The sequence below is a fragment of a genome, unplaced genomic scaffold (assembly GCF_019419815.1).
Source record: "Pyrus x bretschneideri cultivar Hongxiangsu unplaced genomic scaffold, Pyrus_bretschneideri_v1 Contig30, whole genome shotgun sequence".
Lineage (NCBI taxonomy): Eukaryota > Viridiplantae > Streptophyta > Magnoliopsida > Rosales > Rosaceae > Pyrus > Pyrus x bretschneideri.
Window position 1 is genome coordinate 4,003,621 of NW_025999613.1, and position 72,089 is coordinate 4,075,709.

At 36.8% G+C, this 72,089-nt stretch overlaps 4 protein-coding genes and 1 non-coding gene across 5 annotated transcripts in view; 2 read left to right on the plus strand and 3 right to left on the minus strand.

The window, feature by feature from the left end:
- The first annotated feature begins 21,655 nt into the window (after nt 1–21,655).
- On the plus strand, nt 21,656–27,323 carry LOC103942145 (myb family transcription factor PHL7). Its single transcript, XM_048590077.1, has 6 exons — nt 21,656–22,022; nt 25,473–25,549; nt 25,637–25,679; nt 25,785–25,842; nt 26,014–26,083; nt 26,646–27,323. Exons 1-6 carry the CDS (start codon nt 21,809–21,811, stop codon nt 27,054–27,056), a joined length of 873 nt encoding a protein of 290 aa, XP_048446034.1. The 5' UTR covers nt 21,656–21,808; the 3' UTR covers nt 27,057–27,323.
- Nucleotides 27,324–30,052: 2,729 nt separating this feature from the next.
- LOC103942144 (14 kDa zinc-binding protein) lies at nt 30,053–35,190 on the minus strand. The gene is made up of 5 exons (XM_009352351.3): nt 35,027–35,190; nt 34,856–34,913; nt 33,612–33,701; nt 30,389–30,506; nt 30,053–30,312 (listed from the first exon to the last, which is right to left on the minus strand). The coding sequence occupies exons 1-5, from the start codon at nt 35,173–35,175 to the stop codon at nt 30,245–30,247; spliced, it is 483 nt and encodes a 160-aa protein (XP_009350626.2). The 5' UTR covers nt 35,176–35,190; the 3' UTR covers nt 30,053–30,244.
- Nucleotides 35,191–38,992: 3,802 nt separating this feature from the next.
- Nucleotides 38,993–44,560, plus strand: LOC103942143 (proteasome subunit alpha type-3). The gene is made up of 10 exons (XM_009352350.3): nt 38,993–39,167; nt 39,295–39,334; nt 39,445–39,528; nt 40,420–40,493; nt 41,129–41,215; nt 41,298–41,382; nt 41,505–41,551; nt 42,032–42,097; nt 42,494–42,584; nt 44,252–44,560. Exons 1-10 carry the CDS (start codon nt 39,064–39,066, stop codon nt 44,321–44,323), a joined length of 750 nt encoding a protein of 249 aa, XP_009350625.1. The 5' UTR covers nt 38,993–39,063; the 3' UTR covers nt 44,324–44,560.
- A 12,105-nt stretch (nt 44,561–56,665) lies between these two features.
- Nucleotides 56,666–56,772, minus strand: LOC125480003. The gene has a single exon (XR_007260415.1). It is a non-coding gene; the product is annotated as a small nucleolar RNA R71 (small nucleolar RNA).
- Nucleotides 56,773–71,253: 14,481 nt separating this feature from the next.
- Nucleotides 71,254–72,089, minus strand: part of LOC103932306 (proteasome subunit alpha type-3) — a 6,921-nt gene continuing 6,085 nt past the window's right edge. The window contains exon 10 of the mRNA XM_009341869.3: nt 71,254–71,562. Coding sequence (XP_009340144.1) covers nt 71,491–71,562 — 72 coding nt within the window. The 3' untranslated portion in view covers nt 71,254–71,490. The remainder of the gene's footprint in view (nt 71,563–72,089) is intronic.

Sequence of the window (72,089 nt, forward strand, 5' to 3'; positions counted from 1 at the left end):
AAACACTTTCTGGGCAGTTTTGAGCACTTTGGTGAATTTGGACGAATTTGTATAACAAATTGAATCAAAACACTTATAAACACAACCTAAAACACTTTCTAACTAATTTGGACATTAAAGTAAAGGGGGATTGAGTTTTTGACGAAATTAACTAAAATGCACAGATTGTATTTAAAAACAGATTGTAAAGATGAATGTGATGGAATTGAATGAATGAATGCTAGCCAAGGGGTTCATCTCCATACATGTTATACTTGCATATAAAACGAATCTAATTGCTTCTCAATAAACCATGAATTCTCAACGCCCCGGGTTAATTAGGTCCGCTTAAATTAACCGTCAAATTTTCCTTAAGTTAATGAATTGGATGATTGCATACGACAACCCAAAGCATTCCTCACAAGTTCCCTACATGAATTGCATAATAGAGATACAAGCAAGAATCATTAAGCATCATGAAAACTATAAGTGTTGACGAGGCATTCGTTACTATGATTGCATGAAACTTATGCCAAGAATTCATTTAACGCGATTGTTTATAAGCAACCTCCACTACTTGTGAATATAAGTTCGTAACTATTAGGTGAAACTCACTTATATTCTAGCGTCATATTCATGCATGAAAATTAAGCGTATACTCTCAATAAACATACATAAATAAGTTATCAATCAAACAGTTAAACAAATTGAATCCACAACTTATGAAACGCAATTAGAAGTAATCAAATCAAAATGCAAGCATAAACATATATTTCGAATCCCCCCCTAGCTAAGGGGGGGTTTAGTTCCTCATGCTACAAAACAAAGAGAATCAAAGAAACACCTAAACATTCCAACAACTCAAACTTGAATTGTATGAACGTTTAGGTCCTCTTCTCTTCCATTCCTCATTCGTACAAAACAAAGATTATTGAAATTAAACATTGAAATCAAAGAAACACCTAAACATTCCAACAACTCAAACTTGAATTGTATGAACGTTTAGGTCCTCTTATCTTCCTCTTCGTTGTAGCACAAGGTCTAAGGATAGGTTTGGAGGGATGGGGAGTTATGGATGGTGTAGAATGATGTGTTTAGGATAGGGATGGATGTAGGGGACCTCAAGGCTTCTTTTTGGGCAGAAATATGAAGAATGGTGAAGTATGGATGTGTTATAGAGAGGGGATGAATTTCTGGCGTGAATGGTGGTGAATGAATTGTGTATGAATGGGAATGAATGAATTGTGGCTGCAATGGATGCTTATTTATAGGTGAAAAGGAGGGAATATGACAGCTAGGAACTTGGTGGAAATCTGAAATGGTGATGGGAGATGCATGTGGCTGATTTATGCATGTGATTAAAGGGTAATGACAGCTAGGTTATGATGATGAATGCATGTGCAAAGTTGGATGAATGATTATGGGTGCATGTGGCTGATTTATGGTGCAATGATGAAAGGCAAAGTGCATGTGGCTGATTTGTGAAGGGAATGCATGTGGAATGAATGTGTGAATGATGGCAGATTGTGTATGTGAATGATTAGGGTGAATGTGCATGTGCTTTGACAGCTAGGTTGAATAAATTAAAGGGAGTGCATGTGGCTTGGCTGGAATGATTGGAATGCAATCTGAAATGGGATGTGTTGGTGTGAATTTCTGGTACAAAGGGCCTCCTTTGGTCTTCAATTTCGTCCATCTACTTGGCTTCAAGTATATCCAATCCATTTAACGCCCCAAACTACTCCAAAATGCACCAAAATGCACCATTTTGCATACTTTGCCCTTAGAACCTGAAAACACACAAAAGAAGCATAAAGGACTAAAATAACTAATGAAACATAACGTAAATGCACGAGAACAAGCCATTTAAGTCGCATGAATATGCTCCTATCAAATACCCCCACACTTATCTTTTGCTAGTCCTCGAGCAAAACAGAAAGAAAAACAAAACAAAACGAAACGAAACAAAACAAGTAAAACACAACCTAAACCTTCCAACAATCGTCTCAGGGATTTCCAATGCACATGACATGTTAAAAATCATCATTCTCACAGATTTTAGTCATCTTCACACTTAAGTACATTCTTAATCATAGTCACCACATACTATTTCACAATTAAGCATTTAAAACCATGTTTTGAATGTAGTAACATGCCTTAGAGAATTTGCTCAATTCCTTACAAGATATGCACTCGATTTTCACTCAGATTTTCTAACTACACACCCTAATCTAGTCATTTGTGAGAAGATTAATGAAAACGAACACTCACATATATATATCACAAAGAGAGCAATTTCTGGAGTTAATAAGCATGTTTAGATATGATCTCATGAATGGAATGCTACTACTTAGACGCGAGAACCAGTGACTCCATAAGCTCATATCAATTCCAAACTCCACATTTTGAAACACATAACACTCAAGATAGAAGTCAAAGGGTTGTAACGGGGCTAGGGTATTGGCTAACAATGAAAGGTGAAGGATAAACAAACATTCTTAAAGCAATAGTGAGCAAAGTATTGAATTAGGCACTTAGAATTCCCTTAAGAACGCAGAAGTCAACTTTGAACACCCAAGGGAAAATCACACAAAACTTAGGGCCATATTCAACTTTTTGGACCCTTTCTTCAACCATCAACGCTCGTGAGTTCATTCTAACTTATTTTCACTCTTTTTTTTTTTTTTTTTTTTTTTTTTTTTTCTTCTTCTTTTCTTTTTTTTTTTTGAATCTCAAAACATACATATAAACGTAAGAACAAACTTTTACTCCCCCACACTCATTTTCTTGCATAATGTAACTCAAAAGGAATTCATTTAAGTCATGCTCACTATACTTTAAGAACAAGGGTATAGGAAAGTCCTACTCTAGGCTAGGTGAGGAAAATGTGGGTAAACAAAGAATAAAGGCTAAACAAGGCTCAACGGGGTTAAAACTTACAACATATATGAAATATGGGAAGTAAGGCTATTTGGCTATGGTGGTGGTTACACAACTTCATCTTGATATGTGTTATGCAATTCAATGTCATGCTTTGAATGAAACGGATATAAGTTCTAGCATTTAGTTCTATCATGATATAATTGCATTCTAAGTAGCAACCAAGCAAGGAATAATGAGATCATGCAACAACTTTAGAAAACAAAGAATCACAGATTATAACTCTCCAAAGAAGGTAATGGCTCGAGTCTCACAGGGTTGTAGCGTTTGTTTGAGTTCCTTCCTTCAAGCATGTTACAAAAACGAATTTTTCTTTTATGATTGCATGTGAAGTCATACATTATAACCATAACCAAGCATATACCAAGAGTAAATCAAACTTTTCTCTATGTTTATAACTCTTTTTAACAGTCATGCAATTACAAACCAAATCCTTATCATTGTGTTGGAAGGTATCCTAAGACACAAACACACAAAAACGACTTAAAACACTCTTTTTAGGCTTTTCAAAACATGTTTTTCAAATTTTTATGTGATTTTCGGAGTTATAAAACAAAACATACTAAAACACTCTAAAACATCTTAAAAACACCTTAAAACAGCAAGGAACAACATTTGAAGTTATGGGTGATAAAATCCCACGAATTTGCATCAAATATACTTAGTTACCCCCCCACACTTAAATCAAACATTGTCCTCAATGTTTTAAGCATAGATTCACACAAAACATAAGTAAACACACAAAAAGCAACTAAACATACTAAACATGGCAGAATGTAGTTAACAAAGAGAAGAGTTTAGAGACGCAAATCTGGTTATATAGTGTAAATTCCATCTTCTCCTTGGTAATTGCATTGAGGCTTGGATCTTTGTGATTCCACAGGCTTACTCTTGAACTGCGCTGCTCCCATCGTTGATTTTCCTTTGTGCTACTCTTGAACTGGGCAGCAGGCTTCCTTTGGTCTCCCCCGAAGGTCTGAGCTTCATTCTCTTATCTGTTTCTTTGTTCAATCTCTCCAATTCGTATTGAAGAGGGTTAGAGGATAGCTCAGCAAAGCTAGGTAAGCAACCAGGGAATAGAGTCTAGATAGACTCCAAGTGCCGGCTGATTGCTTCTTTCACTTTGCCATGCAAGTAATAACAAAGACAAAGGAAAAGACAGGGAAAGAGCATGATATGAGATACCTTTGCTTTTGACCTTGATGATATGAGATACCTTTGCTTTTGAAGAAGCGGTGAATGAATCAGCACATGTATTTGTTGTGCTGCTTCCTCCTGGGTCATCTGTACTCCAGGCATCTGGTATCATCTTTGGGGAAGAAGAAAGAATTGAGTGTTTCGAAAGGCTTTGCTGGGAGTGCGCCCTCAGAGGTGAGGAAGAGTCGGGCATTTTCTTCAGGTTTGCCTTGCCATAAAAGATGAAAGTCGACAAATATAGGGATTTCCCAATAGCAAGTGGTGGTACTGTTCTTTTACCCTTGTCGACAAACGTTTTGATCCCGCAAATCCAGCTTTTTGAAATAGTGACGACTCTTCGATCTTTGAAGACGCCTCTTCGATTTCTGAGCAGGCGCTTTCTGAAAAGCAGAGAAAGCGTCGCCGAACTTTGCGCTTGTCGGCTAAAGACGTGTAGCTGCGATGATGGCCTCCACGTGTTGAACGCGTTTTCTGAAAAGCTGAGGGAGCGTCGCCGAACTTTACGCCTCAAATTCCGGCTTTTTGAATCGGTGGACGCGTTGCCTTGGCTTTTTATAGAGCTATCGATCACCGCCAACTTACACACTCTGAAGATTTCCCATTCTTGAAACTCGTTTCCGGCCCTTTGAAAATTTACTCCGTCCACCCCTTCTCTTTGAACACTTTTTTAAAAAAAATGGCAAACCCATCGAACCTTAGCTTAGAATTGAGTCTCCGCAGTGATACGGGCGTGCCGCTTCAAGGTAACGTATGGCGCCCTTCTTTCTTATCTTCTAACGGTCCTCTTACAGGTGAAGACTCCGTGATGCAGGACGCCACAACAGCTACGATAGTAGCTCGGAACCTCCTTACTCCCAGAGATAGTCAGCTGCTTTCAGGACGGTCCGATGAGTTGGCCGTTCAAGAGTCCCTGGCTCTCAGCGTTCAGTGCGCAGGCTCTGTGTCCAACATGGGCCAACGCCTCCTTGCTCGCTCCCGTCAGGTTGAATCTTTGATGGCGGAGGTGGAGAACCTGAAACAAGAGATCAAACAACTTAAGTACGAGAATAGAACTTTGCATGTGCTTGCCAATAACTATTCGTCGGGCATGAAGAGGAAGCTTGATGAGATGCAAGAATCTCAAGGTCGGATGCAAAGTGACCGTCAACGGCTTGCGTCTTTCTTCCAGGGGCACCTTTTTCCTGGGTCATCCAGCGTTCCGCCAAGTATTGGGGCCTGGAATGCTCTATATCCGATGCCTCCCGCTCCTATGCCTCTCGCTCCGATGCCTCTTGCTCCGATGCCTCCTACTTCGATGCCTCCTGCTTCGATGACTTCCGCTTCTAGAGTTTTGCCTCGTGGTGGGTCTTCACGCAAACAAAAACAAAAACAACCTTTGTGAAGCTCCATTTGTTAGATACATTTGTAATTTCTCGAAAATTAATGAAAAAGCTTTGTTTTATTCACTGTATTGGGTTGCCTCCCAAGTAGCGCTTTCTTTAACGTCTTGCAGCCGGACGAAGAACACAATCATGCCTTAATGGAATCCACGGCATGGAGTTGATCATTGAATGGATGATGATACTTGAAATGTTCCGGCAATGGTTGAATTTCAAGAGTGGGTGCTCTAATCATTGACATCAACAACATATTAGTCAAAAACGACTTTGGATTTTGAGTTGGTGGCTTACCTACATGCTCCAATAAGAACTTAAGTACATCCTCCACGAAATGCTTCTCAAAACATTCAAGAATTGGATCTTTGTATGGAGTGGAATAGAGATCTGTCCTAAGATCCATGTAAACTCTTTCACCAAATTGGATTTGAGTAGGTGCCTGCAATGAAGAATGTAACACACGATTAATTGAAGTGGGAATTGGAATTTGAGTTGGTGGCTTACCTATGGGCTGCAATATTGGCTCTAAAGTCGCAGCACATTCAACAAATGCACAAGGGATGTTTTCATTCAGATTGGACATTCTGAAGGTTGTGGCTGTGTGATCCACTCCAATTTCCTCCTTGATGAATTCAAGATGCTCCTCAACCACTTTTTCCTCGTGAATTGTTGGAAAGGTGTCCAAGATGTCTTTCTTCCCCTCATCTTTCATGGATTGCATGATCCTGCCAGGAAAGGGTGCATTTGGGGGAACAAAGTTAGAAATAATTAAATTTGGAACAACCTTACTTGAATGGGGTGGTGTAGGAATATTGGGAGGTTGCGGCAAGGGTTGTTCTTCCCTTGCCGTGCCTTGTGCATCCTCCTCCTCTTCGAGCAGTAGCAATTCATCCATGGGCTCATCTTCAACCATTTGTTCTTGAATTTGTTCCATGCATTCTGCATTCTGCCTAAATTGACTGTTCCACTCAGCCAACTTTTTTGCTTGATAGAAATCCTCAATTGGTCGCCAAAATGCGTCTTGTTGAAATGGTTGAGCTTCCCTGCCCTGCTCCACAGAATTCAGTTGTTGAATAACTTCCTTATAATAATTTGATATACCTGAATTTGGATGTGAAGATTGAGGGGAAGGCTGTGGTGGTGCATATGAATCCTCATATGGTTGCCAATATGTTTCTTGGTGAGTCTCCTTAGCTTGATTTTGTGAACCCTGCACCAAAGAGTTTAATTCATTAAGAATTTGATTATAATCTATTGACGAATTTGAGTTTGGTTGGGCATATTGAATATGAGGTGGCTCCCAATATCTTTCTTGTTGAATATTTTGAGGTTCCCACCACATAGAAGTTGAATGATCACTCCAATCCGAATTGTAAGTATTGGAAAACACGTTATTCCTTGATTGAAGATCAACTATATCAACGTTTTGCATTTGGGACCTTTCCATGAGCTGTGACAAAAGATAAGCATTATCAAGTGCCATGTTGTGCTTCTAAAATCAACAAAATAAAACTAAAAAATATATACACACAAACGAAAATAAAACAATCCAAGAGATTAGCAAAGTTGCTAATCCCCGGCAACGGCGCCAAAATTTGATGCGAGAATTATACGCACACAAATTAAACCCTCTTTTTGACAATTGTAGTATAAGTATAAGTAGGGATCGTTCTTAACCGGGGATTAGGAGGGATTGCAAATCTCTTGGAAACTGACTTAAAAACGTAAAATAAAGTTTAAAACACTATACTAGACTCAAAGAATGCAAAACTAAACTTTAAAACACCAAAACAACCAAAAGACTCAAAACAGCACCAAAACACTCAAAACTGCCTTAAAAACACTTTCTGGGCAGTTTTGAGCACTTTGAGTACTTTGGACGAATTTGGGTAATAACTTGAATCAAAACACTTAGAAACACAAACTAAGACACTTTAACACTAAACTAGACTCAAAGAATGCAAAACTAAACTTTAAAACACTAAAACAAACCAAAAGACTCAAACATCACCCAAAACACTCAAAACAGCCTTAAAAACACTTTCTGGGCAGTTTTGAGCACTTTGGTGAATTTGGACGAATTTGTATAACAAATTGAATCAAAACACTTATAAACACAACCTAAAACACTTTCTAACTAATTTGGACATTAAAGTAAAGGGGGATTGAGTTTTTGACGAAATTAACTAAAATGCACAGATTGTATTTAAAAACAGATTGTAAAGATGAATGTGATGGAATTGAATGAATGAATGCTAGCCAAGGGGTTCATCTCCATACATGTTATACTTGCATATAAAACGAATCTAATTGCTTCTCAATAAACCATGAATTCTCAACGCCCCGGGTTAATTAGGTCCGCTTAAATTAACCGTCAAATTTTCCTTAAGTTAATGAATTGGATGATTGCATACGACAACCCAAAGCATTCCTCACAAGTTCCCTACATGAATTGCATAATAGAGATACAAGCAAGAATCATTAAGCATCATGAAAACTATAAGTGTTGACGAGGCATTCGTTACTATGATTGCATGAAACTTATGCCAAGAATTCATTTAACGCGATTGTTTATAAGCAACCTCCACTACTTGTGAATATAAGTTCGTAACTATTAGGTGAAACTCACTTATATTCTAGCGTCATATTCATGCATGAAAATTAAGCGTATACTCTCAATAAACATACATAAATAAGTTATCAATCAAACAGTTAAACAAATTGAATCCACAACTTATGAAACGCAATTAGAAGTAATCAAATCAAAATGCAAGCATAAACATATATTTCGAATCCCCCCCTAGCTAAGGGGGGGTTTAGTTCCTCATGCTACAAACAAAGAGAATCAAAGAAACACCTAAACATTCCAACAACTCAAACTTGAATTGTATGAACGTTTAGGTCCTCTTCTCTTCCATTCCTCATTCGTACAAAACAAAGATTATTGAAATTAAACATTGAAATCAAAGAAACACCTAAACATTCCAACAACTCAAACTTGAATTGTATGAACGTTTAGGTCCTCTTATCTTCCTCTTCGTTGTAGCACAAGGTCTAAGGATAGGTTTGGAGGGATGGGGAGTTATGGATGGTGTAGAATGATGTGTTTAGGATAGGGATGGATGTAGGGGACCTCAAGGCTTCTTTTTGGGCAGAAAATATGAAGAATGGTGAAGTATGGATGTGTTATAGAGAGGGGATGAATTTCTGGCGTGAATGGTGGTGAATGAATTGTGTATGAATGGGAATGAATGAATTGTGGCTGCAATGGATGCTTATTTATAGGTGAAAAGGAGGGAATATGACAGCTAGGAACTTGGTGGAAATCTGAAATGGTGATGGGAGATGCATGTGGCTGATTTATGCATGTGATTAAAGGGTAATGACAGCTAGGTTATGATGATGAATGCATGTGCAAAGTTGGATGAATGATTATGGGTGCATGTGGCTGATTTATGGTGCAATGATGAAAGGCAAAGTGCATGTGGCTGATTTGTGAAGGGAATGCATGTGGAATGAATGTGTGAATGATGGCAGATTGTGTATGTGAATGATTAGGGTGAATGTGCATGTGCTTTGACAGCTAGGTTGAATAAATTAAAGGGAGTGCATGTGGCTTGGCTGGAATGATTGGAATGCAATCTGAAATGGGATGTGTTGGTGTGAATTTCTGGTACAAAGGGCCTCCTTTGGTCTTCAATTTCGTCCATCTACTTGGCTTCAAGTATATCCAATCCATTTAACGCCCCAAACTACTCCAAAATGCACCAAAATGCACCATTTTGCATACTTTGCCCTTAGAACCTGAAAACACACAAAAGAAGCATAAAGGACTAAAATAACTAATGAAACATAACGTAAATGCACGAGAACAAGCCATTTAAGTCGCATGAATATGCTCCTATCAGTACACACCACGTTCTTGATCTAGAGCTCAATCTATATGTGTCTTCATCACTTTAGTATTCCCCAAACTATAAGGTATGGTTGTAATGGGCTAAGATGGGTAGAGTTTGGTATGGGTGATGAAAGAACTAGGCTAAAAGTGTTTGGCTGCAACAAGGGTGAATGGAGCACACAAAGGGATAGGAATTAGGCCTCTTAGTGGTTAAAACATGCATAGACTAACATCATCTCAATGAGTTCATTCATAGGTGATAATAAACACATGGTATCTGCAACATAGGATTATTCTTAGCATTCAATCAAAGAGAAATAATGAGATCATTCAAAGTGAAATTGAAAGAAAAAGATAGGAATAGAAACATTGTAAACCCTCTCAAAGAAGCAAATAGGCTGAAAGTAACTCACTGGCGCCGTTGCCGGGGAATAGCAACTTTGCTAATCCCTTGGTTCTTTTATTTTCGTTTAGTTTGTTTTCGTTTTAGTTTCTAACTTAGTTTTATTTTCTTTGTTTGATGTTACTTTTGATATTTGCTTTAGTTCTTTTTCTTTGATTTTAGGTGCTTGAGAAGTAAGACATGGATGTTGCTAGCATTCAAGCTCAATTGGCAAATCTTACTTCTCAATTGTCGCAGATTGCTGAAAGGACCACAATACAAAATGTCCCTACATTTAGTGCGTCTTATAGTCAAGGATACCAAGCCAATCAATATCCACAAAGCGATTGGAGTGATCATTCAAACTCTATGTGGTGGAAAGCTCAACAAGTTCAACATGAAGCATATTGGCAGCCATATGAGGAGTTCTGTTCAAGATCTATGCAGCCGCCACAACCTTATATGCAATATGCTCAATCAAACTCAGGTTCGTCAATAGATTATAATCAAATTCTTAATGAATTAAACTCTTTGGTGCAGGGTTCACAAAATCAAGCTAAGGAGACTCACCAAGAAACATATTGGCAACCATATGAGGATTCATATGCACCACCACAGCCTTCCCCTCAATCTTCACATCCAAATTCAGGTATATCAAATTATTATAAGGAAGTTATTCAACAACTGAATTCTGTGGAGCAGGGCAGGGAAGCTCAACCATTTCAACAAAATGCATTTTGGCGACCAATTGAGGATTTCTATCAAGCAAAAAAGTTGGCTGAGTGGAACAGTCAATTTAGGCAGAATGCAGAATGCATGGAACAAATTCAAGAACAAATGGTTGAAGATGAGCCCATGGATGAATTGCTACTGCTCGAAGAGGAGGAGGATGCACAAGGCACGGCAAGGGAAGAACAACCCTTGCTGCAACCTCCCAATATTCCTACACCACCCCATTCAAGTAAGGTTGTTCCAAATTTAATTATTTCTAACTTTGTTCCCCCAAATGCACCCTTCCCTGGCAGGTTCATGCAATCCATGAAAGATGAGGGGAAGAAAGACATCTTGGACACCTTTCCAACAATTCACGAGGAAAAAGTGGTTGAGGAGCATCTTGAATTCATCAAGGAGGAAATTGGAGTGGATCACACATCCACAACCTTCAAAATGTCCAATCTAAATGAAAACATCCCTTGTGCGTTTGTTGAATGTGCTGCGACTTTAGAGCCAATATTGCAGCCCATAGGTAAGCCACCAACTCAAATTCCAATTCCCACTTCAATTAATCGTGTGTTACATTCTTCATTGCAGGCACCTACTCAAATCCAATTTGGTGAAAGAGTTTATATGGATCTTAGGACAGATCTCTATTCCACTCCATACAAAGATCCAATTCTTGAATGTTTTGAGAAACATTTCGTGGAGGATGTACTTAAGTTCTTATTGGAGCATGTAGGTAAGCCACCAACTCAAAATCCAAAGTCGTTTTTGACTAATATGTTGTTGATGTCAATAATTAGGGCACCCACTCTTGAAATTCAACCATTGCCGGAACATTTCAAGTATCATCATCCATTCAATGATCAACTCCATGCCGTGGGTTCCATTAAGGCATGATTGTGTTCTTCGTCCGGCTGGAAGACGTTAAAGCAAGCGCTTCGTGGGAGGCAACCCATGCAATCAACAAAGGAAGAACTTGGGAATCGCTCCACACTCAGATTTGCGTCCCTAAACCCTTTCCTTTGTTGCTTACTTTATGTTTTGTGTAATGTTTTTAATTGTGTTTAAAACATTGAGGACAATGTTTAGTTTAAGTGTGGGGGGGTAACATTTTGTTTTGAGATATTTGTGCATGAAATTCGTAGGGTATTACCACCTAACATGTCTAAACTGGTTTCCCACTGTTTTTATGTGTTTTTAAGCTATTTTAGAGTGTTTTAGTGTGTGTTGACTTAAAAATCCGAAAATACCATAAAAATTTGAAAAATTGTTTTGAAAAACCCAAAAAGAGTTGTTTTTGTGTGTTTGTTTGTGTCGTAGGGTACCTTCCAACACAATGATGAGGATTTGGTTTTTAATTGCATGATGGTTAAAGAAAGTTACAAACATGGTTGGACGTTTGATATACTCTTTGGTTTATGCTTGGTTGTAGTTATAGTTTACGAATTCACATGTAATCACAAATGATAAAAATCAGTTTTTGTAACATGCTTGAAGGAATGAACTCAAACAAACGCTACATCCCTGTGAGACTTGAGCCTAAACGTTATTTGGAGAGTTAAAATCTGTGCAATATTGTTTTCTAAAGTTGTTGCATGATCTCATTATTCTTTGCTTGGTTACTACTTAGAAGGCGTTTCATCACTTAGTTCCAAATGCTAGAACTCATGCCCATTTCATTCAAAGCATGTCATTGATTTGCATACCACATATTCAAGATGAAGTTGTGTAGTGACCACCATCAAAGCCAAACAGCCATGTGCCCTTCACTCATTTTGTGTTTAAGTTTAACCCCGTTGAGCCTTGTGTAGCCTACTTTCTTTGTTAACCCACATTATCCTCACCTAGCCTAGATTAGGACCATCCTTACCCTTGTTCTTGAAGCATAGTAAGCATGAATGAATTCCCTTTGATTAATGTGTGCAGAAAATAAGTGTGGGGGAAAGTGTATTCATGTGAGTTTTTTTTGTGCCATAGGCACGATTAAAAAAAAAAAAAAAAAAAAAAAAAAAAATGGAAAAGAGTTGAAAAGAAGTGAAAAAGAGTTTCAAAGTATTGGTTGTTGAAGTAAGGGCCCAAAACAATGAATTAGGCCCTAAAAGTTGTTTGAATCTTCCCTATTTGTTTAAAAGTGGATTTCTGCATTCTAAGGGAATTCTAGGTCTTAATTTCATTACTTTACTTACTATTGCTTAAAGAACTTTTGTTTATCCCTACCTTTCCTTGTTAGCCAATACCCCAAGCCCCGTTACAACCCTTGACTTCTATCTTGAGTGTTGTGCATTTCAATTGTGGAGGTTGAATTTGGTATGAGCATATGGTGTCACTGGTTCTCGCATCTAAGTAGTAGCATTCCATTCATGAGATCATATCCAAACACGTTTGATTACTCTAGAAATTGCTTTCTTTGTTATAACATATGTGAGTACTAGTCTTTCATGTTTACATCAATCTTCTCACATATAACTAGTGTAGGGTGTGTAGTCAGAAAATCTGAGTGAAAATTGAGTGCATAACTAGTGAGGAATTGAGGGAATTCTCTAAGGCATGTTACTACATTCAAAATGTGTTTTAATTGATTAAATGTGAACTAGTGAATGGTGACTATGATTAAGTATGTGCTTAAGGGGAAGTAAGACTAAAAGCTATGTGAGTAATGATTTTTGACTTGTCATGTTTCATTGGAAATCCCTGAGGCAAACGTTGGAAGGTTTAGGTTATGTTTTGTTTGTTTTGTTTCGTCTTATTTTCTTTAAGTGTTCTGTTTTGCTCGAGGACTAGCAAAAGTTAAGTGTGGGGGAATTTGATAGGAGCATATTCATGCGACTTAATTAGCTTGTTCTCGTGCATTTATGTTGTGTTTACTTAGTTATTTTAGTGTTTAAGGCCATTTTTGTGTATTTTCAGATTATAAGGCCAAAGTGTGCAAGAAGATGCAAATTGGAGCCTTTTGGAGCAAAAGAGGAATGAATGAGTTGAAGACGTGAAGAAACGACGAATTCCTATGCCAACGATGAATTCTTACCAAAACGAGGAATCCTACTCAAACAAGGTTTCCTATTTTAGGAAAGTTAACCCTAAGTTTCCCGTTTTTGGTAACCTTTCCTAATCTTAAACATCCGTATTTTCTTGCCACTTTGAATTCCTTGTAGGCGCTTTAGGACACAAAACCAAGGCCCTAGCCACACCCTTTAATCTTTCCCTCTTTAATTTCTGATTTTATTTCCTAATTCTAGAAGCCTTTGAATTTATTTTCGTTAATAAAAATAAGCTAGGAACCAAACATATTTAAAACCCTAGGTTTTACATCTTTAGCCGTCACACTCCCATCCATTTATTTGACAAAACAATCTCAGCCATTCATCACTTTTTCCCATTATTCCCAAGCCGTGTATTCCACTTAAACCCTAATACAATAATCAGCCATTCTCCCTTAATTCAAAATCTGCCGTGGCCCCCCCATTAATTCACCCTAATTCCACATATATCATCCACTTGAGCCGTGCCATCTCCACCACATCATTCATCCATCCAGCAGCCACATTCACATATTTTCCTCTGCATTTGCCGAGCCATATTTTTCCCATAAAAAAAACCCAATCAGCCGCAACACTTTCACCCTAACAGCCGCAGCTTTATCCCATTTATCAAAATCTGCGGCAGCCATCCATTCTCCCATTTTAGCTTAAAACCCGAGCCATATTTTATTCCAGAAGGAACCAGCCGTGCATCCCATCACAAAAAGCCTAAAAACCGTAACCTAATTGTCCCATTTACCATACAACCTAATTCCGCCATTCACCCTAGAAACAGCCGCAGCACTTCCACATATTTCTATTCCAGCCGCAGCCTTCCTTCACACTTTCCACCACCATACAAACCTTCACACACCACCCCATAGCCTTGCCGCATCCCTAAACCACCTTAAATCTATCCCTAACCCAGAAAACCATCCAAAAACCACCCATAACCAAACTGTCGCAGCAAGGAGAAGAGGAAAGAGGACTTAGACGCGCAGAAATTCAAGTGGATTCGTTGGGCGTTCTAGGTGTAATCCATCCTTTGTTCTTTATGTTTAAATTCAATTTTATTTTTCTTGTTGTGACCATGAGAGGCTAAATCCCCCTAGTTACGGCGCCAAAAATTTAATGCGAACTAAGTAAGCACACAAATTAAAACCCTCTTGTGACAATTGTAGTAAAGATGCAAGTAGGGATCGTTCTAGACCGGGGATTAGGAGGGATTACTAAATCACTTGGAAACTGACTCAAAAACGTAAAACAAACGTTAAAAACACTAAACTAGACTCAAAGAATGTAAAACTAAACAATAAAATACTAAAACAAATCAAAAGACTCAAAGAATACAAAACACTTATAAACACAAACTAAGACACTCTCTAACTAAATTGGACACTAAAGTAAAGGGGGATTGAGGTTTTGACGAAAATTAAACTAAATGTAACGATTGTAATTTAAAGGCAGAATGTAAATATGAATGTGATGAAAATATGGAATGAATGCTAGCTAGAAGGTTCTTCTCCGCACATGTCACACTTGCATACACTTTGATTTTCAGTTGGTCTTTCGATAAATTATGAAACTCAACGCCCCAAATTAACCGTGAATTGCACTAATTAACCCTCAGTTTTTCCACAAGTTATTAAGTTGGATGATTGCATACGACAACCCAAAACATTCCCTACAAGTTCCCTACATGAATTGCATAATAGAGATACAAGCAAGAATCATTAAGTTCTATGAAAAACATAAGCATTGACGAAGCATTCGTTACTATGAATTGCATGAAACTTATGCTAAGAATTCATTCAACGCGATCGTTTTCAAGCGACCTTCACTACTTGTGATTATAAGATTGTAACTATTAGGTGAAACTCCCTCATAATCTAGCATCATATTCATGCATGAAAACTAAGCGTGCACTCTCAATCAACATACACAAATAAGTTATCAATCAAATAGATGAACGAATTGAATCCACAACTTATGAAATTCCAACCGAAAGTAATCAATTCATATTGCAAGCATAAACATGGTTTCGAATCACCCCCTAGCTAACTAGGGGGATTTAGCCTCTCATGGTCACAACAAGAAAAATAAAATTGAATTTAAACATAAAGAACAAAGGATGGATTACACCTAGAACGCCCAACGAATCCACTTGAATTTCTGCGCGTCTAAGTCCTCTTTCCTCTTCTCCTTGCTGCGACAGTTTGGTTATGGGTGGTTTTTGGATGGTTTTCTGGGTTAGGGATAGATTTAAGGTGGTTTAGGGATGCGGCAAGGCTATGGGGTGGTGTGTGAAGGTTTGTATGGTGGTGGAAAGTGTGAAGGAAGGCTGCGGCTGGAATAGAAATATGTGGAAGTGCTGCGGCTGTTTCTAGGGTGAATGGCGGAATTAGGTTGTATGGTAAATGGGACAATTAGGTTACGGTTTTTAGGCTTTTTGTGATGGGATGCACGGCTGGTTCCTTCTGGAATAAAATATGGCTCGGGTTTTAAGCTAAAATGGGAGAATGGATGGCTGCCGCAGATTTTGATAAATGGGATAAAGCTGCGGCTGTTAGGGTGAAAGTGTTGCGGCTGATTGGGTTTTTTTTATGGGAAAAATATGGCTCGGCAAATGCAGAGGAAAATATGTGAATGTGGCTGCTGGATGGATGAATGATGTGGTGGAGATGGCACGGCTCAAGTGGATGATATATGTGGAATTAGGGTGAATTAATGGGGGGGCCACGGCAGATTTTGAATTAAGGGAGAATGGCTGATTATTGTATTAGGGTTTAAGTGGAATACACGGCTTGGGAATAATGGGAAAAAGTGATGAATGGCTGAGATTGTTTTGTCAAATAAATGGATGGGAGTGTGACGGCTAAAGATGTAAAACCTAGGGTTTTAAATATGTTTGGTTCCTAGCTTATTTTTATTAACGAAAATAAATTCAAAGGCTTCTAGAATTAGGAAATAAAATCAGAAATTAAAGAGGGAAAGATTAAAGGGTGTGGCTAGGGCCTTGGTTTTGTGTCCTAAAGCGCCTACAAGGAATTCAAAGTGGCAAGAAAATACGGATGTTTAAGATTAGGAAAGGTTACCAAAAACGGGAAACTTAGGGTTAACTTTCCTAAAATAGGAAACCTTGTTTGAGTAGGATTCCTCGTTTTGGTAAGAATTCATCGTTGGCATAGGAATTCGTCGTTTCTTCACGTCTTCAACTCATTCATTCCTCTTTTGCTCCAAAAGGCTCCAATTTGCATCTTCTTGCACACTTTGGCCTTATAATCTGAAAATACACAAAAATGGCCTTAAACACTAAAATAACTAAGTAAACACAACATAAATGCACGAGAACAAGCTAATTAAGTCGCATGAATATGCTCCTATCACTCACTAGGGTAGTCTCCACTATTCTTCTTCTAGAATTTGCGCATGGTACTTTAACCATCATAATTCTAAGAGTAACAACTTTGTAAAAGAAAGTAAGATATGAAACTTTTTCATGACAACACTGTAGTTTTGATTGTAAACATAGCCCTCATATACATTCACATTAGTAAGCAAAAGCAAACTTAACCAAAACTAAAAACAATGAAAATTTTCAATCCCACACCCCCAAACCTAAACTAAGCATTGTCCTCAATGCTTAAAAATGAATGGAATGCATGCAGTGCAAATAGGCAGAATGTGTGGAATAAAATAAAACTAAAAGACACAAATAAAAGGAAAGAGCACAAACCCAGCTATGTTGCCTCCTAGCAAGCGCTTTATTTAACGTCTAGGCAAGACGCGGTGGGTATGATGGATGAACGCCTAGGGTGGCAGGAAGTCAAGGTACCTCCGAATCTTGGTCAGAAGAAGTGGTTTCTTTCGAGGGACTTTGAATATGGTGTGATGGCAACAAGGTCTCATTATCAAACTTCAATTCTTTTCCTTCTATAAATGGCAGCAAATCATCTTCCAAAGGCTCCAAATATGGCACCTGAAAAGATGTAAAACAACATGGAGAATCTGGCACGGATTTTGAAAAACATTCAATTAAATTAGAGGATAAAGGGAGAGCTTCAAACACTATGTCCGGCATAGTTTCACCAAGCACATTTGTGGGTGACTCATCATGATTTTGTTAACAAATCTCCCTGTAAAAGGAATTGGTGAAACATATGGCTTAGGAGGAATGAAAGGCTCTTCATCTTCGTAAGGCTCAGGAACTTCATGAAAATATGCATAACAAGCTTCGTTTGGTTGTTCCTCCTTCTCTTCTTGATCATCACCACCGAATTGATGTATATTTAACGCTTGGACAATCTACCCTAATTGAATTTCCAATTTGGTAAGTGAAGTGAAGTGTTCTTGAATCATGCTACTCGTTGATTGTTGAAATTGTAAAGTGCTTTGAGCAAGTAGCTGCAAAGTGTCCTCCAAAGTAATGTCAAAGGATTCTACTGTGATGGAGGTGCAAATGCTTGATTTGGAGCTTGTATGTTGCTCCAAGAGTCATGATGAAAGTTTCTCCAAGCGAGGCTATATGTATTTGACAATGGTTTCAGTGGCCCTTCGTTAGAGAAACACATGCGGTGTGAGTGCTCTCGAACAAATGTAGGAAACTCATCTCTCCTTGGGCAAAATTGAAGAGGATGGCCAGTTTTAGCACATAACGGACATTCGTCATACATCTATCTATACCACCTGAAATCAAACAACCTAAAATGTAAATTAAAAATCTAAACTAAGAAAAGAAAAACAAATAAGGTTTATAAAGCAAGCAATTATAGGGGACTGAAATCAGTCCCCGGCAACGACGCCAAAATTTTGTTGTGTTCTTTCAAGTGCAAATATAAGAATAGTATAATGGCACAAGTAAGGATGTCAAACCATAAGGACTGATTAGAACTCTACAAATTACTAACTTTATGCGAACCCTAACTAAACAATGAAACTAATAAATTGAGTTTGGATTTTGATTTGAAAAGTAAAGTAACTTAAAATGCAAGAGAATCTAAATATGATTAATAAAATGATTCAGAAACGATGTGAATGGAACTAAGGATATCGATTTCACCATTACAAGCCAATTCCATGAAAATTATGTCAAAACGCATTCAACTCTACAATCCACAACTAGGGTTCGTTTTACTCATTTATGATCATCCATTTGATGTGTGGTTGTGATCAAGTACACCTAATTTGCAACCTAGTTGTGATGTTCAACTTAGATTAGCAAGTAAGAATCCATTAAGAACAAGAAAACTTCAAAGAACCAAAGAAATCACATAGCAGGATGTATGCATAGCAGTTTATTCATTCATTCGCATGTCTACCAAGATTAAGCATGAAGTGCACTATAACCTTGATCAAATAATTCATAAGCATCCCCTAATGGTGATCAAACATTAAGATTAACAAACAAATGAAACTATAAAATCAGTGAATGAAACAAGAACACAAATTAGTAATTTGAATACTTTAACTTAATAACAAAGAGTAGTTTTGCAAGGCTACATCGAAATCTGCAGCGATGAGCTTAATTACACAACATGATTACTTAATATATAAATATGAAGGACAACATGAGTGAAATTAAAGTTCATAGAAAAAACCCCCTTGAAGCAATTTTGATGTTGAACTTCTCCAAGAACAGCACGGCTAAGTGGTTTCTTCGGTGGCAGCAGATGGTGAAGGGAAATAGGGTTTTGTTTCTGGAAGAAAGGCCAAAGAAAGAGAAGAGAGAAAGCTCTGGGCGACCCTCAAGGAGGCTTGTAAAAAGGTGATCTGAAACCCTAGTATTTATAGGCTAAATGGGGTTGTAGCTGATTGCAAGGTAATCTCAACCATTAAGCCAAAGTTTTGAACATTTTTCCTTACTTGACTCTTCCAAATCAGGCTAGATATTCCAATTCCTTTTCCATTCTGCTCCTGGTCTTCTAACAAGCCAGATTCATCTTGGATTCTTTATTTGGGCTTCAAAACAAGCCACTAAACTTCTTTCCACGTTTAAATTAGGGTCAACCCCAAAAATGGCATGTTTTCACTTCTTTTGCCTTCAAATTGATCCTAAAGTACATGTAAGTGCACACTAACACAAAATAAGGTAAAATGCAACCAGTTTAACTCAAAAACATCACAAAGAGACTAGAAATGGATGGTATAAATGCATGAAATATATGAGTTATCAATAGTCAATAGCTAACTCCTTCTTCTTGCCCAAAATAACAAAGTGGGCGAAGTACAGTAGACCGAGCTTGTACCTATCTTCTGGATGTTGGCACATGTTGAATTGCTCCTCCAATTGTTTTAGGGTTATCTTCTTCTTCCCCCTGAAATAGATGTTTCTAAGACAACATTCATCATCTTTCTCTTTAGGGGGGGGGGGAATTCTCCGAAATTGAGTCCCGTCGCCAAACAAAATTTTCAATTCCCAAAAGTCGTGACATGTTCCCCAAAAATGAATGAGATGGAATCATCACTCACCCTACCCTTAATAGCCCTAAGGATAGTGCAGTGGGTGAGCTGCCCGAATCAGTCAATGCAATCCACATCAACCAAATGGCCAAAACACGAAGCCTCAAATTTGTTCAGTAAATCCTTTGTAAATTAGCCTCTAATATTACCCAGACACTCGAGGCATATGACAGACAAGAGATGGTTATAGGAAACACCTCATCTGACGGACACACGAGTTTCGTCGGAGGCGCAGATTTGACTTTGGACCTGCAATATTTAGAACATAAGAAAATCAATTAAATAAGATAAGAATGCACACATCATATGCATATTGTCTGCCCAAATTAAACCAGTTCATCAACCAACTACAAGTATGGCGAACATCAACACGTGGACAGGATATGCACAGATATGCACAATATATGCACATAGTATCTACCAATTCATGAACAAAATTCAATCGAATATTTCCAGCAATATCAAAAGGATATGCACATAATATAAATATAGTATGCACAAATTCAACAAATTCATGAACCAAATTCAAGTGTGCCCATGGATTATGCACGTAGTATGCACGAATTGATGAACATGTTTCAATCAATTGATTTCTACCAACTTCTAAACCACATGCACAAAGAAATTAACATCAAAAAACTTAACTGTATGAAACACTAATTCACACCCAAAACCCAAAATTTCCAATTTTACAAAACCTAGGTTCAAATAATTAAATTTCATATCAAAGCATACCTCTTTTTGGATTTTGCCATTGAAATCTTTTGGAAAGGATGTGCAAATGCTAGGGTGGAAACAACTTTTTCAAATATGTTGAAAGAATTTGCAAATGCACATCACAACACCTCCTAAATATATAGAGTGGATGGAAAAGGTTGTGTCGGTCGGAAACTAAGGTGGAAAAGGGTTGCGTTGGTCGAAAATAAGGTGGTAAAGGTTGTGTCAGTTCGGAAATGGGGTGGAAGAGGGTCGCGCCATTTGGGGTTAGGGTTCTTGGAGCTAAGGATTGGGACGCCACATATTTTCGAACAAGGAGGAAGAAATGCTGACTTGGTTTGACAAATTAACCCGTTTAAATACAAGGGCAATTAGGTCATTTCAAGGTGTAGGAAAAATCCTATTTTTGTCCAATTGTTGTGCATCGCGTGTGCATATTTGAAATGTCCTATTTCTGCCCCAAAATTAAGAAATTGTCCCAGTTTGGGTATTTCCTTAGAAGAAAAGGGCAAAAGCTTGAATAAAATATTATTAAACTAATAATAAAAACATTATTAGATGTGTATTAAATAATATAATATTATAGGTGTTAATTATCCTTCTTTTAGTCCATTACTGCACTAAACGCTTTACTAAGTTAGTTCAGCTTAGTTTAGTCTAAGCCAATTTAGCTTAATCCTAGAAGCTAGTCTAGTTCGAAATAGTCTGACGTAACAAACATATCTTTAATGTAGATAATATTATTTGTTTAAAAATAAAAAGTTAAAAATAAAAAAATAAAAACTAAAATAAAATAAAATAAAAACTAAGTGGCTAATGGTTTGTTTTAACGTGCTTTTAAAATGACTTTTAATCCCACCGCCTAAAGGTGAAGGGTGAGAGATACGCGCGGTTTGGGTTTGAGAAGGCAGAGGGAAATATTACGAAAAGCATTTTTGTCCTGGCTTCCGACCTTACTTGTGTATCCATCGTCCTACACGCGCCGTTTGACTAAATTGCAGGCCTCCAATCCAGTCCAGTCCAATGAGAGACAGATAAGCTTACAATTTCAACTCCCTCAACAGAATCTTATGATCACCTCTCTCTCTCCGATTGGGTGTTGTAACTGGACAGAGTCTTGAACATGTATCACGCCAAGAAGTTCTCGACGGCGAGCTTGGTCCCGCACAAACCCCAGAGCTCGGAAGAGCTTGCGATCGTCGGGGCTGTCAGCGGCGGTTCCTCCGCCAAAAGTCCAACGCCTTCTGGCGGGGGAAGCGGGAAGCAGCGGCTCCGCTGGACTTCAGATCTCCACGACCGCTTCGTGGATGCCATTACTCAGCTTGGCGGACCAGATAGTGGGTATTTTCTTTTCAGTCAACGTTTTATTTCCTGTTTTTTTAATATTTATGTCCTTTGTTTCCATTGCAATTTTGACATGGCCCTTCCTTAAAACTGAACCAGTCCTTCAATTGAATCGGTTTCCTCGAATTTTTCCTTAGTTTTTTGGAAGAATTTTTAATTATCCTGTTTTTTTTTTTTTTCTCATTTCTGCCTTCTTTGTAGTTGATTTGTAAAGATATAAGATCGTAGACAAATTTTTTTGTGGAGTTTAACCTCCAAAATTTGTTAAACCTCTAATACGACGACAAGAATTCATGCTCTTTTTTATCCAAATCATGTTCATACTCAGCCGCTTTGGGCCTCTTTGATAGCCACTATGTTTCTGGTTTTAATATTTTGTGTTTTTAGTTAAAGATAGGGGGCAAATGTATGGGAAAAGGAGGGGAAGAGGTAGCCGATGGGGTTGAGAAGGGGAAGAGGTAGCCGGGGGTTTGAGGAGGGGAAGAGGTAGCCCGGGGGGTTGAGGAGGGGAAGGTTGAAGGAACCACTTATGATGATCTCTGGTGCAAGGTTGAAGGAACCCTTGCACTGGTTATAACCAATCTCTTCCCTAATCAATTTTATGCAGTAAAGGGAGTCTACCAGTTGTGACCTCTGCTATTGTCTTATGGACCCGAAAGCAGTAGAGTGACCAATCTGTGGGATTCCAGTGATTCACTTCCTTCTCGCTGGAGCTGAGTAAGATACTCTCTTCCTTTGGCATCATGATTGTGGCCACCAATGGTCACAGCATAGGATCCGGATGCGTTCTAAATATTTCTGACTGAAAGAAATTACATTTATTTTGCTCATTTCCATCACAAGGTGCAGGGCTGTCCACGCTACTGACTTTTTTAATGATTTCGTTTATTATCTTGTTCTTCTCTAAGTTTACGATTCTCACCTGGGTCGGACTTCTCATAAATCATGGTTATAATCTGGGCACGAAGTTGCACTATTGGTAGAGCATTCTGTTTAGGCAACTTCGGTCGTTCAACCAGTTGTGAATGATTGGCCATTTGTTTGGGGAGCATTGTCTTTTATGATCATGGCCTCCACTTGTCCCCTCAATGCTTACTTGTATGTTGGTACTCTAGTGGCTCCCTCATAGGTCCGGGTACTGGAAATACTACCCAACTTATATTATCTTGTACAAAGGTCCAAGGACATGTGATCTGGAGGTTCTCAGTAAAGATTTGTTTCGGCCGCTTAATTTTTCTGCTTTGTCTTGTGTTTGGACCTGCGGAGGATTCTGCAACCATCTGCTCCTGTGAGCACTTTGACCATGCCTTTTAAGATTAATAAGGAAAGAAGAAAACCATTATTGAGCAGTTACTCCTGCTGCTCTGCTACCACTTTCATGTTGAACTTTTTATTGTGCTGTTGCTTGGTAGACTGGGTGGCGCAAAGTTCCAACTGATAGAACTGTCAATGTCATTACCAGTTCCTCAATATTTAAATGATGCTTGCGGAATATTATAGTTTTCAAGTTTGAAAGGTCCTCATTGTTTTTATTTAAAGGGAAAGTCAGAGTTTATAACTTTGTCTTGCAATTCACATTGTTTTGTCAGTTTTTAAACAGCAGGATTCATGATTAGTTGTCTTTCGAAAGTGAACTCCTCGTTCAATAATTTTGTACAGTTTTATTTTGGGAGTTTTAATGAAAAGGGCTTCTATAATAATTTTCTTAACCAAAAGCATTATAATAACTTTATTTAATGAAAAAGACAGAAAGCTTCAATGAAAAAGGCTTCTCTAAACTTTTTTAAAACTAAAAGTACCCTAATAACTTTATTTAATGAAAAGGACACAAATTACATACATCAAACCCTAAATATTAAAACTCTCACTCTGATAATTATTATCATCATCACCTTCTTTTCATATTATATGTGCCATCTTGAATTAGTTTATTAATTCACCTTAATTTCATTCCATATAATATCCTCTAATTGCACTTATATTCGTACGTACTGCCATTGAATGAATTAGTTTGTTAATTCACCTTAATTTCATTCCATATAATATCGTCTAATTGCACTTATATTCATACGTACTGCCATTGAATGGTAACTGTCACCAGCAAGAATTATGAGTATAATATATTTATGTATAGGTGTTATAAATGAATTATATTATATATTACATACAAAGTTTTGAAGCCCTTTCATTTATTTTCCTTTTTATGTTTAATGTTTTGTTAGGGTGCTATTATTGGCGCTCCAAAATTTGAAAGAAAAATACTCTTATGAGGAGTGCACAATGAATTTTTTGGAGTTCCAATAACAACACCTTTTAATTATGTTTCTTATTAAATAAAAGGAAATATTCACATTGTTCTTTGTTTGTTAATATCGTAACTGACTCCATTTACTTGTCCACTTTAAAATCCTAGGTTGAATCAAAGTCAGAGTTTTTGGAGAGATATTAATTTATTTTTCTCCAGCGTATTGTTATTTTTCACTATGTGGTAGTTAGAACTTTGTTAAATTGTAGTACTGTTTTTTATGTGGATATTTTGCTATTGTGATGTACTTTTTGTTAAATTGTAGTTAGAACTTTGTTAAATTGCTGGCTGTAAACTCGCTCAGGCATAACCGTGTGTTTGATGAAGAGCCAAGGAAGTTGTGTTGAACCATTAATTCCTTTGTTTTTCTCATCTTCACATATCTTCTGTATTATTCACTACGGGTAACCATCTATAGTCTAGCAATGAATTTAAATTATCATGTTGTACTGTAAGGTACACATTCGTGTGGGTAGTTAATCGTATAATTAACCCCGTCTTGAATTTCTAGGACTAGGAGGTTTTAACTATTCACTGGGATTTATTGTGTGATCGTTACTGTTGCTTTCAGTTAATTTATTTTGAGGAATTCTGATTGATATTGATCATTTGAATATTTCTCATAGACTTGAGTGTAATGATTCTGTGTTTTCTAAATCAACTTTTGATTCCTTATCCACGACTTGTACATTTCTTTTGAGTTAATAAATCGAAAAAAAAAATTGAAAAAATAAATGCTCTCCCAGCATTTTTTTTTTTTTTTTCCTCAGCTGTGGTTTACTTATTTCATCTACTTGCTCTTTGATTCATTAAATAATAATGAGTGCTTGATCTTATATTCGTGAATCTGTTTAAGGATTGATTGTGTTTAAATTTTTAATTCTTATTGAAGTGGATGTGTTTTGATTTACATGTGGTAGCTAATCATGCTTTGCAAGCTCAAGAAAAAATGTAGGACTGGATTAAATTGTCCAATACTTCATTTGTGGCATGTGGTCCAAGGGACAAATCAGTCCCACAACACTGGGATTGGTGAAATTTTTTTCCATTTCTGCTCCCACTCAAACTAGTGTTTCTAATTGCATTCGTGTATCCTTAATATACTTCACATATGTTCATTTTTTACAATTTTCTTTAGGGGCTACACCTAAAGGTGTTCTGAGAGTGATGGGTGTTCCCGGACTAACTATTTATCATGTGAAAAGCCATTTACAGGTGTGGGTTTCCTTGCTACACTATATTACATATTTAGGGAGATTTATATGTTCTTATTTTTAACAATGCAATTATTCTTTTGTATAGAAGTATCGACTTGCAAAGTACCTGCCAGAGTCTCCAGCTGATGGTAAAGGCTTCTCCCTACATCCATATATTTTATTTCAGCAATAGAAAACTTGTTTGTACCTAATGAAAATATGAATTTGAATGGAGTACTGTTTCTGACTTATAGGTTCTAAGGACGAGAAGAAGGGTTCTGGAGACAGCCTCTCTTGTTCAGATTCTTCTCCGTGGGTACCTTTTCCTTTACCTTATATTGGTTATACCTCTGTTTATGAACACTTTTTGTCTCTTAAGCTTTAATGACCAATATCATCATTTTCTTTACTTGCAAAATCATCTCTCTCATGCATATTAATGATTCCGCATCTAACGTGCCATAAAATCTTTGAATTGCTCAGCGGAGTGCAAATTAATGAGGCATTGAGGATGCAGATGGAAGTTCAGAAGCGTCTTCATGAACAGCTTGAGGTAAAGTCTCTTTTTCTCACTTCACCTTACATTGCTGGAAGAGGGATGCAGTCTGGCCTGCAAAATCTTCTCACTTCACCATACATTCCTAGAATAATAAATTAAGGGTTTTTATCACAAATGGTCCTTGAGATTGATCAAACCCATCATTTTGGTCCTTCACTTTCACAATCAATCAATGTCGTCTCTGACATTCACTACTGCACATTAATTTGGTCCTTCCATTAAGTTTCCGTCAACTATTCTGTTAGTTTGTATGTGGGACCTACAAATCCAATGAAATGGTGACACGTGGATTACACAAAATAAGGGGTTTTATTGCAAATGACCCTTGACATTGATCCAACTCCTCATTTTGGTCCTTGAGTTTCAAAAATCAATACATTTGGTCCCTGACCTTCAATACCGCACGTCAAGTGCAAGTGTTAAGTATGACAAAAGCTTGTAATAAGCTGCTCTTGTATGCGATGTATTGTTATGGTTATTGTCATGTTGTTCTGGTCTGTGTCTAGACGTGTGGGCTATACTAAGAATTTTACTAATGTCTGAAAAACCGATTCAGGTTCAAAGACAGTTGCAAATGAGAATAGAAGCTCAGGGCAAATACTTGCAGAAGATCATTGAGGAGCAGCAAAAGCTTGGTGGTGCACTCAAAGCGTCAGATGCGTTACCATCAGCTGAGGATAAGCAGAAGCCAGCTCAGTTTGAGACAAAGGTAGATGCATTGGCCACACCCTCATCTCCCCATAAGAAACAAAGGGTGGATGACCCGTTGCCTGACAGTTACGCCACATCTAATCTGCCTCTAAAAGCTGACCAGAAGAACGAATTTGTGGGTCAGTGGGATCGAGACCTGTATGGAAGTGATGGCGGATATGGATTTGGCTTGCAAACAGAGTTTAAAGAAACAGATGGCGGTGCTGAGCAGAAATCGCCTATGGAGTTAGATGCCTTGTGTGGTTCAAAACAATAGGAAGGAATCACCATTGTTGGTAGTCATTTATGAAGCAGCATTGTGCAATTAATTAGAAACCCTGTTATGCATACCGCATAAATATACATGCGATCGATTTGTAATTATACAATGTATGAATTTTCCTCTGTAGTGTATAAGTAGCATGTAAGCTCCAACTCCCCAAAACATAATTTTGTTTAGTTAGTTGAAGTTCCCTCATCGACGTTGAAGTGAGTGATTGTTTTAGATGATGTTTTTGCAAATATTCAGGAAGACATTGTTGCATTTCACCTTGAAAATGTGCGTGCTGCTATTGTCGTTTTAGGTACTTTCTTTTGGATTTGTACTTCGGTCGGATTAAGAATCCAAATTCCGCTTGTTTAACAAAAGGTCTATTATATTAACATCCCATAAATTTTTGAATGTATGCCATGTTTGCATCTCACGTTTGCTTTTTCAATTAAATATTATCTTAATACACTCGCATACTTTTCTATAATACCCTTACACTCCACAAACTCAACATACATCTTACATTTTCTACTTACACTCTACATTCTTCACATCCAGACAGTGTTATTTCTGTAATTTTGAAGTAATGGTCATCCCGGAGTCAAGAAAGAACATTTCAAAGTCAAGTAATGGCGATCTACCGAGGAGTCTCCATCAGCCGAGGATAAGAACATTTCAACGTAAAATGGTGACAAAAGAAGGGAACAAAAAACTACCACTATTTTAAAGAATATGCTGTAAGGTCTGTCATACTATGTCAAATATGTAGTTGAACTCGTGTGGACAAAACATAATATCTTTCTTTTCTTTCTTTTTTTTTGGTCATATGATAGATTTTGTTCGATTAGATATTAAATTAGCTACCGACAGGGTTTGAACCCATGCTGTTATACAAAGAGCTCAACACCTTTCCACTACTGCGATAAAAGGAGACTTGCAACCAAAAAAAAAAAAAAAAAACATAATATCCTTCGATACAACTAAAACTACAAAGAAGCATGAAAACTAGGAGCTTCAAGATACATATTAAATGTGTTTAACTGAAAAGAAAGCAGGAGATATTAAACGGACACAGCTTTAGCAAACGAAAGGCCGCCTATGAAACCTGCTATAGGCAGGCTTAAATAACGCAGGTTATCATAACCCATAAATATTTGCAGGACATTAGAAAGGCTTAAATAACACAAGCTTATATCTTAAGGAACGCAGGTATAGTGGTAAAAGTATAATCAAGCTTAAATAAATACCGATGTTTTTTCTCAAAAAAAATAAAATAATAAAATAAAAATACCAATGTCGTTGAAATCACAGAACAATGAAATATATGAGGTCTTACCTCATTTAAACCTTCCAAAACGTCGATTTCATGTTCTATTCGTCAAAATTAATTTTTCTCAATCAACGTGTTTGTAGTTTAATTGGTTAGAATTTTGTTCTACAATTGAGGGTGAGCGGAGTTTTGAGAGTTTAAGAAAATAAATAATATGTTAAAAGTGATTTGGAGATTTTTTTTTTTTTTTTTTTTTTTAAACCTTATAAAATCAAAATTGTCATTACATAATAGGATACATAAGTCATTTAATATTTAAGTACCTAATCTATTGAACATTTCAAACAAGTACCCAATCTATTGAAAATGTCACATCCGTTAAGTCCCAGTTAATTTTTCAATCATAGATTATATTCAAAACCCACCAACTGGGTATATCATGATCAACATCAATATTAGTTGCCTAAAAATCTAATTTCAAACATAAATTATATTATTTAGAACCCAATGATCATACGGGTGTTGAATGAAATTGAAAATGGACCCAATTTCAAGGAGCTTATTTCTGCTCATGTAATTTCCTCATTTGCTGATTATCAGCTCGTAATGCTTCAAATTCTTCTTTATGGGAGATGAAAATGGTGGTAGCCGCATCATAGCGGTGCATACCATTTTCCGCAACCTCTGACCTTCTTCTTGATATTGGCAGCTTGAATTGGAGGGTGTATAGACTTAGTGATTTTGTTTTGGGTTTGGAGGTGCTGGCCTGATGAGGGTGGTGGTGACTGTTAGTTGGCAGAGGCTATGCTTTCATGACCTTCTATTGATTTCGAAGACAAAGGAAGCCATAGTTCATTTAACAAATTTTTAAATGGGATTTTAACAGATGTGACATTTTCAATTGGTTAAGTACTTATGTAGAATGTTTAAAAATGTTGAAACCAATTGGAAATGACACTAAAAAGTTAAGGAGCTTTAGGTACTTGTATTCAACATAATGTAGTTGTGATTTCATATTATTTTTCTTTGCAATTTCTCTATTGTGGCTGTGATTTGACTTCTGAATTTATATAGATATGCTGATTGCACCTTGATCAGTAGATTAGTATTTAATTTTCTTATGAATACAAAGTGTCTTCCTCTTAGTTTTTCCGTTGTCCCTATGGGTAAGGAATTAACATCTCCTCATTGGGTGAAAGGTCCATAAAAAAAAAAAATCTAAGATAGTACGTTCAAAAATCAACTTAAGGAAAAATTAACACAAAAAAAAAAATACATATATATATATATTGCAAAATCAAATTACTAAATAAATAAATACATACAACTCCATATAGAATCCAAAAAATATAACCCATCATTAGAAGAGATTCTTTTATAAAGCCCAAAAGATTCCTATGAACTCTAAAATAGTCTTATCCACTACTTTTCCAGCCTCATATAAAGCCCCTCCCTAGAGATGCTCTTATTGCAACTAATGAGTTGAGCATCAAAAGAGGGCTAAGAAGGAGGTTGGATTTGACTAGCCTGATGACCTTCACGCAAATAATAGCATGGTGAGCTCCACATAATATAGTCCAATCATCAGTTAGAGATGAGTTTTTTGACAAATCAAACCATTTTTTGGCTTTGGACCCCCAGCCCTCTCCACTCAAGATGGCCTAATATTTCTTGGATAAATCTTTGGCAGTACATCTGTAATTCATGTTCTTAAGGAGAAACCGAATGCAAATTATGTAACATGGCCACATTAATTTATTCTAGTTCAATAGTTTTAAGAGAGAAGGTTTATAACAGGTTCCAGATCTCCAGTACCATTAGGAACTACTAGTTACCATGTCAATATAATCTTCACAAACACAATCCCCATGGAAATCTTGCTGGACCCCTCATAATCAATATAAGCACATCTAAAACGTACACATTATCCCGGTGGCCAGTTCATTTGCCGTCCTCCAAGCAGATGGAGGTGAAGGTGATAAACCGATTGACCTGCAGGAAGACATCGCTCAGTATAAACTTAATGATATGTCAATCCCAAGTATTCAGAGTAAGAAATAACACGCACATCCGTTTGGGCCATCGTTGATCACAATCCTGAAGCCATCATCAAGACCCTCCTGCTTGGCAATCAGCTTGGCTGCGTACAGAAGCTGACCAAGAATCTCAGTGTGTCTCTCCTCTGCCTGGAAAGCAAAAACGAACCAATAAAACATTAAATTCCGCCACTGTGTCATCCGTCAATTATGAACTGAAAAATTACAAGGCTAAATGAGCTTATGCTCGTACAAAATTTACAACTTGTAAAGGGAAACTCAACCCAAGAAAAGAAACGTTGATAGATCGCCACAAAAATCCCATTTCATACAACATTTGATGTTCTTCTAATGTTTTTAGAAAAATTAAACCTTGCTAATCATGTTTCCCACCCGTAAATAATTTTATACAGATAAAGCATACACTGTTTGGAGAGGGAATGATGCCGCAAGCAGCTTACTGCAGTCAAAGTTTAAATCATATTTTATTATTTTCCTTTTTCGTTTCAGGAACATATAACTGCTAAAATCATTACAAGATAACATTATTTTATAAAATAAAAAATCACTCGCATACAAACACCATAATATTACAAGATATATATGAAATAGTGACGGGGGAGCATAGTTCAAACTATGATACAACTACCGAGCACCACATGATTAACAGGTTAAGAGACTATACATTCTAGTGTGAGGCAGTTCACACGAGTATTTTTAGGTCAACCGTCAACTGCTTCGGCGCCTTATATTCACTGTCTTTGAATCTTTTTATATCACAGGATAAACATCGTAAGTTTCCTGAATTATGTCTATTTGAAATCCTTAAATGTATCAATAACTAACTTGGATATTCAACCATACAAATATAAACAACTCCTATAGAAAGGCTACAGTTAAACCTCTATAAATTAAGTCTTGGGACCAGGAAAATCTATTAGTTTAGGGGAATATTAAATAATCGATAAATCAATAATTTATTAATTTATTGATTAATTAATCACTTATCAATTTATCAAGGTAATCAAAAAGTTAGAATTATCGTAATGGAATGGATGTAGAGGACCTCTTGAACTACCCTGGAGAAGACACAACTTCAGACATGTTGACTGACAAGCATATTATTGAGAGCGTCATGGGAAATGATCAAGATGAAGTCGAAGATGATAGTTCTACTATGGAGCCCGTTTCATGGAAAGAAGTTCTCAAAGCGATGATGATATTTAAGAATTTTTTGTTGCAATATGATTTATCGAGAGGGGTATTACGAGAGTCCAAGGGCTTTGTTCCACACCAAAAGAAATCTTGGTGGTGGAAGGAGGAGGTACAGACAAAGGTTAAGGCTAAGAAGGAATGTTGTAAAGCCTTATACAAGGATAGGACCAATGAAAACGGTGAAAGGTATAGAATAGCGAAGAAGGAGGCAAAGAAAGCTGTGAGAAAAGCTAAGCTAGCGGCTTTTGACGATATCTATAAGCAACTAGATACCAAAGAAGGAGAGTTGGATATCTATAAACTAGCTAGAGCAAGGGAAAAGAAGACAAGGGACCTAAACCAAGTGAGGTGCATCAAGGATGAGAATGGAAAGATTCTTGCTACAGAGAATGGGGTCAAAGACAGATGAAGAGGTTATTTTCATAATCTTTTCAATGAAGAACATGAAGGGAGTACTTCTTTGGGGGAGTTAAGTAACTCAGAAGAGTGTAGAAACTACTCCTTTTACCACCGAATTAGGAAGGAAGAAGTGGTTGTAGCTTTGAAAAAGATGAAACATAGAAAAGCAATGGTCCCAGATGATAATGGATGAGTTAACAGGACATATTCAAGATGATATTCCTTGATGTATGCTTTTCGCAGACAATATAGTGTTGATAGATGAGACTCAGGAAGGAGTAAATGTGAAGCTTAACCTTTGGAGAAAATGTTCGACGATAAAGGTCTTCACCTAAGTCGATCAAAGACAGAGTATATGAAGTGCAAGTTCAGTGCAAACGGAGGCTCAAATGAGTTAGGGGTGAGGATTGGAGACCAAGAAGTACCAAAGAGCAACCGCTTTCGCTACCTACGATCTATCTTGCAAAAGAACAGATAATTGGATAGAGTTCTCAACCATAGAATACAAGCTACATGGATGAAGTGGAAGACTGCATCCGACATGTTGTCTGAACGTCGTATGCCACTAAAGCTCAAGGAAAAATTTTATAGGACGACAATAAGGCTGACAATGCTTTATGGCACAGAATGTTAGGCGGTAAAGCATCAATACGTACATAAAATGAGTGCAGCGGAGATGAGAATGCTTCGTTGGATGTGTGGGCACACGAGAAAGGATAAGATTAGGAATGAGGATATCCAAGGTAAAGTAGGAGTAGCCGAAATTGGTTTGGACATGTGAAACAAAGGCCTACTGACACTACGGTTAGAAGATGCGATTACGGGACAGATGTTCAAGGCCGAAAGGGTAGAGGAAGACTTAGGAAGACTTTGGAAGACTCTAAGAAAAGACTTGAGAGTACTTGGATCTGACAGAAGACGTGACACACATCCGAGCCCAATGACGTTCTAGGATTCATATAGCCGACCCCACTTAGTGGGAAAAGGCTTTGTTGTTTTTGTTGCAGTATGAGAAGACCACACCAGAACTTATCATGTTAAGAAAAGTTAGAGACGAGATCCAAGGTGACATAAATTTCAAGAAACAAACAATGAATGAGTCATATTTTAAAAAGGCCTCATGGTCGAATCATAAGGAGTATGTATCATGAAATTATTAATTTATATACTATGTGGGACCTATATAAACTTTTTTTAATGTGTTATCTTATAAACTTAGTGAATTATTAATTTAGCACGCTATCTAAAAAGTCTACCCTGACTGAACATTGAAGAGCAATGCATAGTGAAAGAAATCAAAATTTATGTGATTTCCCAATCATAGTGAAAAGGTCAATAATCTCCATGGGTCGAAGCTCAGATACAATCACAAGAAAAGGGTATTAGGTTATGACAATTCACATACATAGATAAAATCCTGGTCAGATTTTCTATGCACAAATCCAGGGAAGGTTTTTTACCCTTCGAACGGTACCTCATTGAAGACATGATAGGGTGTCAGACAAGAAAGTTTCTAAAGTAATTCTAATATTCCCTCCGTAATTAAATAAAGAGCATTATTGCTTACTGTAATTTCTTATAGGGAGAAAGAGAGGAAATCCATAAACAAAAAAGAAACAAAGAACGTTCAGTACCAAGTACCTTAGACAGTCCAGTTAAGCCATCTCTAACTTTGGGAATGATTAAAATGTGTATTGGAGCTTGGGGATTAATGTCCCTAAAAGCAAGGACCTGTTCAAAGTAAAGAAAAACAAGAGGCAATCAACCAGAAAAAGGAGAACCGTAAAATCAATAACATACATGAACCAGAAATAAGGTGACTGCATCAAAAACACACAGACGAAGATAAAACCGTACAACAGCTAACACAGCATTGAACTAACAAGATATTATATAATTATAAACATATTAATTTATAATACATCCCAGCCTTAAGGAAGCTAGTGAATCTCCATGAATCACACTTGATAGGTCGCCTTCTCAAAACATTTGGAGGTCCATTGGAAAATCAGTTGCATCTCTCCACTATTAACCCAATTTTCCACTTTTAAGGGCCCATTCGGTAACACTTGCCTTATTTTTTTTCCTTCCCAATTGGTGATAAAAGTAGTAAAAATGATAGAATAATGTGAGTAGAGATGATGGATGCGTGAGATTTGAAAATTTACAGAGACTGAACTTGAGTACTAAAAAGAAAATTTAGAGATGTTTGAAAGTATAAAATATAATATTATATAAATTAAATTACATTTCAAAATTAATAGAAGAGTTAAATAAGGGCACGTTTGGTAGGCTAGATGGGATTGGACCTTAGGGATAGGATTGAATTGGCAGGGACTTGTAAGACAGGACTTGCAACCCATATATAAGGATAGGTTAGATAACCCACTCTATTGTGGATCCATAACCCATCTTGTCAAGTTGTGTCCATCTCACATTTTGACATAACAAACAACGGACTGGACTCAAGTGCATTTTAATTAATCACAACCTATCCCATCCAGCCCACCAAACAGGGCCTAATAGTATATCCGTCACAGGATCAGGATAGTTGCAACAAGTGTATAAACATAACAAATGGCAGCTTCTTTAGTTTAACACTTTTCAGCCCCAAACTTATAACCAAACAATGGGGATAATATAAAAAAAAATTAGCTGAAATGATTAATTCACAAATCCCAATTGATGAACTCATCAAAATCAAATACTGTGAACATATCGAGCTAACATTGACGACATATCGATCAAATACTAAAAAACAAACATTTCAGCAATCAGAATTTGTAATTCATCATTTAAGCAATTTTCCAAAAAGCAAATAAATAAATTATAAATAAATAAATAAAAGGAAAATTCAAAGATACACACTAGGGACTGGGGAGTACCTTATCGTCCTCAAAAACCACCTTAGCCGGTATTTCCTTGTTGATTATCTTGTCAAATCTGCAAAACATAAACAAATAAATCGAATTAATCTAAATAAATCGAATTAATCAGACAGATTACATGATTTCTAAAACGTAAAATGAATCTGAATCAAAAGTGTTCGAAAATACATGGTGGGAGCATCGGAGGGAACGGCGGCGAGAGCGGCATCCTTCTCAGCCATGGCGTTCGGAGGAGTTACAAAGTGAGAGCCTATTACTGCAAGCCGGCTGCTTTTATCAGACCTCGCACCTTCGATACTTTTCTCCCCCTTTTCCATCGCATGCCCTCGATTTTACTTTCTGCTCTGCATCGCTATTTGGTCACTACAGTCATTTCGTAACAATTACATTTCCTTTTTCTTTTCTTTTTTTTTCCTTTTGTCACAAATGTCCTTCAAATCGGGACCTCTATCATTTTGGTCCCTGGCGTGGCATTATACATTAAACTTGACAATTCCTTATACAATCTGTTAATACGATATGATTATTGTCAAACTCTTAACTTCACTCTACAATTTGTCTTTGAATTGAAACTCCTCCAGAAAGTTGATTTATCCCTTAAAAATAAAAAATAAAAAAATTTCCTAAGTGACCATATTTGGCTAAAGATAAGAAAAGTAATCAGGCTCATTTAAAGCCAATTTCTTAACAAAACGTAGAGATAAATGATATAAAATAATAGGAAATAGGGCATTTATCAAGCACATTAGCAAAAAAATTGACATACTTGAACATTAAGGACCACATTGATGTGTGTGATCAATTCCAGAATGACATTGACTAATCTTTTAAACTTTAGGGACTAAATGATAGGTTACCCCATTTTAGGGATTGTTTACGATAGTAACCTTTATCCATATTACACCTTATCATTGGATATGTGGTCCCACATGTGTGCTATTTGAATCAAATTTGTGCATATCCACGGACAGAGGCAGTATTTGATAGTAATCTCTCATGAACTTCAATGATGGGTCAATGGGGTTGATCAAAGGTGTGATACCCTACATATTTTTCGGGAAGTAGAATCACATCATGGTTGTAATTTTATAGAAGAGTGGTGTGATGTGTGCGACATCGTGAACCATCTTTGATGAATATGCCTTGACTAAGCCTTGTAGGAGAGAGGAGTTTTCATGTCTACGCATAACGAACAACGTGTAGAGAATGTGTGTTAAATAGATGATTAGAGAGAAATTAAAGAGATCTTATTTGACATAAAAAGATGCATGTGATATACACAAGCTAAGATATTTAGGCATCATAAAGAGATCTAGTAATTTTAGAAGTGGAGATCATATCATATACATCATAAAGAGATCATAAAGAATGCGTTTGATATGACCCTAGCTCGTAACTTGAATACCCTAGCTCATTTCATCATAATATATATATATGCGATTTATCATAAAAAAATGTATGTGATATATACAAGTAAGGTATTTATCATGAAAAGTGTTCCCTTGTGATATGCTCGATTTAGACATAAAAGATCTTATTACTTGAAGAGATGTATGTGATATATTCTAAGTGCGGCAGCAACTTCGGAAGACAAAAAAGTGTGCCGGCAATTCATGTTAAATTAGGATATCTTAGAGATTAGGCAACATAATTATAATCGTATGAGAATTGAATATCTTATCATAGATTATTGAATATATTATCATAAATTTCCTCCTAGATAGTCTCCCGATTGAACAAGGATTACTCTCTCAATTGGTATCTAAAGATAAAATTATTAATTGCCATATTTGTAACATCCCACATCGCCCAGGGGAGTAGATCATGTAAGTATATTTCCATCTCTACCTAGCACGAGACCTTTTGGGAGCTCATTGGCTTTGGGTTCCGTACAAATTGTCACATCCTAGCCCCGGCCCCCACCACATCCCGGGCTCAACTCTACCGTAGCACGATATTGTCCGCTTTGGGCCCCTACCACACCCTCACAGTTTTGTTTCTGGGAACTCACACGAGAACTTCTTAGTAAGTCACCCATCCTGGGAATGCTCTCGCGCAAACTCGCTTAACTTTGGAGTTCCTACGGAACCCGAAGCCAGTGAGCTCCCAAAAGGCCTCGTGCTAGGTAGAGATGAGAATATACATATAAGGCTTACAAAATCCACTCCCCTGGGCAATGTGGGATGTTACAATTAAATTGTCACATCCCCGCCCAGGGTCCACCACATCCCAGGCCCGCTCCATCACCGTAGTACGATATTGTCCACTTTGGGCCCCTACCACATCCTCACGGTTTTGTTTCTGGGAACTCACATGAGAACTTCCGAGTGAATTACCCATCTTGGGAATGCTCTCGCACGAACTCACTTAACTTCGGAGTTCCTACGAAACTCGAAGCCAGTAAGCTTCCAAAAGGCCTCATGCTAGGTAAAGATGAGAATATAAATATAAGGGTTACAGGATCTACTCCCCTGGGTGATGTGGGATATTACAATAACTTGACTCTAATACCAAATTGTCACATCCCGCCCTTGGCCCCTACCACATCCTAGGCTCAACTCCACCGTAGCACGATATTGTACACTTTGGGCCCTTACCACACCCTCACGGTTTTGTTTCTAGGAACTCACACGAGAACTTCCTAGTGGGTCACCCATCCTGGGAATGCTCTCACGCGAAATCGCTTAACTTCGAAGTTCCTACGGAACCCGAAGCCAGTAAGCTCCTAAAAGGCCTCGTACTAGGTAGAGATGAGAATATACATATAAGGCTTACATGATTCACTCACTTGTGCGATGTGGGATGTTACAATATTGTTGTACACGCCATTTGTCATATAATATGATATTACTAGCATTATTGTAATCAATACTAGTGTGAAAAAATCGCAGAGTATGCTAAGAATTTCTTGTTTGTATAACTCCTCTCTCAAAAAAATAGTCCATCTAAGATTGACATATCTCATTATTTTGGTCCCTAAAGTATAAAATATATCAATTTCATCACTGAACTTTACTATCGCACATAAATGTCATCCAATTCCATCATTTTTCCAGTTTGTTTGATGACATGACACTTGGAACTATTAATTTTAGGCCCTTGACACGTAACCCTTAAGCTTCTTAGACAGAATCAGAGTAACTATATCCAATTAGCTAACTAGTCATAATACATAGTCAAACAACCTCAGTCCAACATGCTAGGCTTAAATCCATTATAAGTATTACTTGTCTCCTAAGTAAGGAAACTCAAATTCATGTCAAATTAGGAGTTCCTTGTGATGCTATTCGGGTTGACGAATGCTCCAGTGGCTTTCATGGACCTAAAGAACTAGTATTCCATCCATACTGTGACATGTTTGTGATAGTTTTTATTGATTGGTCTTAAGGAAGCTAAGGTATAATTAGCTTTACGCTAAATTCAGCAAATGCCAGGTTGAATCAGGTGTCTTTTTTTTTTTGGGGCACATCATTTTAGCAAAAGGTATTCTTGGATCTTCAGAAGATAGCTATAGTGGAAAATTAGGAGCGCCCACAAAATGTTGTGGAGGTACGAAGTTTCCTTGGTCTTGCCAGCTACTATCGGCACTTTGTGAAGGATTTCTTAGCCGTAGCTTTACCTCTGACAAAGCTGGCCAAGAAAGGAGTTAGGTTTGGATGGGATGATGATTGTGAGTAGAGTTTCCAGCAACTGAAGTACTGTCTCACTCATGCCCATTTTCTAGCACTTCTTGCCGACGTCAGTAATTTCGAGACCTACAAGGACGCTTCATTGAATGTTCTGGGCTGACCTAAACCTAATATGTAAAGCCCAAGCACCTTTCATTTTAAAAATGAGTCGTATAAAGCCCGGCCCTATGGTTTTCCATACTCTTTTTGTTTTGTTTTTGTTCTGGTTTTGATTAGCAAATTGCAAAAGTGTAGACTGTATTTATTTAGGAAAGTGTTATTGGCACTTCAAAAATCTCATTCTACACTCCTCACAAGTGTATTTTTCTTTCTAAATATAGAAAGTTTGAAGTGTAAAATAAGAATTTTAAAATAACAATAACAATTCTCTCTTTCTCTCTCTATATATATATATATATATTTTTTTTTTTTTTTCTTTCTTGAGAGGTAAGCCAATGTCTATTTATTTGTAGCTCTTTGCTTCTCTCAGTCGAACACTACAAACAACAATAAACAGCAGAAAAAAGGAAGAAGAAGATGAGCAGCATCGGAACAGGTTACGATCTCTCCGTCACCACATTCTCCCCTGACGGCCGCGTCTTCCAGATAGAGTACGCCGCCAAAGCCGTCGACAACTCCGGGTACCTACCTTTCCTCTCCAAACCCTATTTTCTTCCCCGCGGCAATCCAAATTCTCAATCTCCAGCATTTTTCGCCATCTGATTTGGGGTTTAAGGGGTTTTTAATTGTAAATTTTTCGTGTTGCAGGACTGTCATTGGGATCAAATGTAAGGACGGCGTTGTTATGGTAAACCCTTTTTTCTTATAAAATTTTTGAAATTCTTGCTCTCATACGCTCGGATACTTAAACTTAGGGTTTTTTTTTCTTTATTTAAATTGATTTATTCTGAATTTCAGGGTGTGGAAAAGCTCATAGCGTCGAAGATGATGCTGCCCGGTTCTAATAGAAGGATTCATTCAGTTCATCGCCACTCCGGGATGGTATTTACTTGGATTCTTTGTAGAGTTTAATACCCAGTTCTACTAAATGCTCAGGGAGCTCACTTCTGGTTAATTTGTTAACTTTTTGTTTTTAACATATCTATTACTGCTAATTAAGGAGGTCAGGATTTTGTTGTGGTCATGATTAGTTTGAATGTTCGATTATATTTTCCATGGACACCTATAATGTTGGGGAAATTCCATATTCTTCATAAGAAATTTGAAATATCAACTGAGTCATAAGGGGAATGGAGGGTGTGAGGAAGGAGTGTTTCTCTTGCGGCTTAAAAATATGAGAGATCTATCTCTTAAACTTAAAGCAATCCTGGTGTTCAAAGAGTGTGATTTATTTTCACAAATTTACAGGCCCTTTTTTCTTCAACCAAACAGGAGTTAGTCACGCCTGAATATCTCTGACTTACCCTCCATATAACGTATATACTCCTGTGCTCATCATTGGGATTGTATTTGAAAATGAGTAGCAAATTGCTGCTTATTTTCAAATGCCATTGGGAACAGAAAAGTCACAAGTTGGTTTGAATCTGCAAGACTGGGCTAGCCTGAATCTTGTATCATTCGTGCATTTCCTTTAATATTTCCTCATTAGGCTTTCGTCAAACTAGTGATATGTTATTCTAAACAGCATGTGAATTAGTCATAAGTTGATGCATCTTTAATTCCTTAGCTCATGGGCGGATATGTTGAGATATTCAAAGAATGTATGATATACACAGATTTTCATATATTTTGTGCCAGATCTAGATTTTTTGACATCCTATGAGATTCGTCTGATAATTTTGGTTGCTTAACTGTATCCTATCAATCTTACCATCAGAGAACTGACTTTCAAAATTATCTTGTGATGCATTTTATGATATTTACCGATTACAGGCAGTGGCAGGATTAGCTGCAGATGGTAGGCAAATTGTTGCTAGGACCAAGTCTGAAGCCACCAACTATGAAAGGTTTGCCTTTTCCTTTGGATTTCAAGTATAAAACAAACAAGAAAACATTGAAGGTTTTTGTTCTGTAGAACATCTAAACATTTTCTCTCTCCCTCTCACTCGTGGAATTGTGTTAATCTATCCTCCCTTGCTATCCTTACATTTTCTCTTTCAGTTTGTCACACTAGTATAATTTGAAAGAACAGGTCTGTTAGGCTGGATTTGTGTTTAAATATCAACTTAAAGTTGGTCTAATCAATCTGAGTATATATATTCTCACTTTGGCTTTCATGTAGTTTAATGAGTCAATAGAATGGCCCAAAATCCCTCACTTGGTGGCTATTATCTGTTTTGCATTACACTTGTATTTTCAGAAGTCAGTACTTGTTTATTGTTGTTTGACGCCTGTTAATAATGGACATTAAGAGGTCAATTTTGTTAGCATCCACTTGAGTTATCTAGACAGTTTGGTTGGTGAACAAGTTCTGTAAATTTTGCATTGTAATTTGGTGCATGTGCGTAATTGTAAAAAAATATATTCTCTTCCTTTTTTAGAATATTACCATTTGCTATTTCATGATTGGCTCGTAATTATACATGATTGGTCTGTGTACCTTTAGTTTATTATGTTCTTATTTTTATGATTCTTCCTGCAGTGTGTATGGTGAACAGATTCCTGTTAAGGAACTTGCTGAACGTGTTGCTAGTTATGTGCATTTGTGTACACTATATTGGTGGCTCAGGTTTGTTGAGAACTGACTTTTCATGTTGTCATTTCCAAGGTTCTTTTCATCCCTTCTGATTATCTGTCAAAGTTATTTGCAGACCTTTTGGATGTGGGATAATCCTTGGTGGTTATGACAGAGATGGGCCACAATTGTACATGGTTGAACCTTCTGGTGTTTCTTACGTGAGTTTACTTTTGTATCTGGTTGTCATTGCTATAAGAATAGTGTTTATCCTTGAACATTTTAATTTATCGTTTTAATTAATTATTTTTTGTATTAATCTTTGCTTTTGCATATTATCTAGAGGTATTTTGGAGCTGCAATTGGAAAGGGCAGGCAGGCTGCCAAGACGTAAGTTGAGAGTTTGCTTTCTAAATTTTTCTGACAGGATTTTGCAGCATTATAAACTTCTTTTGCTTTGTGTGAAAATCTTCCTATTAATTTGCGCTCAATTTGGTCTATCTTGGTCACTCTGAAAGCTTGTGATTAGAATAGGGTAAGAACTTGGGTGGAAGAGAATTTAGGTTTATGGAACATTTTGCTTTGATAAATGTTGAAAAGAGAATATAGAATGTATATAAACCCCAAATCAAACAAAAATTGAACTACCAAACTGTAAGCCTTAAATCAAATAGTCAAAGACCAAACCAAAATCAATCTACCAGGCTGTATACAGCCCATACTAACAACAAGGATTCTTGAGCATGTGTCTTTTACATTTTAACAATGACATTAATGTCAAATATTTTGTTATTTTTATATTTTTTATTATATTTTATTGCTGAGAAATTTGAATGTTGATACTTATATATCTATGTCATGTGATGACAGAGAGATTGAAAAGTTGAAGCTTTCGGAGTTGACTTGTCGGCAAGGAGTTATTGAAGTAGCCAAGATGTGAGTGACATACACCATGAATACTTTTCTATCTGGCATGTTTTAATTTGATGATGATGACATCTAGCTATGGACTTTTTATGCATGAAGTTATTTTGTTACAAGATCTTTAAATAATGGTTTGTTTCTCAACCATTACATCTGATGTGGTTGATAAACAATGTAACCTGTTCAAGACAAACGGCTCTCTTTTTTACGATTTTCTCTTAAAATTCAGCATACCTAAGTTTTGTCATTAATGTGAAACTTCCATTCTTTTCTGTACATGGAGATAACAAGAATGGTTCATCCTTGGTAGTATTTGTCATTTAAGTCTAATCATGTCACTACGAACAAGATAAAGGTCTACAAGCTATTTTTCCCCCTTTAACTTAAATATTCAATGATGCACAACAGCATTTATGGAATTCATGATGAGGCAAAGGACAAGGAATTTGAGTTAGAAATGAGCTGGGTCTGTGATGAATCAAACCGTCTGCATCAGAAGGTATCTGAATTTCTTTCTGAGTTCAAGGAACTTCCAAATTTCAAACTAATTGCCGATGTCGTTTTTATTTTATTTGCCACATTTGCTTCTCATACCTATTTTTGACATTTGGTGTTTTCAGAAGCTTTTTTGTTTTGATTCTTTTTTGTTTCATTTTCTTTTTTCCTTTTAATTGTTTGTTACGCACCATTCTTTGTGAATTCTGAGCATGAGTCCATAGCTTTTCTTAAGGATCCACCGATCAGTTGAGTGGCCCATTGACTCCATGACCAATGTCCTATATCTCAGTTGGAGGATGTAGAATTGTACATTTCAATTGTGGGTCTTGCAAATGTTAATGTTTGGAACAAAAATTGGGAATATTTTGGAGCCTGAGCTGATTCTCCTTATGTGTATGTCAATTTCCATCTAGATTTATTTATGCAAAATATTTTCATTGTGATCTAAGACTGTTAATTTGAATCAATGTTTTTAAAAAGCTGCCCCAAGGCATGCCTCGGCGGCTTTGGAGGTGGGGTGGGGGTGAAAACGCCTCTAGCCAGTGGGAATAGGCAAAGACTTGCCTGGACGTGGTTGAGGTGCGCGCCTTAGGGCATTTTGGGCATTTTTATTTTATTTTATAGAACTTCTTCCCAGTCTTCTTCATTCGACACTCAAAGTGCTCGACAGCCTCACATTCTTCTTCTCTGTGAAACGCTGAAACCCTCCCTTCTCTTCTCTCGACACCACCAACCAAGCAGCACCATCGCCACCCAGCGAAGAGGGAAAGTGAGTGAGGGTGTACCAAGGGAAATAGAGTGGGTGGGGGATGCATGTGGACCATATTAGTGTTGTAAAATGAGTGGATATTAACGAAGGAAAGAGAGTGTTTGTGGAGCATATTTGAATGAATGGATTCTTTTTTTTATTTTTGTATTATTATTTATATTTTATGTTTTTGAGTTAAACTTGTTAATGACTTGTGCACTTTTGAATGACAAAGGATGTTTGTTTTACAAAGTATTATATATATATATATATATATATAATTTAGGTCCCATGAGGCTTCACCTCACGCCTCAAGGCTTTCGCATAGTCGCTATCCATGAAACGCCTCTCCTATGTCTTGGCCTTTTAAAACATTGATTTGAATACAATCTTGTTTTGAGTGCTGCTATTTGTTCTACATATATTGACCACCTTGCTGGCCACCTTTCTAATGGAGTGGTTAGGACCCACGTACCTCCGTTTGGTGGTAAGAAAAATGTGGTAAAGGAAAGCATTATGCTTCTCATTTTGAAGGCTTAGTTTCTGTTTTTAGTCTCTTTCCTCGTTAAAACGCAAGTCATCTCAACCAGTAAAGGATTTAGAGTTTGTGGTGTTTGATGTGCGGTCATATTCAGTTGTGCGTGATTCCTAGCTAGAGGTGCCTACTGATTCACCGAACTTGTGCACTATATACTCCCACATTTATTATTTTACTCAAATTGGATGATTAAGCACGGAAGGTTCTGATGCATTTAAATGAACAATTTTCCAACGCTCCTCTGTTTCTGTTAGCTACTTCATACTGATATATTTTTTTTTTCGCTTTCATTGTATTTGTTATGTGTTCCCCTGCTGGTGGTTATATTTGAAAGCCTGTGTTGCCATCCTGCAGATTGATGATTTTTTTATTGGTTGTTCAGGTTCCGGATGAGCTTCTAGAGGAAGCAAAGGCAGCGGCTAAAGCAGCATTGGAAGAAATGGATGCAGATTAAGAAGCTGATGAAATAATGTGTTAGTATTCTGAAACCCGACTAGAAGAACGTCAACTGAAGATGGATGGATTTTCATTAGCCAATTTGAGCTGCTGAAGTATTTCTTGTACGTTAAAATGTTCAATTTACCGAAGACGCGGTGCAAACCGCATCTGTAGAATGTTTGAGAAACAGAGTTTCACTTACATTATTATGCACTCTCTCCTTTTGAACTGCTGAAGTAATTCTGTTTTTTCACTTGTGAGTTTGCTATAACTTTTATTTTCATTTGAGTGTGTTCTTTGATGGAGTTCAATTTTTGTTTCTAAACATATTATCGGGTTTTTCCGTAACCGCATGGATTTATATATATTTTTTTTGTTTTTTTTGGCACTTTTTGGCACGAACCATAGCATGAAAATAGTGTTGGGAATGAAATGCAAGCCTTTATACGACTTGCTCGGTTGCTCCCGCGCTGCCTGCCCTCTCCAACTCCCCTTCTCCCCATTTCATTTCAAACTCTTAGGCGCTATTCAAGTTCAGAGCTACTTGCAGACCTAACCAATCAAATTACGCAGACAGGAATTTATAAAAACTAATTTCTCACGTCTCTTTGTAGAGGATGAAAAATAGAAATTTCTTTCGTGTCCTTATATTAAGGGTTGTTTGATAACCATTTAATGTTAAAACGTAATATTAAATTATTTATGTACCATATTATGTAATGATAATTTCAACCTTAAAAAGTTAAAAAAAATAAGAAATTTCTAAACACAACCCAAATATCTTCAACTCTTAAAATCCCTCTCACCCTCCCTCGTAAAACAAATCCTAGCCGATGAATGCTACAGTCAATAACCAATGAAAGCTAGAATCCTCCAGGCCGTACTTGGTGTTCCAGTAAAAGCTACAATCAAAGACGTACTACCTTGAGTTTGGTATCTACTGGGTTCTTTTCAGTGAAACACATTTAATAGATATTTTGAAGCTCCTAGTTTTCATGCTTCTCTGTACTTTTGTATCGAAGGATATTTTTTTTTTCCTCAACAGTTCAAGACTACAAAAATTATGTTTTTTTTCTTAATTTTTCAAAATTGAAATCTTATTTGGTAACTATTTTTTTCAGTTTTCAATTTTAAAAAAAAATTAAAACTGAAAACTGCTTTTTTGAGTTTTCAAAATTTGGTCCTAAGTTTTTAGTTTTCATTTTTTTTAAAGCTGAAAACTGAAAGTATTCAGACTTCATTTTTTAGTAACCAAAAACTTAAAAACTAAAAATGAAATGATCAGCAAACAAATTCAGAGGAACCAATTTCTCGAGACAGAATTGGCATTTTCAATGGCCAATAAGGATTGATAAGCAGAACGTGAATTAACGCTTGCCTTTTTTTTCGTTAGAGAAGGAAGCGATACCCAAATGAATGGAAGGTTTCTATTTCCCCTTATTTTCCCATGAGCTACAACTCTTGTAAGTTCCCATCTTATTTTTCAAGACAATCTATGGGATTGTGGTATCAAGTATGGAAACTAAAGCCTTCAGTTTTTCTTTGTCAAGTTTTGGATAGTGCTTGCAAATATATTAGTAAATAAATACATAATGAATATAAATTAATTGATTTTAAGCCATTTGATCCGGGTCTTTAAATCAAATAGCACCACCCACTATTTGTCAAATTCCATATCCCTCATTAGAGTCCAGGAGTTTTGGAGGAAACTCTTAGTAGGATATGGGAGACTCACCATTACCGTGCCAACCTCATCATATATGATTATTGGCTAGCATTAATAATAATGAGAGAGTAACTCTTACCCTACAACTCTTGTAAGTTCCCATCTTATTTAGCCTCTAGAGAATCTATGCCTCATAATATCTTCTTGTTGGCACTTCATTCACTTAGTCAAGTCTTACCCACCATGCTTGTTCATGTAGGGGTTCAAGCATGCCTTAGAATGTCTTCTTATTGGTCACACCTGTTGCCTACCTTCACAACATCAAATGTATAGAATAGACTCCTTAAATGTAAACGCATGCTTTGTGCCCCCTCTAATGTTGAGTTAAAGCATGGTGCACTTGTGTACATTCGAAGAGAGTCAACCATGGTAGAAGGCCATGAAATAGTGTTTAAAGCACTTTCACGCTTGTCAACTTAATATTGGTTTGATTGAGGGTTTTAGGTCTCATCACATATTAATATACATTTAATCCAATTAAAACTATTTGGTCCGATCACAACTATGGGTCCATGTGATTGATATAGTAGTATATGGTACTCCCACTATGCTTGTAAAACGTTTTTAAAGTAAGAGTATATGTTACTACTAACTTGAGCTTTGCATTCTTTGATGGACTATAGTTACCTTAGGGCATTAGGATGACTATGAACCTTTGATGTAATCCAACAAGAGCCTAGTGTTGGATCTCGGTCTAGGGATGGTAATTGATTTTAGTTATGCATTTAATCGTATTAAAGCATGGTTACCTATTGGGCGTTGGACCCAACTACTCTAATTTCATGCATATCAAATAAAATAAGAAAGGGGTACTTTAATGCAAAGAAGAGCTTATGCTCTTTTACAACATTTGATCAAATCAAATTACAACCAAAAATCTAATCTACACATTCCCATGGTTCAAACAAATTTGAGAGACGGCCTATCACATAGCTCAATTATAGTAGGTTCATAATCACCCTTTCCTTAATTAATTAACACTTTAACTAATTAAACTAGAATGTAACAATGTCATTTGGTTTTTATATCCATAGAATTGATTTAAATGGAGCTAAATGAAATGAAAATCCAATTCTCATTTAAAAAGAAACCTATTTTGTTCTCAACCTAATTTGAGCCAAAATGCAATAACCTCAACAATTAGGCTATCATGCAAAACACAAACTTTTGGAGTCACTTTCTAAAAACACAAAAGTCCACTACTTCATATAATTACAACTAGAACCTAAAATTTTTGACAATTACAAAAACTTTATTAAAGGAGCAAAATAATTTGTCCTTTAGTGATTTTGGGCCTTTATGATTTTGGGAATTGTTATTAGTACTCCAAAAATCTAATTTTGCACTCCAAACTTTCTATAATTAGAAAGAAAAATACACTTGTGAGGAGTGTAGAATGAGATTTTTGGAGTGCTAATAACACTTCCCTACGTAAAAACATATACTTTTGGGCCAAAGTGCAAATACACAAAAGTATCAAATTTTATGTAATTGCATAAAAACCCCAAAAGTACCCTACTTGTAGGGTGGCTGGTTTTGGGGAGAGGGATGGTGTCAAAAATATTTTTAAGTTATAAAAAAAAAACAAAAGGTGATAGGTGCTGTCCATGAAACATGAAAAAAGTGTTGATGTGAATAGTGCAAATCATCTCACATCAACTATTACAAACAAAATTTTATAAAAAATCCAAAATCAATTTTGAATCAAACACCCAAAACGTTTATGTTCTTGTTATGAACATGAAGAACGCAACAAGAACATTGAAGAACATCCATGAGAACCCATAAGAGCTCCATGAACATTATTCACCTAAAGACCACCCAAAACCCCTCAAACTTAAGGGAAATAACATATTAGATACTAGGGTACTTAGGGGTTCCTAATGTCACTTTAAAACCATTTTAACAAGACAAATAAGAACCCAAAAAATCCACCCGTGGATTTGGCCGAATTTCCCCAAACAAAAGGCACAAAATTTAAGCTCCAAAATTCATGCTCATATGAACCAAATCTACAACATTTGAGATGAACAACAAAACTCAAAACTATGAACAACATTCAAATCATAAACTATGAACAACAAAACTCAAAAGGATTCACCAATGGCTAGACCAAGGCTCTGATACCACTTGAAGGAAAATTTGTGAAAAACTAAGAACATCTGCACCTGCAGTTAACAATTAAAGGCGGAATCATGCTTATATGTACTAAAAAATAAAAATTTGCCCATTAAATTCAAAGCCTAGTAGTTTTGAACCAAGACTCAACTCAAATCAAAGAGAAAATAGTTGAGGTTTCTTATACCTTTGTTGAATCCTCTTTGCATAAGCAAAGGCTAATCACCCAGTACAGAGGGCCTTCATTCCTAGCTTATTTGCTCCATGGATTTTTGAAAAATGGATGAGTAGCTTCTTCAAGTTCCCAAGAAAGGGAACCTCTAACATCACCACTGACACACCCGACCGAGATCAGGGCATGCTGGCCGTCATGTGGAAGTGACGTAACCATGTGCACAATGCGGAAGCTAATAAATAATAATGAAAATACGAATAAATAAAAACCCAGCTATACACAAAGTAAATAACATACATGTGCAAGCATAAGTGTGAAAAATAAAGTTCAGAGCACGAAAGACCTAGTGCAGTCCGGGAGAAACAACACTAAATAAACACACCCAAAGGTGGTCCTACATTGGTGATAATCTGTCAGATAAGCCGAGAAATCCTCTGGGGAGCCACCAAAAGTGCTAGCCAACTAGAACCTGGAGGGGTGCAAAACAGAAAGCGTGAGTGGGCAAAAACAAAGCTTTTCAAAAATCATTTCATAAATAAAGTTCTAACCCCTCGTCGTAAAACCTGTATACTTCCCAGAAAAATAGAATATACATATATATAAGTCATGCTCAGAAATATGCCATGCTAAATGCCTCAAACTAAAATGCAAGTACTCAGGTAATGCCAAACAATGACATGTAATCTGTCAGCCGGAGTCACCTAACGTGACCTGTACGGCTGAATTTAGAGCTCAAATCTCCAACTCACTAACTATACCTGCACACGAGTCGGAACCACCTAAAGTGGTCTGTACGACAGGACTGGGTGTATAATAAGTACGCTCAAGTGCTACGATCACGTGAAGACTGGGCGAATAATCGCGGGTCACCTACGAGTCGGAACCACCTAAAGTGGTCTGTACGACAGGATTGTGCACCTAACTTGGATCCAAGATGAGCGTGTGGTGCGGGAGGTGAACATCATGTGAAGGACTGTGCCCAACTCTGGGCGGGAGCACTAACACCGGGGGTGCAGGTTATGAGCTCTCTATGTATCTCAAATCACTACTGAACATAAACATAAACCATAACTTACCTGACACTTACTTGTGCGTTCGCAGCACCAAACATATATATATATATGCAACTAATAATGCATAATTAAATGGGCAAACATAAAGCATGGCATATAAAAGTATAAAAGTTTCATTTCACTTTCTGGGAAAAACATAAGTATATAGGTATATACGGAAAACCAAAAGCCCACTCACTGGTATGTAGAAGGGTCGTAACCCCTTTGCCTCGAGTGACCGCCCTCGTCCTCGGGATTGGTCTCACCTATATGCGAAACAACTAAAAAAACGTAAATTTTAAAGCACATAACCAACATTACGAAATAACTTCTCATACAATGCTCAAATGGGGTGCATGAATACACCAACGTGATCTACTTAACCTCATGAACATCCCCAAATTTTTAAAATAATTTTCCGACGCCGCACGGGCCCCCATGCGCCGCCCACGCGCAGGCACGTGCCTGGCACACTGAAGGCGTCAGCTAACGCCGTCAGAAATATTCCGTTAAACCTAACTGATTCCGTTAACGCCGTTAGGAATATTCCGTCCAAACTGACGAAATATTCTGTCATCTTCTTTGGCCAACCTACGGCGCCGGAAAACTGGGAAAATTTCAAAGCTTGATATCTCACTCGTTTTTCAACCAAATTTCACAAAATTGGTACCAAAATGAAGCTTACAACAAGAGGAACAAATCCATACCACTTTCAAGCACTAAAACCCACGGAATCTCACCGGGAAAACACCACCAACTTCGGCCAAACCTGCAACTCATGATCCCGACGTCCAAAACCTTCAAACGAACCACCCTGAGCCTCCTAAGAACCTCACCAAGGTTCTTACCAGCTTGAAATTCCCAAAAACACAAGAATTAACGTGTTCATGAACAGTGACCAAAATCGGGGATCTCGAGTTCGACATGAAAACGAAGGTATCCTTACTTGAAATGGGTATGGTTGAACTCCTAAAGACCTCACGAGCACGAATATGTAGTTTGTTTCCTCGATCCGTGACGATTTCAAGGGTTTGTGGTGTTGTTCATACGAAAAGGATAGGAAAGGGAGAGAGAGAGTCTCGGGATAGGGTAGAGAGAGAGGAAATGAGTGTGGGTGTGTGTGTGTGGTCCAAAATCAACCAATCAAAACCCAAAAACGACCATACAACGAAACAAACATACTAGGGGCAAAACCGTCATTTCACCCTTACGGTATGAAAAGTCCGGGACAGGTTGTCACAACCACACCAAGGAGAGGATGAAGAAGAGATGAATGACTTTGGGGAGAATTTGATGCTAGTAAAAACTCCTTAAAGGGCCAGCCTTCTAGAGGTGGAAGGAGAGCTTTTGTTCTCTCCAATTTTCTCAAAGAGAACCCTAATGAATTTTAGCTATAAAGTCCCTTTTATAGTCACTTAAGTGACAAAAAGAACAAAACCTTTCCTTCATGCTATGGCCGGCCTTCTAAAGGCTTTTGGGCTGTTTGGGCCCTTTTGAGTCTTTAATCATTAAGTTTTAATACAACTTAAGTTAATGGGCTTGACGGTTCTAAGCCCAATGGGCCTTGAGGTCCAATAATTACTCAAAAGCTAAAACAAACTTATTCGTTTGATTAATTAACATATTAATTAATCCTAACCATAAACCATTAAACCATTTAATTGTCCTTACTCAACTTCGTTATTTCTTCAATCTCTACCTTGCATGGTGTACATCCATTAGGTTCTAATTAGCGAGGCAGTGGGCGGGTAGAACTCTTTCTAATCGATTATGAATTGAAACTTACTTTCAATTCTCCCCTTAACAAAAATTAGTGCCAATCTTTAGGGCTTCCACAAACCATGAGTGACACCTAACAATATGTTATGGCTACGCAAGCTAAACAGAAGAGGTGGAGAACCTATTCAGTTTGGGATTACAATGCAATATGGTCATTCTCTAAACCAATACTCTTGATCACATTCTTTGGATGATAGTTTATTCATGTTTACTATCCAATGTGATCCTCTCATTTATATGATTACCTTGAATGTGATTTGGAACATACTTCCTAAATTGTATTCAAATGCTATGGCCATAGACTTTTAATCATATCATAGAGTATTCTCCTACAATGATTTGAAGGTTAGAGATCCCTTGTTGCCCATTCACATGCCTCTACAATTCGGTAGCTTAACCCTAACGATGCCGTGGACATTCTTAACGAAATGCCTTTAACATAATCAAAGATTAAGGACCTCATTATATGACAACTATGGTGTCTCAGGTCAAATGATTACTTTGCATTATCCTAACCATAAACTCTCATGTGACATGAGTATGAGAACTCCTCGTTGATTGCGTTTAGTGGACTCATTCTCTATTGAGCACCTACATACTTGTCTTGGTGTCAATCACACCAATGACTTGAGACTAGTAACTTTTTTAGAGAGAAGACATAAAATGTACTGATTTTAACGGATCGTCAATGCCTAATTGATAATCCTATGATCATGAATGTTTAGGATATGTGTACGAAAGAGAATGGCTTCATGAATCTAACTTCTTTAGATCACATTCTCCTAATTACATATTCATCGGACTTATTGTTTAAGCGTATACCATTTATATGAGATGACTTTAAATAATAATCTTCATTCTTATATTAAACTAGTTTAGTTTAGTTTAACATGTGAAATTCCACAAAATATCATCATATTATTGGATTTAGGGCATAGTTCCAACATGTATAAGTACTAATCAATTGGATTGATACCGATCACCCCACTGCCTTGCTAATTGGAGCCTAAAACGATTGTGCACCAATACACTCATGTGATGAGATAACCAAAGGTTGATGGAATTAATTAATTATATTAATTAAGTAATGATTAATTAGAAAGTCTAAATAAATTATAGAAGCAATGAAACATCATTTTTGGGCTTAATGGAAGTTCGGGTTCTTTCAAGCCTACCGGGCCTCAATCCCATAGGACTTTTAACTCAAGTATAAGATGGCTTGAAATGAGAAAATCCCAAGCCAAGCCAAGCACAAAGTGAGGCCGGCCATTGAGGGTGAAAGAGAGGGAGAAATTCTAATTGTTAGGGTTAGTTCTCTCTTCCTATAAAAAGGAAGTTATAAGGAAAAGTTCCCTTAGGGTTTTTATGTGAACATCTTGCCTCAGGAGCAACAAAAACAACTTTCTCTCTCTCACTTAGGCCTACCACCAAGGGAAGAAGATAGTTGCTTATCTCTTTTTCTTTTAGTTATTCCTTCATCCATCTCAGTACACTAGTAAGTGTGGATCTTTAGAGGTCTTCAATCTTGGAGACTAAAGGAGAATAAAAGAAGCCCAAATTCTTCATAATTTCCAAACTCCTTATGTTTTATGCTTACACACTCTGAGAAATGTAAGCCCACATGTGGATAGAATCTGTTCTCCTCAACCAAGCAAACAAGCTCTGAAAGTTGGAAACAACCTTTAAGAATGAACTAGAAGTCAAAATTTAGTTTGAGAGACAATTTAAGGAGAAGTCTGCTGAGCCCACATGTGGATAGAATATGCTCTCCTCAACCAAGCAAACAAGCTCTGAAAGTTGGAAACAACCTTTAAGAATGAACTAGAAGCCAAAATTTAGTTTGAGAGACAATTTAAGGAGAAGTCTGCTGAGCTTAAGGTTCTAAAAAATGTTAGGCGCTAGTCAGACGGCGCGCTAGAGGCTAGCGCCTAGGAGCCTAGTTCTAGGCGTGCTAGGCAGATTTAAGCACATTTATGATATATGATATAAATAAGTAACTATTTACACAATAAACCTAGGCTTGCATTGGAATTTAGATTTATTAATTTATTATCTAATATATAACATACAAAAAAATATTAATTGAGTGATACATTTCTTTACTAATTAAATTGCCACAAAGGGGCCCCACCTCCTTCATTTTCAAAGCAAATGATCTGATTGAATAATAATTAAAAAGGAAAAATAACGAAAAGAAGCAATTGGCCACACGAAAAAAGGTGCAATCATCTCCCTTATCCTTTTCTCAAAACTGCAACAGATCTCGTTTCTCTCTTTTTGCAACATCTACCGACTGCTCACATCGTGCTCCATCTGCAATTGTCATCGATGGCATTTTCGCACTTGCATCCTCTTCTTTGCAACAGTCATCCAATGCCTCCTCAAAATGCTCCATTAGCCTCCTTTGCACACAACTTATCTCACCCACTAGTTACTCTTCCACCAAAGTCCTATGACATTTCTTTCAAAGTTACAGAGTCGTCACTAGCTGATTAAATCACCAAGTGCCCACCTAGCCCACCAGATGCCGCTTAGCCCTTCTAATCGGCTGCTTAATAGCCTCGTCGATTTGCTAAAAGATTTTCGGTTAGTCGTGGCGGTGCTATGTCGCCTGCCGCTTAGGTGGCTGCCTAGGCCACTTTTTAGAACATTGACTGAGCTAGAGAGAGTGTTAGTAGAATAGCGATTGGAGAAAATTTCCAGCAAGTCCGAGCTGGCGATAAACTGTTCCATGAGGAGATTAAGGCCATAAACCTCCAACCAAAGATGGTTAAGGTCAAACTGAACTTGGAATTGGGGTAGAAGGCCAAAGCTAAGGTAGAAAGGACATTGACGGTGAAACTGAGTAATTGGAACACAGATTGTTCCAATCTCAAGTTTGATGTAGACAAGCTAGTCCATGGGGTGGAGTTTAAGGAAGAGGCGCATGCCACAACCCTTTAACAAACAAGAGAAAAAAGGAGAGGCATGCCATAACCAACTCTGGTGATACACGCAAAGAATATTTTATGGGTTAAATTATTGCTGCTACTGTCCGCGGTTAAGCTTAACATAATCAAAATATGAAAAGCTTGCTACTGTACGCATATAGATAAGCATGAAGAAGCCATTGCAATTGCAGGATATCAGTTATCATGCCCATATAAGCTTAACCATTCTTCTGCAATTTTTTGTTTCTATCCATTGTTATTTGACGCTTTTTAAATTACACCTAGTAGAGAATTATATCTCTATTACTGAAAATGAGTTTGTTGGTTTTACACATAAAAGATTAATGAATCTACTACTCGTTGTTTGTTGAAGTGATTCATGAAAAAAAAAACCATGTTTTTTCTCTTACCACTTTGCATAGCCCTTTTTTTTATTTTTTTTTATGGCACAATTTGTACCAAATAAGCAATCAAGTTCTCCGATGTGAACGTGGAGCTCTTGATAACTCATATATTTCATGCATTTATACCATCTATTTCTAGTCTCTTTGTGATGTTTTTGAGTTAAACTGGTTGCATTTTACCCTATTTTGTGTTAGTGTGCAATTACATGTACTTTAGGATCATTTTGAAGGCAAAAGAAGGGAAAACATGCCCTTTTTGGAGTTGATCCTTATTCAAATGTGGAGAGAAGTTTAGTGGCTTTTTTTGAGCCCAAATACAGTTGTTACTTGTTTTGAAGTCCAAATAAAGAATCCAGGAGGAATCTGGCTTGTTAGAAGATCAGAAACAGAATGGGAAAGGAATTGGGATATCTAGCCTGATTTAGAGGTGCCAAATAAGGCAAAAACCTGCAAAATAAAGGCTAAGTTGCTGGGATCACTTTGGAATATCTTCCAGCCTCTTTTACCCCATAAAAACTTGCCTTTTAGCCACTTTTACATGCCCTTTTTATTTTGGGCGAATTACACAATTCTAATTATCTATTTTTGCTCTCTTGTCATTCACTCTAAAAAAAAACCCTAGCCATTCCATACACTTTCACCACTACTGAAGACTCATTGCAAAAGGGTGTTCTTGGAGAAGTTCCACATTAGAATTGCTTCAAGGGTTTCTTCTCTTGAATTTATTTTCACTCATGTTGTGTATTTTCGTTTTAATTTTTGTGAACATGATGTGTAACTAAGTTCATAGCTAGGGATTTCGATGTAGCATTGCAAAATTGATCCATGTTTTTAAGTTAAAGTATTCAGTTTATCAATCTGCTTTCTGTTTCATTCACTAAATCTATTGTTAAATTTGTTTGTTGATTTTAATGTTTGATCACCATTAAGGTTAACTACATATCATTTAAACAAGATTATAGTAAACATCAAGCTTAATCTTGGTAGACATGTGAATGAATGAAGAGAATGCTATGCATACATGTTGCCATGTATTTTCTTTGGTTCTTTAACGTTTTCATGCATGCTAACAACTCTTAATTAGGAACCGAAGTTGAACATCCCAATTAGGTTCTAGATTAGTAGAATTTGATGAAAACCACACATCATATGGTTGATGATATATATGTAAAATGACATCAGGAAACGGGTTGGTAGTTGAATGCGGCATAACTTTATAAACATGGAATTGGTTTTGTAATGGTGAATTCGAATCCCTGGCCTCATCCCCATTGTTTCTACATCACTATATTATTCGTTGCTACATACTTCTTGCATTTTAAGTGATTTAAGTTTACAGCACAAAAACTACTCTCAATTGGTTACCTTCATTCTTTAATTAGGGTTCTTTCAAAGTTGGTAATTTATAGAGGTCTAATCAGTCCCTGTGGTTCGACACCTTTACTTGTGCCATTATACTAACCATATTTTTTCACTAGGAAGGAACACAACAAAATTATGGCGCTGTTGCCGGGAACTAATTTTAGTCCCCTATAATTGCTTGTTTTTGTTTAGAACCCTATCTATTTTCATTTAAAGTTTAGATTCCTAAATTCTGTTTTTTTTTTCTTATGTAGTATATGTCAAATAAACTTGTTGAGATAGGCCAAAGACTTGAACGGTTAAAGGGCAACACCTTCGAGAACTTTGTATCAACTAGTGCTCTGATTAACCGTGAAGAAGAAGATGACAATTCTTCTAGATCAACGAGTGTAGGTGCTCATTCTGAGCACTCTAATTCGGACAGAGAAGAAGAGATGGCTGACAATAATGATGACAATTGAGCTTTAGAGGATTATGCTCATTCGATTATACCAAGTTCACCTTCATGCATCTTGCTGCCTCCTGAAGCTAGAAACTATGATCTGAAATCTTCACATTTTCACATGCTTCCATCTTTTTATGGTTTACCTAACGAAGATCCGTTAGCCTATATTAAAGAATTCTATAATGTTGTGAGTGGTTTACCTTTGTAGGGAGTGAATGAAGCAAATCTGAGGATGAGGGTCTTTCCTTACACATTGAAAGATAAGCCTAAGGGTTGGCTAATGACTTTAACACTTGGTTCGCTCACCACTTGGGATGCTGAAGCTAAGAAATTTTTAGATTATTTTTTTTCTACTCAAAAGACAGACACTTTGAGAGGGCAAATCTTTAACTTTAAGCAAGATAATGGAGAACCTTTTAATGAATGTTAAGAGTGCTTTAAAGGCCTTTTGCTACAATGTCCACATCATGGGTTGCCTCATTACTTACAAATGAAAATTTTTTATGATGGATTAACCCAAACATGTCAATCAATTGTTGATAATGCAGCAGGTAGGGCTTTGAAGAAAAAGAATGCTTAAGAGTCATATAACATCTATGAGATGTTGGGATCTAATGCTCAACATAAAGATACAAGAGGTAAACGAGTTGGAGTGTATAAAATGAGTTCTAATAATGATCTTGCACTGCAGGTGGCTAGTTTGGAAAATAAGCTTGATTTTGTGCTCAATACGGTGCCCAAGATAGCTGAGGTGTGTGCTATTTGCAACATACCAGGTCATCCTACTTATCAATGCTCAGCTAGTGAGGCTTATCTCGAATTCGTCCAAGAGGAAGTGAATCTTATGAACTCTTACAACCAAAGGCCAAGGAATAATACATACTCTAATACATATAACCCTAGTTGGAGAGATCATCCCAACCTCTCATGGAAGAATAACAATCAGTTTCAAAATTTCTAACCAAAGCCTCCCACTACACTTGAAGATACGGTCAAAATGCTAGCTCAAAACACCGTTCAATTCTAACAAACTACCAATAGTACGCTCCAACAACATTTAGCTACTCTAACCAAAATGGAGATACAATTAGGTCAGATTGCAGAGTGAAAGAGGGGCCGGAAAGTTTCTGAGCCAACCAGTGATACTTCAAAGGAACCAAGAGCAGGCCAAAGCAATTACTACACTTAGAAGTGGTAAGGTTATTAATAATGGAGTTGGCAATGAAGTTACTAATGAATCTGATCATGTGAATGCAAGTGCCACTTAAGAAAAGAATGAGAAACCGAATGATGATCTAAGCAATGCCACTTCTTCATTTGAAGCTCTAAATCTTCACAAGGCTGAAAAACCTTACACTCCTCTTATCCCATTTCTTGGAAGACTTGCCAAAAGCATGCAAGATAAGTCATTTAAAGAAATTTTTGATATTTTAAGTAAAGTGAATGTTAATTTACCTTTGCTTGATGTCATTAGGAATATGCCAGCGTACGGGAAATTTTTCAAAGAGCTGAACAACTATAAGAGAAAGTATGGACCTAATGAGAAGGTGATGGTGTCTAAAAATGTGAGTGTTGTGCTTCAAAGAAAGCTCCCACAAAAACTCAAGGATCCGGGTAGTTTTTCTATCAACATCACTATTGGAGACAAGCTAGTAGAAAAGGCTATGCTCGATTTGGGTGCTAGCATCAATTTAATACCCTATTTAGTGTATCTTCAATTAGGTTTGTGGGGTTTGAAGGCAACAACCATTTCATTGCAACTTGCTGATCGATCAATGAAATATCCAAGAGGTACAGTCGAAGATATCTTAGTTCAAGTTGACAAACTAATTTTGCCTGTTGATTTTGTAGTGTTAGATATGATAGAAGTTTCTATACATGATTGTGAGTTACCTATATTGCTTGGGAGACCCTTTAGGGCCACTGCGAAGACTATCATAGACGTGTAAAATGGTCTTCTCACCATGACTGTGCTAGGAGAAACTGTGCAATTCAAAGTGTTTGAATCTCTTTCTCACCCTTCTGGTTCACTTGATTGTTCTTTGGTTGATGTGTTTGATTTGCTTATTTTCACCAAGTTTTTATAGGCACAATCCATGGAACTATTACAATTTGTTTTGAGTCAATCTTAAGATGAGTTTGACGAAGAATATGCACTCATGGAAGTGGTGGTTGCCTTGGAAGCATTAAAACCATATCCTTCAACTATTTTACCTTTTATAGAGCCATTAGAACCATTTATCACATATCTGATCCCTTCCATTGTTAAGCCTCCAAAATTTGAGCTTAAACCACTTCCACCACATCTAAAATACGCTTACTTAGCTAAACTTGAAACTCTTCCAGTTATCATAGCATCTGACTTCACCCCAACAGAAGAAGATAGGCTAATTAGGGTGTTAAAAGAGTTCAAATCAGCCATTGGCTAGTCTATTGCAGTGTTGGAAATGTGCCCTAAAACCGATCATATGATGATACTTTACGGATATTTCACATGTTAAACTAATCTAGTTTAATATAAAGAGCAAAGATTATTGTTTTAAGTCGTCTCATATAAATGTTATATGCTTAAACGATAAGTCCAAGGAATATGTAATTGGGAGAATGTGATCTAAAGAAGTTAGATTCATGAAACCATTTTCTTTTGTATACATATCCTAAACATTCCTGATCATAGGATTGCCAATTGGGCATTGACATTCTGTTAAGATCAGTACGTGCTATGTCTTCTCTTAGGGAGAGTGACTGGTCTCGAGTCATTGGTGTGACTGACACCAAGACAAGCTTGTAGGTGACCAATAGAGAATGAATCCATTGAACACGATCAACAAGGAGTTCTCATATTCATGTCACATGAGAACTCATGGTTGGGATAATGCAAAGTAGTCCTTTGACATGAGGCATCATAGTTGTCTTGTGGTTAGGTCCTTGATCTTTGACTATGTCAAAGTCACTCCGTTAGAGGGTGTCCATGGCATAGTTGGGGTTAAGCCACTTAGCCATGAAGGCAAGTGAATGCGCAACAAGAGATCTCTAACCTTCAAACCATTTGAGGGAAAATACTCTATGATATGATTAAGAATCTTTGGCTAGAGTATGAATGAGATTTAGGAAGTTGTTCTAAATCACATTCAAGGTAATCATATAAGTAAGATGTTGAGAACATAAAGTTATATTTATATGTCCTCTTTTACTTAGGTTTTTGGCTTAAAATCTCTATGCATCACAAGGTATTTTTTTTGTTTGTATTGTATTTCAGGATGAAAGTAAGGGCTTGAAGAAATCATCTTATTTTGAATATTGTAACAAGTGGCCCAAGATTTGCCAGGAAAGACCCTTGCAGAACAATTAGCTTGCGAGCTTTGCCCTAAAGTGCTCAGAACAAATTAGAAAATGGGCCATAGATGGTTGGAAAGCCTTGGAAGCCTTTTTTCTGATGGTCTTTACAGCTTGTGATTTGGAGGTTTCGACAAGAAATTATGATAGAATTAAGAGGAGTTGTTCAGTTACAAATTTTGATAACAGCTAGTTTTCAGTTACTCCAATATTAAAAGTTGGTTGTTATGAGCTTTAAGGATGTAAATGTGTTGGATGTTAGATAAATCCTAAGCCTTTTAATAGGAGACAAATACTCAACAGAAGGAGGAAAATCTGGAGAGAGCATAAGTCTTCAGCCTTGAGCAGTTTCTAGGTTCTAGCTTTCTTAATTTTTTATGTATTTTGTTATGTTTTTAATTTAGTTTAAGGATACTTAGGGCTGCTGTGAAGCCCAAGACATGATTGAATTAATGTTATGATGCAGTTTTAGTTTATCAATTTCATTTGCAAGCTAGAATCAGTTTTCTGTTTCAATCATTTCAAGCACATATTTTCAAGCTTAGCTACCTTGTTTATGTTTGCATTTTGTTGAGAATGATAAGGATGACTGCCATATCTTCTTTCATTCATTAGCAATATGTGGTTAGTGATGTGAAATATTCTAACACTCAAATTAAAACCCTATGATTGTAGTATATGAAAGTAGGGATCATTTTAGGACAGGGATTAGAAGGGATGCTAATCTACTCAATTTAAACTCTAAAACACTAAACTAGACTCAAAAACAGAAAATTAGACTCTTATGACTCAAAACAAACTAGAATGACTCAAAACAGCATAAAATAATCAAATAGACTCAAACTAGACACTAGGGATTACTTTGAACGAATTCTAACTTGACTCAAAATACTAAAAGACACAAGTTTGGACAGATTCTAACTAATTTGACACAATAAAGTAAAGGGGGATTGGATTTTGGATGAAATTAAGGTAAAAACAAACAAAATGTAAACTTAAACTAAGTTGCACGAAATTGGGGTGAATGGATGGGTGAAAAGCTAGCTAGAGGGTCCTTCTCCACACATGACACACTTGCATACAAATTGATTTCCAATTGCTTTTCTAATAAATCATGAACCTCAACACCCCGGATTAACCGTGAATAGCACTAATTAACCCTCAGGTTTTCCTTAAGTCATTGAATTAGATGGAATACGCATCGGTAACCAAATTATTCTTTAATAGTTCCCTACATGAACAACATAATAGAGATACAATCAAAGATCATTAAGCTTTGTGAAAATCATAAGCATTGATAAGGCATTCGTAACTATGAACAACATGATACTCCTGCTAGGAATTCACTTAACACGATTGTGACTAGCAACCTCCACTACTTATGAATATAAGTTGATAATGATTAGGTGAAACTCCCTTATATTCTAGCATCAAATTCATGCATGCAAACTAAGCGGGCCCTCTTAATCAACACACAAGAATAAGTTATTAATCAAACAGTTAAGTAAATTGTATTCACAATTTATGAAATCACAACTGGAAGTAATCACTTCATATTGCAAATATAATCATGGTTTCAAAGTCTCCTCTAACTAAAACGAATTTAGTTCCTCATGTTCGCAAAACAAAGATAATTAAATTTAAACATTGAAAACAAAGAATAGAATACACCTAGAAACGCTCCAACAATCCAAAGTCTTGAATGGCAAACACGGCTCCAGGTGGCTCCTCTTTCCTTGTTGCGCACAATGGGGATTTTCTGAATTTAGGGTCTTGAGGTGTGGTGGATGGTGTGGTGATCTGATGGTAGAGGGTGGTGGTTGATTTATGCGGCATAATGTAGTATTTATAGGCTAGGGTTTAGCACAATTTCTGAAAGGAAAAGGATTGCACAATGGAAAATGACTAGGGTTTGGCAGAAACCAAGGGGGAAAAGGTTCACAAGGTGTGGCAGGTTCTTAGGCTTTTAGAAATGGGTTTAGTGACAGGTTTCTAGAAGGACAAGGGATAAGATATGTGGCACAAACTAAGGGGACGAAAATAGGGCTTCTAGAACTTGATATTCAGGTGATTTAATGTGAAAAGGAGTCTTCTTTGTAGCTGGAATTAAGGTAGGAAAAGATTACGATAGGATACGATAAGATAAGGTTGGATAAGGTTTGGATAAGGTTAGGTAATTTGGATAATGTTCCTTCTTTGTAGATGATTCCTTATCTTCAATGTTCCAAATTTGTTTCTCCAGATATTAAGCACATTCCTAACCTCTCTTGATCTTCAAATTCGTCCATCCACCTTGCTCCATGCATGTGCAATCCATTCCAAGCCCAAAACTGCTCTAAAATGCTCCAAATTGCACTTTCTTGCCAACTTTGTCAATTAAACCTGAAAACACATGAAAATAGCTTAAAATACTCTAACAAGTAGAAATTAGCTATGTAAATGCAAGAAAACAAGCTTACTAAGTCGCATAAATATGCTCCTATCAAATTCCCCCACACTTAGCTTTTGCCAGTCCTCGAGCAAAACAAAGAAAACAAAACATAACCTAAACCTTCCAACAATTGCCTCAGGGATTTCCAATGAAACATGACACGTTAAAAATCACTACTCACATAGATTTTAGCCATCCTTACCCTTGAGCATATACTTAACCGTAGTCACCACTTAGTAGCTCACATTTAATCAATTAAAACAACATTTTGAACGTAGTAACATGCCTTAGAGAATCCCTCAATTCCTCACCGGATATACTCTCTATTTTCACACGAATTTTCTGACTACACTCCCTACACTAGGTATATGTGAGAAGATTGATGTAAACATGTAGACTAACACTCACATATGTATAATCAAAGAAGGCGATTTTTGGAATTATTAACATGTATATGATATGATCTCATGAATGGAATGCCACTACTTAGACGCAAGAACCAGGGATACCATATGCTCATACCAATTTTAAACTCCACATATTGAAACACATAACAATCAAGATCGAAGTCAAAAAGTTGTAATGGGGCTAAGGTATTGGCTAACAAAGAAAGGTAAGCATAAACAAAAGTTCTTAAAGGAATAGTAAGCAAAGTAATGAAATAAACACTTAGAATTCACTTTTGAATGCAGAAACCAACTTTAAACACCCAAGGGAGATTCTGATGTGATAAATAATAGCACACAAATTAAACCCTCTTATTGACAATTGTAGTAAAGATGTAAGTAGGGATCGTTCTAGGCCGGGGATTAGGAGGGATTGCTAATCTAATAAAAACTGACTCAAAGATACAAAACTAGGCTTAAAAATAAACTCAAAGCCTCTTAGCTAAACTTATATGACTCAAAACAAAATCAAAAGACTCAAAACAACACAAAACAATCAAATAGACTCAAACTAGACTCTAGGACTTAATTTGGATAGAATTGGTTTTGACTCAAAATACTCAAAAACACTCAATAAGACAGATTTGACACAACAAAGACAATGGGATTGGGTTTTTGACGAATTTAAGGGAAAAACAAGTAACTAAAAGACTTAAACAAGGTTTGGACGAATTTGGGAAAAACTATGGACGATTAGCTAGCTAGAGGATTCTTTTCCACACATGATACATTTGAACACAAATTGATTTCCAGTTGCTTTTTCGATAAACCATGAACCTCAACACCCCAGATTAACCGTGACATCACTAATTAACCCTCAGATTTTCCTTTAGTTATTGGATTGGATGACATCATACGACAACCCAAAGCATTCTTCAAAAGTTCCCTACATGACATCATAATAGAGATACAATCAAAGATCATTACGTTCTATGAAAATCATAAGTATTGACAAAGCACTTGTAACTATGACATCATGATACTCATGCTTGGAATTTACATAACATGATTGTGAAAACAACCTTACCTACTTGTGAATATAAGTTTGTAACGATTATGTAAAACTCCCTTATATTCTAGCACCAAATTCAAGCATGCAAATTAAGTGTACACCCTTAATCAACAAACAAGAATAAGTTTTCCATCAAACGGTTAAGTAAATTGCATTCACAATTTATGAAATCACAACTGAAAATAATCAATTCATATTGCAAATATAATCATGGTTTCAAAGTCTCATCTAGCCAAAACAAAATTAGTTCCTCATGTTTACAGTAAAACAAAGAGAATATAAATTAAACATTAAAACAAAGATAGATTACATCTAGAAACGCTCCAACAATCAAGGCTTGAATGGCCAAAACGTCCAAGGCTTCTCCTCTCTTCTTTCTCCTTCTTTGTTGCGGCACAAGGGTGTTTGGGTATGAATTATGATGATGGATGGATAGGTTGGATGGTGGTAGGGGGTGGATGATGGCTGAATGAATGGAGAGAATGAGAAAGAGCTATTTTGTGCGGCATATTGTGTATATATAGAGGGAGAAAGGTTAAGACATTAAGTAATTCATTTGGGAAGGTTTTAAGACTCCAAATCCTCCAAGAAGAGGGTAACAAATCAGTATCCTAAGAGGAAAAAGGAAAGGAAAAGGTGCGGCAGCACCTAGGGAGAAAGGGAAAGGTGTTTTATTGCAAGGAAAGGGGGAATAAGGGAATGTGGGGTGTGGCACAACTTTGAGAAAAGGGGAAAGAAGATATATGGCAGATTTTGGAAGAAAAGGGTAAGGATAGTGCGGCAAAAACTAGGATAGTGCAAGGAATCCTTGGTTTGTGTCCTAAAATGCATAAGACACCTTCAATGTTGCTGGAACTTAGGAATATTTAGGATTAGGAAAGGTCAAACAAAAATAGGAAACCTTGGCTTAACTTTCCTACTTCAAATAGGAAACCTTCTTTGACTAGGAATCCTTCTTTGATTAGGAATCCTAACATCTTTAGGTCTTCAATTTTGTCCATTCCTTTTGCTCCAAGCATATGCTATCCATTCCAAGCCCAATTTTTCTCCAAAAGGCTCCAAAATGCACCTTCGTGCTACTTTAGCCATATGAACCTATAAACACACGAAAATAGCTTAAAATACTAAAATAACTATGAACTAACAACATAAATGTAAGAAAACAAGCTAACTAAGTCTCCTAAATATGCTCCTATCAGATTCACACAACACTTAGGGCCAGATTCAAACTTTTGGACCCTTTCTTCAACAACCAATACTTGTGAGTTCATTCTCACTTATTTTCAACTCTTTTTCTTTCTTTTCTTCAACTTTTTCTTCTTTTTTCTTTCTTTTTCATTTTTTTTTTTTTGTTCATGGCCTATTCTTTCTTTCTTTGGCACACTGAACGTACATCCTCAGAAGTTTCCATCGAAAATCCTTCCTGCCCACTTGTTTTTCTACAAATTGTAGATCAAAAGGGGTTCCCTCTAAATCATGCTCCATTATACTTTAAGAACAAGGGTATGGATAGTCCTATTCTAGGCTAGGTAAGGATAATGTGGCTAACAAAGAAAATAGGCTAAATAAGGCTCAAATGGGTTAAACCTACAATACATATGCAAAGGGTAAGGGTTTTTGACTCTAGTTTAAACTAAACAACTTCATCTTGTTTTATGCACTCAATTTTTATGCTTTGAATGAAATGGGCATGAGTTCTAGTATTTGGAACTATAGTGATGAAATGCATTCTAAGTAGCAACCAAGCAAAGAAATAATGAGATCATGCAACGACTTTAGAAAACAAGAATTCACCAATTAATAACTCTCTAAATAAAGTTTAGGCTCAAGTCTCTCAGGGTTGTAGCGTTAGTTTGAGTTTCTTCCTTCAAGCATGTTACAAAAACTGATTTTTTTCTTTTTGTGATTACATGTGAATTCGTAAATGACAACTACAACTAAGCATAAACCAAAGAGCATATCAAACTTCCATCTATGTTTGTAACTTTCTTTAACAGTTATACAATTAAAACCCAAATCCTCATCATTGTGTTGGAAGGTACCCTAAGACACAAACAAACATAAAAAAACGACTCTCAAAATGACTCTTTTTGGGTTTTTTAAACACTCTTTTCGATTCTTTTTCAAATTTTCGGATTTTCTGTTATATGACACATTAAAACACCTCAGAACACACTAAAAACACTTAAAAACAATGAGTAACAACATTAGAAGTGATAGGTGATAAAATCCCACGAAATTCAATGCAAAATCATTTGTTTACCCCCCCCCCCCAACACTTAAACCAAACATTGTCCTCAATGTTTTAAACATAAACTCACAAACAAACAATCAAACACACTACTAACAAACATGACAATTATGGCAAAGTAAAAGCAATAAAGAGTAGGATAAAAGAAAGCAAATTTGGTTGTAGGAGCCGGAGATTCCTAGGTCTTCTTTATTTGAATACATGGGTTGCCTCCCAAGAAGCATTTGCTTTAACGTCTTCCAGTTGGACGATACCTCCTTTTAAGCTCCCCTAGGTCCCATGGCACGGAATTGATCTTTGAATGGGAGGTGATACTTGAAATGATCCGGTAGTGGTTTAAATTCTAGAGTGGGTGCCTGAATCATTAACAACATATTAGTATAAAACAAAATTGAAATTCAGGGAGGTGGCTTACCTGTATGCTCCTACATGAACTCAAGAATAAATACCCCTTGAAAAGTTGTAGGACTAGAAAATTCAGCCAGATTCGGTGTTTTGAGAGTTATGACTTGTCCCGTGTCATAAAATCCAACTTCTTTGGGAATTGTTGTCTTAAGTATATCCTCTGTGATGAATTCTAGACATTCCCCAGCCGCTTATTTCTCTTGAATCATTCTTCTTGTTGTTCAAAGTTCTTTGGACAATTCAACACATTCTGGAACTTGATTTCTTTGCACCTTTGGAATGGCTTCCAAAATGTCTTTTTCACTCTCTTCTTCCTTGGAAATCATGAACCTGCACAGAATAGGGACATTTGGTGGAATGGGGTTAGGAAGAATTTTTGGAACAACCTTACCTGAATTGGATGGCGTAGAAGCCTTAGAAGGCTACGGCAAGGGTGGTGTTATCCTTGCCGTGGCTTTGGCATCTTCCTCTTCCTCGAGCATCAACTTTTCATCCACGTTCAAGCTGTGTTTGGACGTTTTTGGGTCATCTCCAACCTCTATACTACTTCCCAAGGTGATAGCTTCAGTGACTTCAAAATCTCCCATTGAATTTACAATAGTTGATCATGGGAAAATAACGGGAAATAGAAACCTTCCATTCACTTGGGTATCGCTTCCTTCTCTATCAGAAATAAAGGCAAGCATTAATTCATTTTCTGCTTATCAATCCTTATTGGCAATTGAAAATGCATATTTTGTCTCAAGAGACTGATACCTCTAAGTTTGTTTGATGATCATTTCATATTTCAGTTTTTGGTTTTTGGTTTTTACTTTTTTGAAAACTAAAAATTGAAGTATTTTGGTAAGTACTTCCAGCTTTCAATATGAAAACTGAAAGTAATTACCAAACAAGATTTCAATTTTCAAAAAAGTGAAATAAAAACTAAAAAATAAATAATTATCAAACGGCCCTTAGTTATAAAAACAAGAAAGAAATGTCTATTGTTCATCCCCTACAAAGATGTGAGAAATTAGTTCCTCTAAATTTCTTTCTAGGAGTGGGCACGATGTGGTTTGGTTTGGTTCCACCCTCAAAAAATAAAAATAAAAAAAAAAAAAAAAAACACCCAGAACCAGAACTGGAAAATATCAACGGTTCGGTTTATGGCCGTTTTGGTTTGGCTCATGCCGGTTTACGGTTTTGAATACCTTGGATGCATGCATTCAAATACTTCTAAAATGGTTATACAAAGTTGCAAACAAAACGAATCATTTTCAAGTACTAAATCCAAATGCAAATATTTTTAGCACTTTGGCAGCAAGCAAACAAAAAAAAAACAAATTCAATAGACCAAAAAACAAAACTCAAATTCAAAAGATAAAAAAATAACACCATATATCACATCCCGGCCCAAATCCCCACCACATCCCGGGCTCGACTCCATCGTAGCACGATATTATCCGCTTTAGGCCCTGACCACGCCCTCACGGTTTTATTTTTGGGAACTCACAGGAGAACTTTCCAGTGGGTCACCCATCCTGCGATTGCTCTCACGCACTACTCGCTTAACTTCGGAGTTTCAACAGAACCCGAAGCCAGTGAGCTCTCAAAAAGCATCGTGCTAGGTAGAGATGAGAATGTACATATAAGGCTTACATGATCCACTCTCCTAGGCAATATGGGATGAATTGTCACATCCCGGCCCTGACCCCCACCATATCCCAGGCTCAACTCCACCGTAGCACGATATTATCCGTTTTGGGCCCCGACCACGCCTTCACGGTATTATTTTTGGGAACTCACACGAGAACTTCCCAATGGGTCACCCATCCTAAGATTGCTCTTGCGCGCAACTCGATTAACTTCGGAGTTCTAACAAAACTCGAAGCCAGTGAGCTCCCAAAAGGCCTCATGCTAGGTGGAGATGAGAATATACATATAAAGTTTACAGGATCCACTATCATGGGCAATGTGGGATGTTACAATTGACCCCCCTTAGGGGCCGACGTCCTTGTCGACACACAACCGGCCAAGGATTGGCTCTAATACCAAATTGTCACATCCCGGCCTAGGCCCCCATCACATCCCGGACTCGACTCCACCGTAGCATAATATTGTCCGCTTTGAACCCCGACCACGCCCTCACGGTTTTTTTTTTGGCAACTCACATAAGAACTTCCTAGTGGGTCACCCATCCTGGAATTGCTCTCGCGCATTACTCGCTTAACTTTGGAGTTTCGACTGAACCCGAAGCCAGTGAGCCCCCAAAAGGCATCGTGCTAGGTAGAGATGAGAATATACATATAAGGCTTACAAGAGTCACTCCCCTGGGCAATGTGGGATGTTACAATACTTATCCACCCTCCTTAGGGGCCCGACGTTCTCGTCGGCACACTTCTAGCCAGAGATTGGCTCTGATACCAAATTGTCATATCCCGACCCGGGACCTCACCACATCCCGGGCTCGATTCCACCGTAGCATGATATTGTCTGCTTTGGGCCCCAACCACGCCCTCAAGGTTTTGTTTCTGGGAACTCACACAAGAACTTCCCAATGGGTCACCCATCCTGGGATTGCTCTTGCGTGAACTCGCTTAACTTCGGAGTTTCTATGGAACCGGAAGCCAGTGAGCTCCCAAAAGGCCTCGTGCTAGGTAGAGATGAGAATATACATATAAGGCTTATAGGATCCACTCCCCTGGGCAATGTGGGATGTTACACCATACATAGCAACATTATTGTCCTAATTCACCTATAGTGAAACTAATTTGAATAAAATTTGCTCCTCTCTAATTTGAAAAACATTACTGTACTAATTCACCCTAGGCCTTAGTATGCACCATAAGCAAATCAACTTGTCCAAAAAGGTGAAGGGTTAATCCTCCTATTTTAATGTTCATCATTCTGGTGGCCATCCCAGTTTCTAGCCATTGCTCCCTTCTCTAATCAGAATCCTCAAAGTACACAATTCTCATGAAAATAAACAAGAATAAAAATATGAGAAAACTAATGCAAATGACTTCAAATCTTTGCATTTTAATCAAAAACTATCTACTAACTTTATTAATGATAAGGACAAAGAATAAAAAATAAAAAATAAAAACATTAAAAACACAACTTGCTAAGGGCGCATCCCCTACTCCCCCCTTTCCACTCTTTTTTCTCCTATTGTCAGTTATCATTAAGAGATTTTTTTTTTCCTTACAATAAGAAAAAGACTACAAATTGAATTACATTTCTCAGTTTTATTTTTATGGTGTTGGTTCCCAATAGTAGTCAAGATGACGAGAGATTTTTCAATATGCCTAGAACACGAGGTGGTACACAACGTGTCTCTATGCAGTGGTGAGATTCTTTTGTTAAAAAAATAATAACATAAAAAATAAAATTTCCACCACTTACATAACACGTGGTGTACCACTTGTGTTATAAGCACAAAGAAAATTTCTCTAAGAAGACATCCAAGCTAAAGAAATTGAATGGAGGCTACATTTAATTATTGTAGGTATGTAAAAAATATGAGGGAATTTTAATTTGGTAATTGAAAACAACTTCTTAAATATAATTACTGAGAACATAATCTTCTCAAGGTTTTAATCTGAAGGATCACTTCTACATTTATCATTTTTGATGCAATAAGTGCTTTTATAGGACCAAAAAGGGTCCAAGTTCCAAACCTTATGAAATTGAACCAAGAATTAGGTACTATTTATAAAACTTGACCAATAAGTAGACACTATTTATAAAACTTAACCAATAAGTAGACATTATTTATGAAACTAGACCAATAAGTACATATTTATGAAATTGAACCAATAAGTAACACTATTTATGAAACGAAACCAAGAATTAGACACTATTTCTAAAACTAAACCAATAGGTGGAAACTATTTATGAAATTGGACTATATACTATTTATTAAACTAGACCAAGAATTAGGCACTATTATTGAAAGTGGACTAATAACTAGTCACTATTTATGAAACCGAGCCAAGGAAGAGACTGTTTATGAAACTGTAGGCACTATTATTGAAAGTGGACAATAACTAGACATTATTTATGAAACCGGACCAAGAAAGAGACACTATTTATGAAACTGTACCAATACTATACACTATTTATGAAATTGAACCCAATAACTACGCACTATTTATGAAATATGACCAAGAACTAGGCACTATTTGTGAAATTGGATCAATAAATAGTGTAGCACCGTTCATTTTCATAAATAGTATTCAATTTCATAAATAGTGTTTAGTTTCATAAATAGTATATGTGATGGACGCACAGGTCCCGCGCATTAGGTCCTTTTTTATTTTTTTATATTAAAATTGTATCATTTTCATTAAAGTTTAAGCTCTTTTGCCCTTTTTATTAAAATTTAAAGGTTTTTTTTTATTAATATTTAATTATTTTTCATTAAATAAAATTATAGCATGGTTTTTGTTAAAATAAACTTAGCCCAAGCCCTTATCATGAAAGCTCCCTAAAAATAATCCAAGGATGAGGCCTCACTAGGTGAAAGTGAAATGGAACCGAATTGAGAAGTGAAGCCTAATTGAGAAATGCTACTATGTAGTCGCACTAAATAAAACCAGTCTAGGTTTGACTACTCATCTGATGACACATGTATATAACTAATAAATTTAAATAATTATTTATATTCATAGTTCGGTTCGGTTATAAGTGGTTCTACTAAGGTGAAAACTAGAAACATAACTAGTATGAACGGTTTGGTCCAATTCTTGAACCTAAGTTGACTTTTTTTTGTCAATATGGTTTTTTGCAATTTGAATTGGTTTCTCGGTTCCACAGTTTTTATGGCCACCCCTATTCCTTTCCACGTAATTTGATTGGTTAGGGTCCGCTAGTAGCTGTGAACTTGAATGGCGTCTAAAGGCTTGCATTTCATTTGTAACACTATTTTCATGCTATAAATTCGATAGATATGATTCTTGTAAAAAAGTGCCACCAAAAAAACAAAAACAAAATTCCCATTCGTTTACTGGAAAAATCCCAAAATATGTTTAGAAACAAAAATTGAACGCCAGCAAAAGTTATAGCAAACTCACAAGTGAAATAACATAATTACTTCAGCAGTTCAAAAGGAGAATGTGCATTATAATGTAAGTGAAACTCTGTTTCTCAAACATCCTACAGATGCGGTTTGCACCACAACGTTGGTAAATTGAACGTTTTAACGTACACGAAATACTACAGCAGCCCAAGTTGGCTAATGAAAATCCATCAATCTTATCTCAGTAACCCTTTTCTGTTGATGTTCTTCTAGTAGGGTTTCAGAATACCTACACATTATTTCATCGGCTTCTTAATCTGCATCCATTTCTTCCAATGCTGCTTTAGCCGCTGCCTTTGCTTCCTCTAGAAGCTCATCCGGAACCTGAATAACCAATAACAAAATCATCAATCTGCAGTATCGCAACACAGCCTTTCAAATATAACTACCAAAAAGGGAACACAACCAACAAAAACAACTAAGGCAAAAAAAATTATAACAGTATTGAAGTAGCTAACAGAAACAAAGAACAACAACAACAAAGCCTTTTCCCACTAAGTGGGGTCGACTGTATAGAATCCTAAAACGCCATTGCGCTCAGCTATGTACCACATCTTCCACTAGATCCAAGTAGTCTAAGTCTTTTCTTAGAGTCTCTTCCAAAATCCTCCTAGGTCTTCCTCTACCCCTTCCGTCTTGAACTTCTATCCCGTAATCACATCTTCTAACCAAAGCGTCAATAGGCCTTCGTTTAAATGCATCAGAACCTTCCGTGCTAAATCATCAAATTTGAATAAAAGAAAAATGTGGAGGTATATAGCGCACAAGTTCGGTGAATCAGTAAGCAGCTAGGAATCACACACAACTTAAACACCACAAACTCTAAATCATGTACTGGTTGAGATGACTTG

Coding starts and splice junctions, on each gene's coding strand:
- LOC103942145 (XM_048590077.1), top strand. CDS start 21,809: ATGTATCACGCCAAGAAGTTCTCGACGGCGAGCTTGGTCCCGCACAAA. Junction 22,023..25,472: donor TCAGCTTGGCGGACCAGATA/GTGGGTATTTTC, acceptor AATTTTCTTTAG/GGGCTACACCTAAAGGTGTT. Junction 25,550..25,636: donor ATGTGAAAAGCCATTTACAG/GTGTGGGTTTCC, acceptor TCTTTTGTATAG/AAGTATCGACTTGCAAAGTA.
- LOC103942144 (XM_009352351.3), bottom strand. CDS start 35,175: ATGGAAAAGGGGGAGAAAAGTATCGAAGGTGCGAGGTCTGATAAAAGC. Junction 30,507..33,611: donor GCTTAACTGGACTGTCTAAG/GTACTTGGTACT, acceptor TTTGCTTTCCAG/GCAGAGGAGAGACACACTGA. Junction 30,313..30,388: donor CAACGATGGCCCAAACGGAT/GTGCGTGTTATT, acceptor GTCTTCCTGCAG/GTCAATCGGTTTATCACCTT.
- LOC103942143 (XM_009352350.3), top strand. CDS start 39,064: ATGAGCAGCATCGGAACAGGTTACGATCTCTCCGTCACCACATTCTCC. Junction 39,335..39,444: donor GTAAGGACGGCGTTGTTATG/GTAAACCCTTTT, acceptor TCTGAATTTCAG/GGTGTGGAAAAGCTCATAGC. Junction 42,585..44,251: donor CAAACCGTCTGCATCAGAAG/GTATCTGAATTT, acceptor TTGGTTGTTCAG/GTTCCGGATGAGCTTCTAGA.